This window comes from Pristiophorus japonicus, chromosome 21, assembly GCF_044704955.1.
Source record: "Pristiophorus japonicus isolate sPriJap1 chromosome 21, sPriJap1.hap1, whole genome shotgun sequence".
Lineage (NCBI taxonomy): Eukaryota > Metazoa > Chordata > Chondrichthyes > Pristiophoridae > Pristiophorus > Pristiophorus japonicus.
The window spans coordinates 87,149,383-87,220,363 of record NC_091997.1 but is presented as its reverse complement, the minus strand read 5'-3'; positions in this window follow the sequence as shown (position 1 = coordinate 87,220,363).

Below are 70,981 nucleotides of genomic sequence, written 5' to 3'. Positions count from 1 at the left end.
CCTCTATCTTCCACAGTCTCTGGTCCTCTATCTCCCACAGTCGCTGGTCCTCTATCCCCACAGTCTGTGGTCCTCTATCTCCTACAGTCTCTGGTCCTCTATCCCCACAGTCTCTGGTCCTCCATCCCCACAGTCTCTGGTCCTCTATCCCGCACAGTCTCTGGTCCTCTATCCCTCACAGTCTCTGGTCCTCTATCCCCACAGTTTATGGTCCTCTATCCCTCACAGTCTCTGGTCGTCTATCTCCCACAGTCTCTGGTCCTCTATCCCCACAGTCTCTGTTCCTCTATCTCGCACAGTCTCTGGTCCTCTATCTCCCACAGTCTCTGGTCCTCTATCTCCCACAGTCTCTGGCGCTCTATCCCCACAGTCTCTGGTCCTCCATCTCCCACAGTCTCTGGTCCTGGATCCCCACAGTCTCTGGTCCTCTATCCCCACAGTCTCTGGTCCTCTATCCCCAAAGTCTCTGGTCCTCTTTCCCCACAGTCTCTGGTCCTCTATCCCCACAGTCTCTTGCCCTCTATCCCCACAGTCTCTGGTCCTCTCTCCCCACAGTCTCTGGTCCTCTATTTCCCACAGTCTCTGGTCCTCTATCCCCACAGTCTCTGGCCCACTATCTCCACAGTCTCTGGTCCTCTATCCCCACAGTTTCTGGTCCTCTATCTTCCACAGTCTGTGGTCCTCCATCTCCCACAGTCTCTGGTCCTCTATCCCCACAGTCTACGGACCTCTATCCCTCACAGTCTCTGATCCTCTATCCCCACAGTCTCTTGTCCTCTATCTCCCACAGTTTCTGGTCCTCTATCCCCACAGTCTCTGGTCCTCTATCCCCACAGTCTCTGGTCCTCTATCCCCACATTCTCTGGTCCTCTATCCCCACAATCTCTGGTCCTCTATCCCCATAGTCTCTGGTCCTCTATCTCCCACAGTTTCTAGTCCTCTATCCCCACAGTCTCTGGTCCTCTATCTCCCACAGTCTCTGGCGCTCTATCCCCACAGTCTCTGGTCCTCCATCTCCCACAGTCTCTGGTCCTGGATCCCCACAGTCTCTGGTCCTCTATCCCCACAGTTTCTGGTCCTCTATCCCCAAAGTCTCTGGTCCTCTTTCCCCACAGTCTCTGGTCCTCTATCCCCACAGTCTCTTGCCCTCTATCCCCACAGTCTCTGGTCCTCTCTCCCCACAGTCTCTGTTCCTCCATCTCCCACAGTCTCTGGTCCTGGATCCCCACAGTCTCTGGTCCTCTATCCCCACAGTCTCTGGTCCTCTATCCCCAAAGTCTCTGGTCCTCTTTCCCCACAGTCTCTGGTCCTCTATCCCCACAGTCTCTTGCCCTCTATCCCCACAGTCTCTGGTCCTCTCTCCCCACAGTCTCTGGTCCTCTATTTCCCACAGTCTCTGGTCCTCTATCCCCACAGTCTCTGGCCCTCTATCTCCACAGTCTCTGGTCCTCTATCCCCACAGTTTCTGGTCCTCTATCTTCCACAGTCTGTGGTCCTCTATCTCCCACAGTCTCTGGTCCTCTATCCCCACAGTCTACGGACCTCTATCCCTCACAGTCTCTGATCCTCTATCCCCACAGTCTCTTGTCCTCTATCTCCCACAGTTTCTGCTCCTCTATCCCCACAGTCTCTGGTCCTCTATCCCCACAGTCTCTGGTCCTCTATCCCCAATGTCTCTGGTCCTCTATCCCCACAATCTCTGGTCCTCTATCCCCATAGTCTCTGGTCCTCTATCTCCCACAGTTTCTAGTCCTCTATCCCCACAATCTCTGGTCCTCTATCCCCACAGTCTCTGGTCCTCTATCTCCCACAGTCTCTGGTCCACTATCTCCCACAGTCTCTGGTCCTCTATCCCCACAGCCTACGGACCTGTATCCCTCACGGTCTCTAGTCCTCTATCCCCACAGTCTCTGGTCCTCTATCTCCCACAGTCTCTGGTCCTCTATCCCCAAAGTCTCTGGCCCTCTATCCCCTCAGTCTCTGGTCCTCTATCCCCACAGTCTCTGGTCCTCCATCCCCCACAGTCTCTGGTCGTCTATCCCCACAGTCACTGGCCCTTTATCCCCACAGTCTCTACTCCTCTCACCCCACAGTCTCTGGCCCTCTATCACCGAAGTCTCTGGCCATCTATCCCCACAGTCTCTGGTCCTCCATCTCACACAGTCTTTGGTCCTCTATCTCCCACAGTCTCTGGTCCTCTATCCTCACAGTCTACGGACCTGTATCCCTCACGGTCTCTGGTCTTCTATCCCCACAGTCTCTGGTCCTCTATCTCTCACAGTCTCTGGTCCTCTATCACCAAAGTCTCTGGCCCTCTATCCCCACAGTCTCTGGTCCTCTATCCCCACAGTCTCTGGTCCTCAAACCCCCACAGTCTCTGGTCCTCTATCCCCACATTCACTGGGCCTCTATCCCCACAGTCTTTACTCCTCTAACCCCACAGTCTCTGGTCCTCTATCCCCACAGTCACTGGCCCTCTATCCCCACAGTCTCTGGTCCTCTGTCTCCCACAGTCTCTGGTCCTTTATCCCCACAGTCTCTGGTCGTCTATCCCCACACTCTCTTGCCCTCTATCCCCACAGTCTCTGGTCCTCTATCTCCCACAGTCTCTGGTCCTCTATTTCCCACAGTCTCTGGTCCTCTATCCCCACAGTCTCTGGCCCTCTATCTCCGCAGTCTCTGGTCCTCTATCCCCACAGTCTCTGGTCCTCTATCTTCCACAGTCACTGGTCCTCTATCCCCCACAGTCTCTGGTCCTCTATCCCCACAGTCTCTGGTCATCTATCCCCCACAGTCTCTGGTCCTCTATCCCTCACAGTCTCTGGTCCTCTATCCCCACAGTCCCTGCTCCTCTATCCCTCACAGTCTCTGGTCCTCTATCCCCACAGCCTCTGGCCCTCTATTCCCACGGTCTCTGGTCCTCTATCTCCCACAGTCTCTGGTCCTCTATCCCAACAGTGTCTGGCCCTCTATCCCCACAGTCTCTGGTCCTCTATCCCTCACAGTCTCTGGTCCTCTATCCCCACAGTCTCTGGTCCTCTATCCCCACAGTCTCTGGTCCTCTATCCCCACAGTCTCTGGTCCTCTATCCCCACAGTCTCTGGTCCTCTATCCCCCACAGTCTCTTGTCCTCTATCCCCCACAGTCTCAGGTCCTCTATCCCCCACAGTCTCTGGTCCTCTATCCCTCACAGTCTCTGGTCCTCATTCCCAAAGTCTATGGTGCTCTATCCCTCACAGTCTCTGGTCCTCTATCTCCCACACTCTCTGGTCCTCTATCCCCAGAGTCTCTGTTCCTCTATCTCGCACAGTCTCTGCTCCTCAATCCCCATAGTCTCTGGCCCTCTATCCCCACAGTCTCTGGTCCTCTATCTCCCACAGTTTCTGGTCCTCTATCCCCACAGTCTCTGGTCCTCTATCCCCACATTCTCCGGTCCTCTATCCCCACAATCTCTGGTCCTCTATCCCCACAGTCTCTGTTCCTCTATCTCGCACAATCTCTGGTCCTCTATCCCCACAGTCACTGGCCCTCTATCCCCACAGTCTCTGGTCCTCTGTCTCCCACGGTCTCTGGTCCTTTATCCCCACAGTCTCTGGTCGTCTATCCCCACACTCTCTTGCCCTCTATCCCCACAGTCTCTGGTCCTCTATCTCCCAGAGTCTCTGGTCCTCTATTTCCCACAGTCTCTGGTCCTCTATCCCCACAGTCTCTGGCCCTCTATCTCCGCAGTCTCTGGTCCTCTATCCCCACAGTCTCTGGTCCTCTATCTTCCACAGTCTCTGGTCCTCTATCCCCCACAGTCTCTGGTCCTCTATCCCCACAGTCTCTGGACCTCTATCACTCACAGTCTTTGGTCCTCTATCCCCACAGTCTCTGGTCATCTATCCCCCACAGACTTTGGTCCTCTATCCCTCACAGTCTCTGGTCCTCTATCCCCACAGTCCCTGCTCCTCTATCCCTCACAGTCTCTGGTCCTCTATCCCCACAGTCTCTGGTCCTCTATCCCCCACAGTCTCTGGTCCTCTATCCCCCACAGTCTCTGGTCCTCTATCCCCCACAGTCTCTGGTCCTCTATCTCCCACAGTCTCTGGTCCTCTATCCCTCACAGTCTCTGGTCCTCATTCCCAAAGTCTATGGTGCTCTATCCCTCACAGTCTCTGGTCCTCTATCTCCCACACTCTCTGGTCCTCTCTCCCCAGAGTCTCTGTTCCTGTATCTCGCACAGTCTCTGGTCCTCAATCCCCATAGTCTCTGGCCCTCTATCCCCACAGTCTCTGGTCCTCTATCTCCCACAGTTTCTGGTCCTCTATCCCCACAGTCTCTGGTCCTCTATCCCCACATTATCTGGTCCTCTATCCCCACAATCTCTGGTCCTCTATCCCCACAGTCTCTGTTCCTCTATCTCGCACAGTCTCTGGTCCTCTATCCCCACAGTCACTGGCCCTCTATCCCCACAGTCTCTGGTCCTCTGTCTCCCACAGTCTCTGGTCCCTTATCCCCACAGTCTCTGGTCGTCTATCCCCACACTCTCTTGCCCTCTTTCCCCACAGTCTCTGGTCGTCTATCTCCCACAGTCTCTGGTCCTCTATTTCCCACAGTCTCTGGTCCTCTATCCCTCACAGTCTCTGGTCCTCTATCCCCACAGTCTCTGGTCATCTATCCCCCACAGCCTTTGGTCCTCTATCCCTCACAGTCTCTGGTCCTCTATCCCCACAGTCCCTGCTCCTCTATCCCTCACAGTCTCTGGTCCTCTATCCCCACAGTCTATGGTCCGCTATCCCTCACAGTCTCTGGTCCTCTATCCCCCACAGTCTCTGGTCCTCTATCCCCCATAGTCTCTGGTCTTCTATCCCTCACAGTCTCTGGTCCTCATTCCCAAAGTCTATGGTGCTCTATCCCTCACAGTCTCTGGTCCTCTATCTCCCACACTCTCTGGTCCTCTATCCCCAGAGTCTCTGTTCCTCTATCTCGCACAGTCTCTGCTCCTCAATCCCCATAGTCTCTGGCCCTCTATCCCCACAGTCTCTGGTCCTCTATCTCCCACAGTTTCTGGTCCTCTATCCCCACAGTCTCTGGTCCTCTATACCCACATTCTCTGGTCCTCTATCCCCACAATCTCTGGTCCTCTATCCCCACAGTCTCAGTTCCTCTATCTCGCACAGTCTCTGGTCCTCTATCCCCACAGTCACTGGCCCTCTATCCCCACAGTCTCTGGTCCTCTGTCTGCCACAGTCTCTGGTCCTTTATCCCCACAGTCTCTGGTCGTCTATCCCCACACTCTCTTGCCCTCTATCCCCACAGTCTCTGGTCCTCTATCTCCCACAGTCTCTGGTCCTCTATTTCCCACAGTATCTGGTCCTCTATCCCCACAGTCTCTGGCCCTCTATCTCCGCAGTCTCTGGTCCTCTATCCCCACAGTCTCTGGTCCTCTATCTTCCACAGTCTCTGGTCCTCTATCCCCCACAGTCTCTGGTCCTCTATCCCCACAGTCTCTGGTCATCTATCCCCCACAGTCTCTGGTCCTCTATCCCTCACAGTCTCTGGTCCTCTATCACCACAGTCCCTGCTCCTCTATCCCTCACAGTCTCTGGTCCTCTATCCCCACAGTCTCTGGTCCTCTATCCCCCACAGTCTCTGGTCCTCTATCCCCCACAGTCTCTGGTCCTCTATCCCCCACAGTCTCTGGTCCTCTATCCCCCACAGTCTCTGGTCCTCTATCCCTCACAGTCTCTGGTCCTCATTCCCAAAGTCTATGGTGCTCTATCCCTCACAGTCTCTGGTCCTCTATCTCCCACACTCTCTGGTCCTCTATCCCCAGAGTCTCTGTTCCTCTATCTCGCACAGTCTCTGGTCCTCAATCCCCATAGTCTCTGGCCCTCTATCCCCACAGTCTCTGGTCCTCTATCTCCCACAGTTTCTGGTCCTCTATCCCCACAGTCTCTGGTCCTCTATCCCCACATTCTCTGGTCCTCTATCTCGCACAGTCTCTGGTCATCTATCCCCACAGTCACTGGCCCTCTATCCCCACAGTCTCTGGTCCTCTGTCTCCCACAGTCTCTGGTCCTTTATCCCCACAGTCTCTGGTCGTCTATCCCCACACTCTCTTGCCCTCTATCCCCACAGTCTCTGGTCCTCTATCTCCCACAGTCTCTGGTCCTCTATTTCCCACAGTCTCTGGTCCTCTATCCCCACAGTCTCTGGCCCTCTATCTCCGCAGTCTCTAATCCTCTATCCCCACAGTCTCTGGTCCTCTATCTTCCACAGTCTCTGGTCCTCTATCTCCCACAGTCGCTGGTCCTCTATCCCCACAGTCTGTGGTCCTCTATCTCCTACAGTCTCTGGTCCTCTATCCCCACAGTCTCTGGTCCTCCATCCCCACAGTCTCTGGTCCTCTATCCCGCACAGTCTCTGGTCCTCTATCCCTCACAGTCTCTGGTCCTCTATCCCCACAGTTTATGGTCCTCTATCCCTCACAGTCTCTGGTCGTCTATCTCCCACAGTCTCTGGTCCTCTATCCCCACAGTCTCTGTTCCTCTATCTCGCACAGTCTCTGGTCCTCTATCTCCCACAGTCTCTGGTCCTCTATCTCCCACAGTCTCTGGCGCTCTATCCCCACAGTCTCTGGTCCTCCATCTCCCACAGTCTCTGGTCCTGGATCCCCACAGTCTCTGGTCCTCTATCCCCACAGTCTCTGGTCCTCTATCCCCAAAGTCTCTGGTCCTCTTTCCCCACAGTCTCTGGTCCTCTATCCCCACAGTCTCTTGCCCTCTATCCCCACAGTCTCTGGTCCTCTCTCCCCACAGTCTCTGGTCCTCTATTTCCCACAGTCTCTGGTCCTCTATCCCCACAGTCTCTGGCCCACTATCTCCACAGTCTCTGGTCCTCTATCCCCACAGTTTCTGGTCCTCTATCTTCCACAGTCTGTGGTCCTCCATCTCCCACAGTCTCTGGTCCTCTATCCCCACAGTCTACGGACCTCTATCCCTCACAGTCTCTGATCCTCTATCCCCACAGTCTCTTGTCCTCTATCTCCCACAGTTTCTGGTCCTCTATCCCCACAGTCTCTGGTCCTCTATCCCCACAGTCTCTGGTCCTCTATCCCCACATTCTCTGGTCCTCTATCCCCACAATCTCTGGTCCTCTATCCCCATAGTCTCTGGTCCTCTATCTCCCACAGTTTCTAGTCCTCTATCCCCACAGTCTCTGGTCCTCTATCTCCCACAGTCTCTGGCGCTCTATCCCCACAGTCTCTGGTCCTCCATCTCCCACAGTCTCTGGTCCTGGATCCCCACAGTCTCTGGTCCTCTATCCCCACAGTTTCTGGTCCTCTATCCCCAAAGTCTCTGGTCCTCTTTCCCCACAGTCTCTGGTCCTCTATCCCCACAGTCTCTTGCCCTCTATCCCCACAGTCTCTGGTCCTCTCTCCCCACAGTCTCTGTTCCTCCATCTCCCACAGTCTCTGGTCCTGGATCCCCACAGTCTCTGGTCCTCTATCCCCACAGTCTCTGGTCCTCTATCCCCAAAGTCTCTGGTCCTCTTTCCCCACAGTCTCTGGTCCTCTATCCCCACAGTCTCTTGCCCTCTATCCCCACAGTCTCTGGTCCTCTCTCCCCACAGTCTCTGGTCCTCTATTTCCCACAGTCTCTGGTCCTCTATCCCCACAGTCTCTGGCCCTCTATCTCCACAGTCTCTGGTCCTCTATCCCCACAGTTTCTGGTCCTCTATCTTCCACAGTCTGTGGTCCTCTATCTCCCACAGTCTCTGGTCCTCTATCCCCACAGTCTACGGACCTCTATCCCTCACAGTCTCTGATCCTCTATCCCCACAGTCTCTTGTCCTCTATCTCCCACAGTTTCTGCTCCTCTATCCCCACAGTCTCTGGTCCTCTATCCCCACAGTCTCTGGTCCTCTATCCCCAATGTCTCTGGTCCTCTATCCCCACAATCTCTGGTCCTCTATCCCCATAGTCTCTGGTCCTCTATCTCCCACAGTTTCTAGTCCTCTATCCCCACAGTCTCTGGTCCTCTATCCCCACAGTCTCTGGTCCTCTATCTCCCACAGTCTCTGGTCCACTATCTCCCACAGTCTCTGGTCCTCTATCCCCACAGCCTACGGACCTGTATCCCTCACGGTCTCTAGTCCTCTATCCCCACAGTCTCTGGTCCTCTATCTCCCACAGTCTCTGGTCCTCTATCCCCAAAGTCTCTGGCCCTCTATCCCCTCAGTCTCTGGTCCTCTATCCCCACAGTCTCTGGTCCTCCATCCCCCACAGTCTCTGGTCGTCTATCCCCACAGTCACTGGCCCTTTATCCCCACAGTCTCTACTCCTCTCACCCCACAGTCTCTGGCCCTCTATCACCGAAGTCTCTGGCCATCTATCCCCACAGTCTCTGGTCCTCCATCTCACACAGTCTTTGGTCCTCTATCTCCCACAGTCTCTGGTCCTCTATCCTCACAGTCTACGGACCTGTATCCCTCACGGTCTCTGGTCTTCTATCCCCACAGTCTCTGGTCCTCTATCTCTCACAGTCTCTGGTCCTCTATCCCCAAAGTCTCTGGCCCTCTATCCCCACAGTCTCTGGTCCTCTATCCCCACAGTCTCTGGTCCTCAAACCCCCACAGTCTCTGGTCCTCTATCCCCACATTCACTGGGCCTCTATCCCCACAGTCTTTACTCCTCTAACCCCACAGTCTCTGGTCCTCTATCCCCACAGTCTGCGCACCTCTATCCCTCACAGTCTCTGGTCCTCTATCCCCACAGTCTCTGGTCCTCTATCTCCCACAGTCTCTGGTCCTCTATCTCCCACAGTCTCTGGCCCTCAATCTCCCACAGTCTCTGGTCCTCTATCCCTCACAGTTTCTGGTCCTCTCTCCCTCACAGTCTCTGTTCCTCTGTCTCCCACAGTCTCTGGTCCTCTATCCCCACAGTCTCTGGTCGTCTATCCCCACAGTCTCTGGTCCTCTATCCCCACAGTCTCTTGCCCTCTATGCCCACAGACTCTGGTCCTCTATCCCCACAGTCTCTGGTCCTCTATCCCCACAGTCTCTGGCCCTCTATCTCCGCAGTCTCTGGTCCTCTATCCCCACAGTCTCTGGTCCTCTATCTTCCACAGTCTCTGGTCCTCTATCTCCCACAGTCGCTGGTCCTCTATCCCCACAGTCTCTGGTCCTCTATCTCCTACAGTCTCTGGTCCTCTATCCCCACAGTCTCTGGTCCTCCACCCCCACAGTCTCTGGTCCTCTAACCCGCACAGTCTCTAGTCCTCTATCCCTCACAGTCTCTGGTCCTCTATCCCCACAGTCTATGGTCCTCTATCCCTCACAGTTTCTGGTCGTCTATCTCCCACAGTCACTGGTCCTCTATCCCCACAGTCTCTGGTCCTCTAACTCCCACAGTTTCTGGTCCTCTATCCCCACAGTCTCTGGTCCTCTATCCCCACAGTCTCTGGTCCTCTATCCCCATATTCTCTGGTCCTCTATCCCCACAATCTCTGGTCCTCTATCCCCACAGTCTCTGGTAATCTATCTCCACAGTCTCTGGTCCTCTATCTCCCACAGTATCTGGTCCTCTATCCCTCACAGTCTCTGGTCTTCTATTCCCACAGTCTCTGGTCCTCTATCCCCACAGTCTCTGGTCGTCTATCTCCCACAGTATCTGGTCCTCTATTCCCACAGTCTCTGGTCCTCTATCCCCACAGTCTCTGGCCCTCTATCCCCACAGTCTCTGGTCCTCCATCCCCACAGTCTCTGGTCCTTTATTTCCTACAGTCTCTGGTCCTCTATCCCCAAAGTCTCTGGCCCTCTATCCCCACAGTCTCTGGTCTTCTATTCCCACAGTCTCTGGTCCACTATCCCCATAGTGTACGGACCTCTATCCCTCACAGTCTCTGGTCCTCTATCCCCACAGTCTCTGGTCCTCTATCTCCCACAGGCTCTGATCCTCTATCCCCACAGTCTCTGGCCCTCTATCCCCACAGTCTCTGGTCCTCTATCTCCCAGAGTCTCTGGTCCTCTATCCCCACAGTCTCTGGCCCTCTATCCCCACAGTCTCTCGTCGTCTATCCCTCACAGTCTCTGGTCCTCTATCCCCACAGTCTCTGGTCCTCTATCCCCACAATCTCTGGTCCTCTATCCCCACAGTCTCTGGCCCTCTATCTCCCACAGTCTCTGGTCCTCTATCCCCACAGTCTCTGGCCCTCTATCCCCACAGTCTCTGGTCCTCTATCCCCACAGTCTCTGGTCCTCTATCTCCCTCAGTCTCTGGTCCTCTATCCCCACAGTCTCTGGTCCTCTATCCCCACAGTCTCTGGTCCTCTATCACCACAGTCTCTGGTCTTCTATCCCGCACAGTCGCTGGTCCTCTATCCCCCACAGTCTCTGGTCCTCTACCCCCCACAGTCTCTGGTCCTCTATCCCCACAGTCTCTTGTCCTCTATCCCCACAGTATCTGGTCCTCTATCTCCCACAGTCTCTGGTCCTCTATCCCTCACAGTCTCTGGTCCTCTATCCCCACAGTCTCTGGTCCTCTATTCCCACAATCTCTGGTCCTCTATCCCTCAGTCTCTGGTCCTCTATCCCCCACAGTCTCTGGTCCTCTATCCCGCACAGTCTCTGGTCCTCTATCCCTCACAGTCTCTGGTCCTCTATCCCCACAGTCTCTGGTCATCTATCCCCCACAGCCTTTGGTCCTCTATCCCTCACAGTCTCTGGTCCTCTATCCCCACAGTCTCTGGTCCTCTATCCCCACAGTCTCGGGTCCTCTATCCCCCACAGTCTCTGGTCCTCGATCCCCACAGTCACTGGCCCTCTATCCCCACAGTCTCTACTCCTCTAACCCCACAGTCTCTGGCCCTCTATCACCAGCCATCTATCCCCACAGTCTCTGGCACTCTATCCCCACAGTCTCTGATCCTCGATCAACCAGAGTTTCTCGTCCTCTATCCCCACAGTCTCTGGTCCTCTATCCCCACAGTCCCTGGGCCTCTATCGCCACAGTCTCTGGTCCTCTATCCCCACAGTCTTTGGTCCTCTATCTCCCACAGTCTCTGGTCCTCTATCTCCCACAGTCTCTGGCCCTCTATCTCCCACAGTCTCTGGTCCTCTATCCCTCACAGTTTCTGGTCCTCTCTCCCTCACAGTCTCTGGTCCTCTGTCTCCCACAGTCTCTGGTCCTCTATCCCCACAGTCTCTGGTCCTCTATCTCCTACAGTCTCTGGTCCTCTATCTCCTACAGTTTCTGGTCCTCTCTCCCTCACAGTCTCTGGTCCTCTCTCCCGCACAGTCTCTGGTCCTCTATCCCTCACAGTCTCTGGTCCTCTATCCCCACAGTCTATGGTCCTCCATCCCTCACTGTCTCTGGTCATCTCTCTCCCACAGTCTCTGGTCCTCTATCCCCACAGTCTCTGGTCCTCTATCTCCCACAGTCTCTGGTCCTCTATCTCCCACAGCCTCTGGTGCTCTATCTCCCACAGTCTCTGGCGCTCTATCCCCACAGTCTCTGGTCCTCCATCTCCCACAGTCTCTGGTCCTGGATCCCCATAGTCTCTGGTCCTCTATCCCCACAGTCTCTGGTCCTCTATCTCCCACAGTCACTGGTCCTCTATCCCCACAGTCTCTGGTCCTCTATCCCCAAAGTCTCTGGTCCTCTTTCCCCACAGTCTCTGGTCCTCTATCCCCACAGTCTCTTGCCCTCTATCCCCACAGTCTCTGGTCCTCTCTCCCCACAATCTCTGGTCCTCTATTTCCCACAGTCTCTGGTCCTCTATCCCCACAGTCTCTGGCCCTCTATCTCCACAGTCTCTGGTCCTCTATCCCCACAGTCTCTGGCCCTCTATCCCCACAGTCTCTGGTCCTCTATCCCCACAGTCTCTGGCCCTCTATCTCCGCAGTCTCTGGTCCTCTATCCCCACAGTCTCTGGTCCTCTATCTTCCACAGTCTCTGGTCCTCTATCTCCCACAGTCGCTGGTCCTCTATCCCCACAGTCTCTTGTCCTCTATCTCCTACAGTCTCTGGTCCTCTATCCCCACAGTCTCTGGTCCTCCACCCCCACAGTCTCTGGTCCTCTAACCCGCACAGTCTCTAGTCCTCTATCCCTCACAGTTTCTGGTCGTCTATCTCCCACAGTCACTGGTCCTCTATCCCCACAGTCTCTGGTCCTCTAACTCCCACAGTTTCTGGTCCTCTATCCCCACAGTCTCTGGTCCTCTATCCCCACAGTCTCTGGTCCTCTATCCCCATATTCTATGGTCCTCTATCCCCACAATCTCTGGTCCTCTATCCCCACAGTCTCTGGTACTCTATCTCCACAGTCTCTGGTCCTCTATCTCCCACAGTATCTGGTCCTCTATTCCCACAGTCTCTGGTCCTCTATCCCCACAGTCTCTTGCCCTCTATCCCCACAGTCTCTGGTCCTCTGTCCCCACAGTCTCTGGTCCTTTATTTCCTACAGTCTCTGGTCCTCTATCCCCACAGTCTCTGGTCCTCTATCTCCTACAGTCTCTGGTCCTCTATCTCCTACAGTTTCTGGTCCTCTCTCCCTCACAGTCTCTGGTCCTCTCTCCCGCACAGTCTCTGGTCCTCTATCCCTCACAGTCTCTGGTCCTCTATCCCCACAGTCTCTGGTCCTCTATCTCCCACAGTCTCTGGTCCTCTATCTCCCACAGTCTCTGGTGCTCTATCTCCCACAGTCTCTGGTCCTCCATCTCCCACAGTCTCTGGTCCTGGATCCCCACAGTCTCTGGTCCTCTATCCCCACAGTCTCTGGTCCTCTATCTCCCACAGTCACTGGTCCTCTATCCCCACAGTCTCTGGTCCTCTATCCCCAAAGTCTCTGGTCCTCTATCCCCACAGTCTCTGGTCCTCTATCCCCACAGTCTCTTGCCCTCTATCCCCACAGTCTCTGGTCCTCTATCCCCAAAGTCTCTGGTCCACTTTCCCCACAGTCTCTGGTCCTCTATCCCCACAGTCTCTTGCCCTCTATCCCCACAGTCTCTGGTCCTCTCTCCCCACAGTCTCTGGTCCTCTATTTCCCACAGTCTCTGGTCCTCTATCCCCACAGTCTCTGGCCCTCTATCTCCACAGTCTCTGGTCCTCTATCCCCACAGTCTCTGGCCCTCTATCCCCACAGTCTCTGGTCCTCTATCCCCACAGTCTCTGGCCCTCTATCTCCGCAGTCTCTGGTCCTCTATCCCCACAGTCTCTGGTCCTCTATCTTCCACAGTCTCTGGTCCTCTATCTCCCACAGTCGCTGGTCCTCTATCCCCACAGTCTCTTGTCCTCTATCTCCTACAGTCTCTGGTCCTCTATCCCCACAGTCTCTGGTCCTCCACCCCCACAGTCTCTGGTCCTCTAACCCGCACAGTCACTGGTCCTCTATCCCCACAGTCTCTGGTCCTCTAACTCCCACAGTTTCTGGTCCTCTATCCCCACAGTCTCTGGTACTCTATCTCCACAGTCTCTGGTCCTCTATCTCCCACAGTATCTGGTCCTCTATTCCCACAGTCTCTGGTCCTCTATCCCCACAGTCTCTTGCCCTCTATCCCCACAGTCTCTGGTCCTCTGTCCCCACAGTCTCTGGTCCTTTATTTCCTACAGTCTCTGGTCCTCTATCCCCACAGTCTCTGGTCCTCAATCTCCTACAGTCTCTGGTCCTCTATCTCCTACAGTTTCTGGTCCTCTCTCCCTCACAGTCTCTGGTCCTCTCTCCCGCACAGTCTCTGGTCCTCTATCCCTCACAGTCTCTGGTCCTCTATCCCCACAGTCTATGGTCCTCCATCCCTCACTGTCTCTGGTCATCTATCTCCCACAGTCTCTGGTCCTCTATCCCCACAGTCTCTGGTCCTCTATCTCCCACAGTCTCTGGTCCTCTATCTCCCACAGTCTCTGGTGCTCTATCTCCCACAGTCTCTGGTCCTCCATCTCCCACAGTCTCTGGTCCTGGATCCCCACAGTCTCTGGTCCTCTATCCCCACAGTCTCTGGTCCTCTATCTCCCACAGTCACTGGTCCTCTATCCCCACAGTCTCTGGTCCTCTATCCCCAAAGTCTCTGGTCCTCTATCCCCACAGTCTCTGGTCCTCTATCCCCACAGTCTCTTGCCCTCTATCCCCACAGTCTCTGGTCCTCTATCCCCAAAGTCTCTGGTCCACTTTCCCCACAGTCTCTGGTCCTCTATCCCCACAGTCTCTTGCCCTCTATCCCCACAGTCTCTGGTCCTCTCTCCCCACAGTCTCTGGTCCTCTATTTCCCACAGTCTCTGGTCCTCTATCCCCACAGTCTCTGGCCCTCTATCTCCACAGTCTCTGGTCCTCTATCCCCACAGTCTCTGGCCCTCTATCCCCACAGTCTCTGGTCCTCTATCCCCACAGTCTCTGGCCCTCTATCTCCGCAGTCTCTGGTCCTCTATCCCCACAGTCTCTGGTCCTCTATCTTCCACAGTCTCTGGTCCTCTATCTCCCACAGTCGCTGGTCCTCTATCCCCACAGTCTCTTGTCCTCTATCTCCTACAGTCTCTGGTCCTCTATCCCCACAGTCTCTGGTCCTCCACCCCCACAGTCTCTGGTCCTCTAACCCGCACAGTTCTCGTCCTCTATCCCTCACAGTCTCTGGTCCTCTATCCCCACAGTCTATGGTCCTCTATCCCTCACAGTTTCTGGTCGTCTATCTCCCACAGTCACTGGTCCTCTATCCCCACAGTCTCTGGTCCTCTAACTCCCACAGTTTCTGGTCCTCTATCCCCACAGTCTCTGGTCCTCTATCCCCACAGTCTCTGGTCCTCTATCCCCATATTCTCTGGTCCTCTATCCCCACAATCTCTGGTCCTCTATCCCCACAGTCTCTGGTACTCTATCTCCACAGTCTCTGGTCCTCTATCTCCCACAGTATCTGGTCCTCTATTGCAACAGTCTCTGGTCCTCTATCCCCACAGTCTCTTGCCCTCTATCCCCACAGTCTCTGGTCCTCTGTCCCCACAGTCTCTGGTCCTTTATTTCCTACAGTCTCTGGTCCTCTATCCCCACAGTCTCTGGTCCTCTATCCCCATATTCTCTGGTCCTCTATCCCTCACAGTCTCTGGTCCTCTATTCCCACAGTCTCTGGTCCTCTATCCCCACAGTCTCTGGTCGTCTATCTCCCACAGTATCTGGTTCTCTATTCCCACAGTCTCTGGTCCTCTATCCCCACAGTCTCTTGCCCTCTATCCCCACAGTCTCTGGTCCTCTATCCCCACAGTCTCTGGTCCTTTATTTCCTACAGTCTCTGGTCCTCTATCCCCAAAGTCTCTGGCCCTCTATCACCACAGTCTCTGGTCCTCTATTCCCACAGTCTCTGGTCCACTATCCCCATAGTCTACGGACCTCTATCCCTCACAGTCTCTGGTCCTCTATCCCCACAGTCTCTGGTGCTCTATCTCCCACAGGCTCTGATCCTCTATCCCCACAGTCTCTGGCCCTCTATCCCCACAGTCTCTGGTCCTCTATCTCCCAGAGTCTCTGGTCCTCTATCCCCACAGTCTCTGGCCCTCTATCCCCACAGTCTCTGGTCGTCTATCCCTCACAGTCTCTGGTCCTCTATCCCCACAGTCTCTGGTCCTCTATCCCCACAATCTCTGGTCCTCTATCCCCACAGTCTCTGGCCCTCTATCTCCCACAGTCTCTGGTCCTCTATCCCCACAGTCTCTGGCCCTCTATCCCCACAGTCTCTGGTCCTCTATCCCCACAGTCTCTGGTCCTCTATCTCCCTCAGTCTCTGGTCCTCTATCCCCACAGTCTCTGGTCCTCTATCCCCACAGTCTCTGGTCCTCTATCACCACAGTCTCTGGTCTTCTGTCCCACACAGTCGCTGGTCCTCTATCCCCCACAGTCTCTGGTCCTCTATCCCCCACAGTCTCTGGTCCTCTATCCCCACAGTCTCTTGTCCTCTATCCCCACAGTATCTGGTCCTCTATCTCCCACAGTCTCTGGTCCTCTATCCCTCACAGTCTCTGGTCCTCTATCCCCACAGTCTCTGGTCCTCTATTCCCACAATCTCTGGTCCTCGATCCCTCGGTCTCTGGTCCTCTATCCCCCACAGTCTCTGGTCCTCTATCCCGCACAGTCTCTGGTCCTCTATCCCTCACAATCTCTGGTCCTCTATCCCCACAGTCTCTGGTCATCTATCCCCCACAGCCTTTGGTCCTCTATCCATCACAGTCTCTGGTCCTCTATCCCCACAGTCTCTGGTCCTCTATCCCCACAGTCTCGGGTCCTCTATCCCCCACAGTCTCTGGTCCTCGATCCCCACAGTCACTGGCCCTCTATCCCCACAGTCTCTACTCCTCTAACCCCACAGTCTCTGGCCCTCTATCACCAGCCATCTATCCCCATAGTCTACGGACCTCTATCCCTCACAGTCTCTGGTCCTCTATCCCCACAGTCTCTGGTGCTCTATCTCCCACAGGCTCTGATCCTCTATCCCCACAGTCTCTGGCCCTCTATCCCCACAGTCTCTGGTCCTCTATCTCCCAGAGTCTCTGGTCCTCTATCCCCACAGTCTCTGGCCCTCTATCCCCACAGTCTCTGGTCGTCTATCCCTCACAGTCTCTGGTCCTCTATCCCCACAGTCTCTGGTCCTCTATCCCCACAATCTCTGGTCCTCTATCCCCACAGTCTCTGGCCCTCTATCTCCCACAGTCTCTGGTCCTCTATCCCCACAGTCTCTGGCCCTCTATCCCCACAGTCTCTGGTCCTCTATCCCCACAGTCTCTGGTCCTCTATCTCCCTCAGTCTCTGGTCCTCTATCCCCACAGTCTCTGGTCCTCTATCCCCACAGTCTCTGGTCCTCTATCACCACAGTCTCTGGTCTTCTATCCCACACAGTCGCTGGTCCTCTATCCCCCACAGTCTCTGGTCCTCTATCCCCCACAGTCTCTGGTCCTCTATCCCCACAGTCTCTTGTCCTCTATCCCCACAGTATCTGGTCCTCTATCTCCCACAGTCTCTGGTCCTCTATCCCTCACAGTCTCTGGTCCTCTATCCCCACAGTCTCTGGTCCTCTATTCCCACAATCTCTGGTCCTCGATCCCTCGGTCTCTGGTCCTCTATCCCCCACAGTCTCTGGTCCTCTATCCCGCACAGTCTCTGGTCCTCTATCCCTCACAATCTCTGGTCCTCTATCCCCACAGTCTCTGGTCATCTATCCCCCACAGCCTTTGGTCCTCTATCCCTCACAGTCTCTGGTCCTCTATCCCCACAGTCTCTGGTCCTCTATCCCCACAGTCTCGGGTCCTCTATCCCCACAGTCTCTTGCCCTCTATGCCCACAGACTCTGGTCCTCTATCCCCACAGTCTCTGGTCCTCTATCCCCACAGTCTCTGGCCCTCTATCTCCGCAGTCTCTGGTCCTCTATCCCCACAGTCTCTGGTCCTCTATCTTCCACAGTCTCTGGTCCTCTATCTCCCACAGTCGCTGGTCCTCTATCCCCACAGTCTCTGGTCCTCTATCTCCTACAGTCTCTGGTCCTCTATCCCCACAGTCTCTGGTCCTCCACCCCCACAGTCTCTGGTCCTCTAACCCGCACAGTCTCTAGTCCTCTATCCCTCACAGTCTCTGGTCCTCTATCCCCACAGTCTATGGTCCTCTATCCCTCACAGTTTCTGGTCGTCTATCTCCCACAGTCACTGGTCCTCTATCCCCACAGTCTCTGGTCCTCTAACTCCCACAGTTTCTGGTCCTCTATCCCCACAGTCTCTGGTCCTCTATCCCCACAGTCTCTGGTCCTCTATCCCCATATTCTCTGGTCCTCTATCCCCACAATCTCTGGTCCTCTATCCCCACAGTCTCTGGTAATCTATCTCCACAGTCTCTGGTCCTCTATCTCCCACAGTATCTGGTCCTCTATCCCTCACAGTCTCTGGTCTTCTATTCCCACAGTCTCTGGTCCTCTATCCCCACAGTCTCTGGTCGTCTATCTCCCACAGTATCTGGTCCTCTATTCCCACAGTCTCTGGTCCTCTATCCCCACAGTCTCTGGCCCTCTATCCCCACAGTCTCTGGTCCTCCATCCCCACAGTCTCTGGTCCTTTATTTCCTACAGTCTCTGGTCCTCTATCCCCAAAGTCTCTGGCCCTCTATCCCCACAGTCTCTGGTCTTCTATTCCCACAGTCTCTGGTCCACTATCCCCATAGTGTACGGACCTCTATCCCTCACAGTCTCTGGTCCTCTATCCCCACAGTCTCTGGTCCTCTATCTCCCACAGGCTCTGATCCTCTATCCCCACAGTCTCTGGCCCTCTATCCCCACAGTCTCTGGTCCTCTATCTCCCAGAGTCTCTGGTCCTCTATCCCCACAGTCTCTGGCCCTCTATCCCCACAGTCTCTCGTCGTCTATCCCTCACAGTCTCTGGTCCTCTATCCCCACAGTCTCTGGTCCTCTATCCCCACAATCTCTGGTCCTCTATCCCCACAGTCTCTGGCCCTCTATCTCCCACAGTCTCTGGTCCTCTATCCCCACAGTCTCTGGCCCTCTATCCCCACAGTCTCTGGTCCTCTATCCCCACAGTCTCTGGTCCTCTATCTCCCTCAGTCTCTGGTCCTCTATCCCCACAGTCTCTGGTCCTCTATCCCCACAGTCTCTGGTCCTCTATCACCACAGTCTCTGGTCTTCTATCCCGCACAGTCGCTGGTCCTCTATCCCCCACAGTCTCTGGTCCTCTACCCCCCACAGTCTCTGGTCCTCTATCCCCACAGTCTCTTGTCCTCTATCCCCACAGTATCTGGTCCTCTATCTCCCACAGTCTCTGGTCCTCTATCCCTCACAGTCTCTGGTCCTCTATCCCCACAGTCTCTGGTCCTCTATTCCCACAATCTCTGGTCCTCTATCCCTCAGTCTCTGGTCCTCTATCCCCCACAGTCTCTGGTCCTCTATCCCGCACAGTCTCTGGTCCTCTATCCCTCACAGTCTCTGGTCCTCTATCCCCACAGTCTCTGGTCATCTATCCCCCACAGCCTTTGGTCCTCTATCCCTCACAGTCTCTGGTCCTCTATCCCCACAGTCTCTGGTCCTCTATCCCCACAGTCTCGGGTCCTCTATCCCCCACAGTCTCTGGTCCTCGATCCCCACAGTCACTGGCCCTCTATCCCCACAGTCTCTACTCCTCTAACCCCACAGTCTCTGGCCCTCTATCACCAGCCATCTATCCCCACAGTCTCTGGCACTCTATCCCCACAGTCTCTGATCCTCGATCAACCAGAGTTTCTCGTCCTCTATCCCCACAGTCTCTGGTCCTCTATCCCCACAGTCCCTGGGCCTCTATCGCCACAGTCTCTGGTCCTCTATCCCCACAGTCTTTGGTCCTCTATCTCCCACAGTCTCTGGTCCTCTATCTCCCACAGTCTCTGGCCCTCTATCTCCCACAGTCTCTGGTCCTCTATCCCTCACAGTTTCTGGTCCTCTCTCCCTCACAGTCTCTGGTCCTCTGTCTCCCACAGTCTCTGGTCCTCTATCCCCACAGTCTCTGGTCCTCTATCTCCTACAGTCTCTGGTCCTCTATCTCCTACAGTTTCTGGTCCTCTCTCCCTCACAGTCTCTGGTCCTCTCTCCCGCACAGTCTCTGGTCCTCTATCCCTCACAGTCTCTGGTCCTCTATCCCCACAGTCTATGGTCCTCCATCCCTCACTGTCTCTGGTCATCTCTCTCCCACAGTCTCTGGTCCTCTATCCCCACAGTCTCTGGTCCTCTATCTCCCACAGTCTCTGGTCCTCTATCTCCCACAGCCTCTGGTGCTCTATCTCCCACAGTCTCTGGCGCTCTATCCCCACAGTCTCTGGTCCTCCATCTCCCACAGTCTCTGGTCCTGGATCCCCATAGTCTCTGGTCCTCTATCCCCACAGTCTCTGGTCCTCTATCTCCCACAGTCACTGGTCCTCTATCCCCACAGTCTCTGGTCCTCTATCCCCAAAGTCTCTGGTCCTCTTTCCCCACAGTCTCTGGTCCTCTATCCCCACAGTCTCTTGCCCTCTATCCCCACAGTCTCTGGTCCTCTCTCCCCACAATCTCTGGTCCTCTATTTCCCACAGTCTCTGGTCCTCTATCCCCACAGTCTCTGGCCCTCTATCTCCACAGTCTCTGGTCCTCTATCCCCACAGTCTCTGGCCCTCTATCCCCACAGTCTCTGGTCCTCTATCCCCACAGTCTCTGGCCCTCTATCTCCGCAGTCTCTGGTCCTCTATCCCCACAGTCTCTGGTCCTCTATCTTCCACAGTCTCTGGTCCTCTATCTCCCACAGTCGCTGGTCCTCTATCCCCACAGTCTCTTGTCCTCTATCTCCTACAGTCTCTGGTCCTCTATCCCCACAGTCTCTGGTCCTCCACCCCCACAGTCTCTGGTCCTCTAACCCGCACAGTCTCTAGTCCTCTATCCCTCACAGTTTCTGGTCGTCTATCTCCCACAGTCACTGGTCCTCTATCCCCACAGTCTCTGGTCCTCTAACTCCCACAGTTTCTGGTCCTCTATCCCCACAGTCTCTGGTCCTCTATCCCCACAGTCTCTGGTCCTCTATCCCCATATTCTATGGTCCTCTATCCCCACAATCTCTGGTCCTCTATCCCCACAGTCTCTGGTACTCTATCTCCACAGTCTCTGGTCCTCTATCTCCCACAGTATCTGGTCCTCTATTCCCACAGTCTCTGGTCCTCTATCCCCACAGTCTCTTGCCCTCTATCCCCACAGTCTCTGGTCCTCTGTCCCCACAGTCTCTGGTCCTTTATTTCCTACAGTCTCTGGTCCTCTATCCCCACAGTCTCTGGTCCTCTATCTCCTACAGTCTCTGGTCCTCTATCTCCTACAGTTTCTGGTCCTCTCTCCCTCACAGTCTCTGGTCCTCTCTCCCGCACAGTCTCTGGTCCTCTATCCCTCACAGTCTCTGGTCCTCTATCCCCACAGTCTCTGGTCCTCTATCTCCCACAGTCTCTGGTCCTCTATCTCCCACAGTCTCTGGTGCTCTATCTCCCACAGTCTCTGGTCCTCCATCTCCCACAGTCTCTGGTCCTGGATCCCCACAGTCTCTGGTCCTCTATCCCCACAGTCTCTGGTCCTCTATCTCCCACAGTCACTGGTCCTCTATCCCCACAGTCTCTGGTCCTCTATCCCCAAAGTCTCTGGTCCTCTATCCCCACAGTCTCTGGTCCTCTATCCCCACAGTCTCTTGCCCTCTATCCCCACAGTCTCTGGTCCTCTATCCCCAAAGTCTCTGGTCCACTTTCCCCACAGTCTCTGGTCCTCTATCCCCACAGTCTCTTGCCCTCTATCCCCACAGTCTCTGGTCCTCTCTCCCCACAGTCTCTGGTCCTCTATTTCCCACAGTCTCTGGTCCTCTATCCCCACAGTCTCTGGCCCTCTATCTCCACAGTCTCTGGTCCTCTATCCCCACAGTCTCTGGCCCTCTATCCCCACAGTCTCTGGTCCTCTATCCCCACAGTCTCTGGCCCTCTATCTCCGCAGTCTCTGGTCCTCTATCCCCACAGTCTCTGGTCCTCTATCTTCCACAGTCTCTGGTCCTCTATCTCCCACAGTCGCTGGTCCTCTATCCCCACAGTCTCTTGTCCTCTATCTCCTACAGTCTCTGGTCTTCTATCCCCACAGTCTCTGGTCCTCCACCCCCACAGTCTCTGGTCCTCTAACCCGCACAGTCACTGGTCCTCTATCCCCACAGTCTCTGGTCCTCTAACTCCCACAGTTTCTGGTCCTCTATCCCCACAGTCTCTGGTACTCTATCTCCACAGTCTCTGGTCCTCTATCTCCCACAGTATCTGGTCCTCTATTCCCACAGTCTCTGGTCCTCTATCCCCACAGTCTCTTGCCCTCTATCCCCACAGTCTCTGGTCCTCTGTCCCCACAGTCTCTGGTCCTTTATTTCCTACAGTCTCTGGTCCTCTATCCCCACAGTCTCTGGTCCTCAATCTCCTACAGTCTCTGGTCCTCTATCTCCTACAGTTTCTGGTCCTCTCTCCCTCACAGTCTCTGGTCCTCTCTCCCGCACAGTCTCTGGTCCTCTATCCCTCACAGTCTCTGGTCCTCTATCCCCACAGTCTATGGTCCTCCATCCCTCACTGTCTCTGGTCATCTATCTCCCACAGTCTCTGGTCCTCTATCCCCACAGTCTCTGGTCCTCTATCTCCCACAGTCTCTGGTCCTCTATCTCCCACAGTCTCTGGTGCTCTATCTCCCACAGTCTCTGGTCCTCCATCTCCCACAGTCTCTGGTCCTGGATCCCCACAGTCTCTGGTCCTCTATCCCCACAGTCTCTGGTCCTCTATCTCCCACAGTCACTGGTCCTCTATCCCCACAGTCTCTGGTCCTCTATCCCCAAAGTCTCTGGTCCTCTATCCCCACAGTCTCTGGTCCTCTATCCCCACAGTCTCTTGCCCTCTATCCCCACAGTCTCTGGTCCTCTATCCCCAAAGTCTCTGGTCCACTTTCCCCACAGTCTCTGGTCCTCTATCCCCACAGTCTCTTGCCCTCTATCCCCACAGTCTCTGGTCCTCTCTCCCCACAGTCTCTGGTCCTCTATTTCCCACAGTCTCTGGTCCTCTATCCCCACAGTCTCTGGCCCTCTATCTCCACAGTCTCTGGTCCTCTATCCCCACAGTCTCTGGCCCTCTATCCCCACAGTCTCTGGTCCTCTATCCCCACAGTCTCTGGCCCTCTATCTCCGCAGTCTCTGGTCCTCTATCCCCACAGTCTCTGGTCCTCTATCTTCCACAGTCTCTGGTCCTCTATCTCCCACAGTCGCTGGTCCTCTATCCCCACAGTCTCTTGTCCTCTATCTCCTACAGTCTCTGGTCCTCTATCCCCACAGTCTCTGGTCCTCCACCCCCACAGTCTCTGGTCCTCTAACCCGCACAGTTCTCGTCCTCTATCCCTCACAGTCTCTGGTCCTCTATCCCCACAGTCTATGGTCCTCTATCCCTCACAGTTTCTGGTCGTCTATCTCCCACAGTCACTGGTCCTCTATCCCCACAGTCTCTGGTCCTCTAACTCCCACAGTTTCTGGTCCTCTATCCCCACAGTCTCTGGTCCTCTATCCCCACAGTCTCTGGTCCTCTATCCCCATATTCTCTGGTCCTCTATCCCCACAATCTCTGGTCCTCTATCCCCACAGTCTCTGGTACTCTATCTCCACAGTCTCTGGTCCTCTATCTCCCACAGTATCTGGTCCTCTATTGCAACAGTCTCTGGTCCTCTATCCCCACAGTCTCTTGCCCTCTATCCCCACAGTCTCTGGTCCTCTGTCCCCACAGTCTCTGGTCCTTTATTTCCTACAGTCTCTGGTCCTCTATCCCCACAGTCTCTGGTCCTCTATCCCCATATTCTCTGGTCCTCTATCCCTCACAGTCTCTGGTCCTCTATTCCCACAGTCTCTGGTCCTCTATCCCCACAGTCTCTGGTCGTCTATCTCCCACAGTATCTGGTTCTCTATTCCCACAGTCTCTGGTCCTCTATCCCCACAGTCTCTTGCCCTCTATCCCCACAGTCTCTGGTCCTCTATCCCCACAGTCTCTGGTCCTTTATTTCCTACAGTCTCTGGTCCTCTATCCCCAAAGTCTCTGGCCCTCTATCACCACAGTCTCTGGTCCTCTATTCCCACAGTCTCTGGTCCACTATCCCCATAGTCTACGGACCTCTATCCCTCACAGTCTCTGGTCCTCTATCCCCACAGTCTCTGGTGCTCTATCTCCCACAGGCTCTGATCCTCTATCCCCACAGTCTCTGGCCCTCTATCCCCACAGTCTCTGGTCCTCTATCTCCCAGAGTCTCTGGTCCTCTATCCCCACAGTCTCTGGCCCTCTATCCCCACAGTCTCTGGTCGTCTATCCCTCACAGTCTCTGGTCCTCTATCCCCACAGTCTCTGGTCCTCTATCCCCACAATCTCTGGTCCTCTATCCCCACAGTCTCTGGCCCTCTATCTCCCACAGTCTCTGGTCCTCTATCCCCACAGTCTCTGGCCCTCTATCCCCACAGTCTCTGGTCCTCTATCCCCACAGTCTCTGGTCCTCTATCTCCCTCAGTCTCTGGTCCTCTATCCCCACAGTCTCTGGTCCTCTATCCCCACAGTCTCTGGTCCTCTATCACCACAGTCTCTGGTCTTCTGTCCCACACAGTCGCTGGTCCTCTATCCCCCACAGTCTCTGGTCCTCTATCCCCCACAGTCTCTGGTCCTCTATCCCCACAGTCTCTTGTCCTCTATCCCCACAGTATCTGGTCCTCTATCTCCCACAGTCTCTGGTCCTCTATCCCTCACAGTCTCTGGTCCTCTATCCCCACAGTCTCTGGTCCTCTATTCCCACAATCTCTGGTCCTCGATCCCTCGGTCTCTGGTCCTCTATCCCCCACAGTCTCTGGTCCTCTATCCCGCACAGTCTCTGGTCCTCTATCCCTCACAATCTCTGGTCCTCTATCCCCACAGTCTCTGGTCATCTATCCCCCACAGCCTTTGGTCCTCTATCCATCACAGTCTCTGGTCCTCTATCCCCACAGTCTCTGGTCCTCTATCCCCACAGTCTCGGGTCCTCTATCCCCCACAGTCTCTGGTCCTCGATCCCCACAGTCACTGGCCCTCTATCCCCACAGTCTCTACTCCTCTAACCCCACAGTCTCTGGCCCTCTATCACCAGCCATCTATCCCCATAGTCTACGGACCTCTATCCCTCACAGTCTCTGGTCCTCTATCCCCACAGTCTCTGGTGCTCTATCTCCCACAGGCTCTGATCCTCTATCCCCACAGTCTCTGGCCCTCTATCCCCACAGTCTCTGGTCCTCTATCTCCCAGAGTCTCTGGTCCTCTATCCCCACAGTCTCTGGCCCTCTATCCCCACAGTCTCTGGTCGTCTATCCCTCACAGTCTCTGGTCCTCTATCCCCACAGTCTCTGGTCCTCTATCCCCACAATCTCTGGTCCTCTATCCCCACAGTCTCTGGCCCTCTATCTCCCACAGTCTCTGGTCCTCTATCCCCACAGTCTCTGGCCCTCTATCCCCACAGTCTCTGGTCCTCTATCCCCACAGTCTCTGGTCCTCTATCTCCCTCAGTCTCTGGTCCTCTATCCCCACAGTCTCTGGTCCTCTATCCCCACAGTCTCTGGTCCTCTATCACCACAGTCTCTGGTCTTCTATCCCACACAGTCGCTGGTCCTCTATCCCCCACAGTCTCTGGTCCTCTATCCCCCACAGTCTCTGGTCCTCTATCCCCACAGTCTCTTGTCCTCTATCCCCACAGTATCTGGTCCTCTATCTCCCACAGTCTCTGGTCCTCTATCCCTCACAGTCTCTGGTCCTCTATCCCCACAGTCTCTGGTCCTCTATTCCCACAATCTCTGGTCCTCGATCCCTCGGTCTCTGGTCCTCTATCCCCCACAGTCTCTGGTCCTCTATCCCGCACAGTCTCTGGTCCTCTATCCCTCACAATCTCTGGTCCTCTATCCCCACAGTCTCTGGTCATCTATCCCCCACAGCCTTTGGTCCTCTATCCCTCACAGTCTCTGGTCCTCTATCCCCACAGTCTCTGGTCCTCTATCCCCACAGTCTCGGGTCCTCTATCCCCCACAGTCTCTGGTCCTCGATCCCCACAGTCACTGGCCCTCTATCCCCACAGTCTCTACTCCTCTAACCCCACAGTCTCTGGCCCTCTATCACCAGCCATCTATCCCCACAGTCTCTGGCACTCTATCCCCACAGTCTCTGGTCCTCTATCTCCACAGTCCCTGGGCCTCTATCCCCACAGTCTCTGGTCCTCTATCCCCACAGTCTCTGGTCCTCTATCTCCCACAGTCTCTGGTCCTCTATCTCCCACAGTCTCTGGCCCTCTATCTCCCACAGTCTCTGGTCCTCTATCCCTCACAGTTTCTGGTCCTCTCTCCCTCACAGTCTCTGGTCCTCTGTCTCCCACAGTCTCTGGTCCTCTATCCCCACAGTCTCTGGTCCTCTATCTCCTACAGTCTCTGGTCCTCTATCTTCTACAGTTTCTGGTCCTCTCTCCCTCACAGTCTCTGGTCCTCTCTCCCTCACAGTTTCTGGTCCTCTGTCTCCCACAGTCTCTGCTCGTCAATCCCCACAGTCTCTGGTCCTCTATCCCCACAGTCTCTTGCCCTCTATCCCCACAGACTCTGGTCCTCTATCCCCACAGTCTGTGGTCCTCTATCCCCACAGTCTCTGGCCCTCTATCTCCGCAGTCTCTGGTCCTCTATCCCCACAGTCTCTGGTCCTCTATCTTCCACAGACTCTGCTCCTCTATCTCCCACAGTCGCTGGTCCTCTATCCCCTCAGTCTCTGGTCCTCTATCTCCTACAGTCTCTGGTCCTCTATCCCCACAGTCTCTGGTCCTCCACCCCCACAGTCTCTGGTCCTCTAACCCGCACAGTCTCTAGTCCTCTATCCCTCACAGTCTCTGGTCCTCTATCCCCACAGTCTCTGGTCCTCTATCTTCCACAGTCTCTGGTCCTCTATCTCCCACAGTCGCTGGTCCTCTATCCCCTCAGTCTCTGGTCCTCTATCTCCTACAGTCTCTGGTCCTCTATCCCCACAGTCTCTGGTCCTCCACCCCCACAGTCTCTGGTCCTCTAACCCGCACAGTCTCTAGTCCTCTATCCCTCACAGTCTCTGGTCCTCTATCCCCACAGTCTCTGGTCCTCTAACTCCCACAGTTTCTGGTCCTCTATCCCCACAGTATCTGGTCCTCTATCCCTCACAGTCTCTGGTCCTCTATTCCCACAGTCTCTGGTCCTCTATCCCCACAGTCTCTGGTCGTCTATCCCCACAGTCTCTGGTCCTCTATCCCCACAGTCTCTGGCCCTCTATCCCCACCGTCTCTGGCCCTCTATCCCCACAGTCTCTAGTCCTCTATCTTCCACAGTCTCTGGTCCTCTAACCCCACAGTCTCTGGTCCTCTATTTCCCACAGTCTCTGGTCCTCTATCCCCACAGTCTCTGGCCCTCTATCCCCATAGTCTCTGGTCCTCTATCCCCACAGTCTCTGGCCCTCTATTCCCACGGTCTCTGGTCCTCTATCTCCCACAGTCTCTGGTCCTCTATCCCAACAGTGTCTGGCCCTCTATCCCCACAGTCTCTGGTCCTCTATCCCTCACAGTCTCTGGTCCTCTATCCCCACAGTCTCTGGTCCTCTATCCCCACAGTCTCTGGTCCTCTATCCCCACAGTCTCTGGTCCTCTATCCCCACAGTCTCTGGTCCTCTATCTCCCACAGTCTCTGGTCCTCTCTCCCGCACAGTCTCTGGTCCTCTATCCCTCACAGTCTCTGGTCCTCTATCCCCACAGTCTATGGTCCTCCATCCCTCACTGTCTCTGGTCATCTATCTCCCACAGTCTCTGGTCCTCTATCCCCACAGTCTCTGGTCCTCTATCTCCCACAGTCTCTGGTCCTCTATCTCCCACAGTCTCTGGTGCTCTATCTCCCACAGTCTCTGGTCCTCCATCTCCCACAGTCTCTGGTCCTGGATCCCCACAGTCTCTGGTCCTCTATCCCCACAGTCTCTGGTCCTCTATCTCCCACAGTCACTGGTCCTCTATCCCCACAGTCTCTGGTCCTCTATCCCCAAAGTCTCTGGTCCTCTATCCCCACAGTCTCTGGTCCTCTATCCCCACAGTCTCTTGCCCTCTATCCCCACAGTCTCTGGTCCTCTATCCCCAAAGTCTCTGGTCCACTTTCCCCACAGTCTCTGGTCCTCTATCCCCACAGTCTCTTGCCCTCTATCCCCACAGTCTCTGGTCCTCTCTCCCCACAGTCTCTGGTCCTCTATTTCCCACAGTCTCTGGTCCTCTATCCCCACAGTCTCTGGCCCTCTATCTCCACAGTCTCTGGTCCTCTATCCCCACAGTCTCTGGCCCTCTATCCCCACAGTCTCTGGTCCTCTATCCCCACAGTCTCTGGCCCTCTATCTCCGCAGTCTCTGGTCCTCTATCCCCACAGTCTCTGGTCCTCTATCTTCCACAGTCTCTGGTCCTCTATCTCCCACAGTCGCTGGTCCTCTATCCCCACAGTCTCTTGTCCTCTATCTCCTACAGTCTCTGGTCCTCTATCCCCACAGTCTCTGGTCCTCCACCCCCACAGTCTCTGGTCCTCTAACCCGCACAGTTCTCGTCCTCTATCCCTCACAGTCTCTGGTCCTCTATCCCCACAGTCTATGGTCCTCTATCCCTCACAGTTTCTGGTCGTCTATCTCCCACAGTCACTGGTCCTCTATCCCCACAGTCTCTGGTCCTCTAACTCCCACAGTTTCTGGTCCTCTATCCCCACAGTCTCTGGTCCTCTATCCCCACAGTCTCTGGTCCTCTATCCCCATATTCTCTGGTCCTCTATCCCCACAATCTCTGGTCCTCTATCCCCACAGTCTCTGGTACTCTATCTCCACAGTCTCTGGTCCTCTATCTCCCACAGTATCTGGTCCTCTATTGCAACAGTCTCTGGTCCTCTATCCCCACAGTCTCTTGCCCTCTATCCCCACAGTCTCTGGTCCTCTGTCCCCACAGTCTCTGGTCCTTTATTTCCTACAGTCTCTGGTCCTCTATCCCCACAGTCTCTGGTCCTCTATCCCCATATTCTCTGGTCCTCTATCCCTCACAGTCTCTGGTCCTCTATTCCCACAGTCTCTGGTCCTCTATCCCCACAGTCTCTGGTCGTCTATCTCCCACAGTATCTGGTTCTCTATTCCCACAGTCTCTGGTCCTCTATCCCCACAGTCTCTTGCCCTCTATCCCCACAGTCTCTGGTCCTCTATCCCCACAGTCTCTGGTCCTTTATTTCCTACAGTCTCTGGTCCTCTATCCCCAAAGTCTCTGGCCCTCTATCACCACAGTCTCTGGTCCTCTATTCCCACAGTCTCTGGTCCACTATCCCCATAGTCTACGGACCTCTATCCCTCACAGTCTCTGGTCCTCTATCCCCACAGTCTCTGGTGCTCTATCTCCCACAGGCTCTGATCCTCTATCCCCACAGTCTCTGGCCCTCTATCCCCACAGTCTCTGGTCCTCTATCTCCCAGAGTCTCTGGTCCTCTATCCCCACAGTCTCTGGCCCTCTATCCCCACAGTCTCTGGTCGTCTATCCCTCACAGTCTCTGGTCCTCTATCCCCACAGTCTCTGGTCCTCTATCCCCACAATCTCTGGTCCTCTATCCCCACAGTCTCTGGCCCTCTATCTCCCACAGTCTCTGGTCCTCTATCCCCACAGTCTCTGGCCCTCTATCCCCACAGTCTCTGGTCCTCTATCCCCACAGTCTCTGGTCCTCTATCTCCCTCAGTCTCTGGTCCTCTATCCCCACAGTCTCTGGTCCTCTATCCCCACAGTCTCTGGTCCTCTATCACCACAGTCTCTGGTCTTCTGTCCCACACAGTCGCTGGTCCTCTATCCCCCACAGTCTCTGGTCCTCTATCCCCCACAGTCTCTGGTCCTCTATCCCCACAGTCTCTTGTCCTCTATCCCCACAGTATCTGGTCCTCTATCTCCCACAGTCTCTGGTCCTCTATCCCTCACAGTCTCTGGTCCTCTATCCCCACAGTCTCTGGTCCTCTATTCCCACAATCTCTGGTCCTCGATCCCTCGGTCTCTGGTCCTCTATCCCCCACAGTCTCTGGTCCTCTATCCCGCACAGTCTCTGGTCCTCTATCCCTCACAATCTCTGGTCCTCTATCCCCACAGTCTCTGGTCATCTATCCCCCACAGCCTTTGGTCCTCTATCCATCACAGTCTCTGGTCCTCTATCCCCACAGTCTCTGGTCCTCTATCCCCACAGTCTCGGGTCCTCTATCCCCCACAGTCTCTGGTCCTCGATCCCCACAGTCACTGGCCCTCTATCCCCACAGTCTCTACTCCTCTAACCCCACAGTCTCTGGCCCTCTATCACCAGCCATCTATCCCCATAGTCTACGGACCTCTATCCCTCACAGTCTCTGGTCCTCTATCCCCACAGTCTCTGGTGCTCTATCTCCCACAGGCTCTGATCCTCTATCCCCACAGTCTCTGGCCCTCTATCCCCACAGTCTCTGGTCCTCTATCTCCCAGAGTCTCTGGTCCTCTATCCCCACAGTCTCTGGCCCTCTATCCCCACAGTCTCTGGTCGTCTATCCCTCACAGTCTCTGGTCCTCTATCCCCACAGTCTCTGGTCCTCTATCCCCACAATCTCTGGTCCTCTATCCCCACAGTCTCTGGCCCTCTATCTCCCACAGTCTCTGGTCCTCTATCCCCACAGTCTCTGGCCCTCTATCCCCACAGTCTCTGGTCCTCTATCCCCACAGTCTCTGGTCCTCTATCTCCCTCAGTCTCTGGTCCTCTATCCCACAGTCTCTGGTCCTCTATCCCCACAGTCTCTGGTCCTCTATCACCACAGTCTCTGGTCTTCTATCCCACACAGTCGCTGGTCCTCTATCCCCCACAGTCTCTGGTCCTCTATCCCCCACAGTCTCTGGTCCTCTATCCCCACAGTCTCTTGTCCTCTATCCCCACAGTATCTGGTCCTCTATCTCCCACAGTCTCTGGTCCTCTATCCCTCACAGTCTCTGGTCCTCTATCCCCACAGTCTCTGGTCCTCTATTCCCACAATCTCTGGTCCTCGATCCCTCGGTCTCTGGTCCTCTATCCCCCACAGTCTCTGGTCCTCTATCCCGCACAGTCTCTGGTCCTCTATCCCTCACAATCTCTGGTCCTCTATCCCCACAGTCTCTGGTCATCTATCCCCCACAGCCTTTGGTCCTCTATCCCTCACAGTCTCTGGTCCTCTATCCCCACAGTCTCTGGTCCTCTATCCCCACAGTCTCGGGTCCTCTATCCCCCACAGTCTCTGGTCCTCGATCCCCACAGTCACTGGCCCTCTATCCCCACAGTCTCTACTCCTCTAACCCCACAGTCTCTGGCCCTCTATCACCAGCCATCTATCCCCACAGTCTCTGGCACTCTATCCCCACAGTCTCTGGTCCTCTATCTCCACAGTCCCTGGGCCTCTATCCCCACAGTCTCTGGTCCTCTATCCCCACAGTCTCTGGTCCTCTATCTCCCACAGTCTCTGGTCCTCTATCTCCCACAGTCTCTGGCCCTCTATCTCCCACAGTCTCTGGTCCTCTATCCCTCACAGTTTCTGGTCCTCTCTCCCTCACAGTCTCTGGTCCTCTGTCTCCCACAGTCTCTGGTCCTCTATCCCCACAGTCTCTGGTCCTCTATCTCCTACAGTCTCTGGTCCTCTATCTTCTACAGTTTCTGGTCCTCTCTCCCTCACAGTCTCTGGTCCTCTCTCCCTCACAGTTTCTGGTCCTCTGTCTCCCACAGTCTCTGCTCGTCAATCCCCACAGTCTCTGGTCCTCTATCCCCACAGTCTCTTGCCCTCTATCCCCACAGACTCTGGTCCTCTATCCCCACAGTCTGTGGTCCTCTATCCCCACAGTCTCTGGCCCTCTATCTCCGCAGTCTCTGGTCCTCTATCCCCACAGTCTCTGGTCCTCTATCTTCCACAGACTCTGCTCCTCTATCTCCCACAGTCGCTGGTCCTCTATCCCCTCAGTCTCTGGTCCTCTATCTCCTACAGTCTCTGGTCCTCTATCCCCACAGTCTCTGGTCCTCCACCCCCACAGTCTCTGGTCCTCTAACCCGCACAGTCTCTAGTCCTCTATCCCTCACAGTCTCTGGTCCTCTATCCCCACAGTCTCTGGTCCTCTATCTTCCACAGTCTCTGGTCCTCTATCTCCCACAGTCGCTGGTCCTCTATCCCCTCAGTCTCTGGTCCTCTATCTCCTACAGTCTCTGGTCCTCTATCCCCACAGTCTCTGGTCCTCCACCCCCACAGTCTCTGGTCCTCTAACCCGCACAGTCTCTAGTCCTCTATCCCTCACAGTCTCTGGTCCTCTATCCCCACAGTCTCTGGTCCTCTAACTCCCACAGTTTCTGGTCCTCTATCCCCACAGTATCTGGTCCTCTATCCCTCACAGTCTCTGGTCCTCTATTCCCACAGTCTCTGGTCCTCTATCCCCACAGTCTCTGGTCGTCTATCCCCACAGTCTCTGGTCCTCTATCCCCACAGTCTCTGGCCCTCTATCCCCACCGTCTCTGGCCCTCTATCCCCACAGTCTCTAGTCCTCTATCTTCCACAGTCTCTGGTCCTCTAACCCCACAGTCTCTGGTCCTCTATTTCCCACAGTCTCTGGTCCTCTATCCCCACAGTCTCTGGCCCTCTATCCCCATAGTCTCTGGTCCTCTATCCCCACAGTCTCTGGCCCTCTATTCCCACGGTCTCTGGTCCTCTATCTCCCACAGTCTCTGGTCCTCTATCCCAACAGTGTCTGGCCCTCTATCCCCACAGTCTCTGGTCCTCTATCCCTCACAGTCTCTGGTCCTCTATCCCCACAGTCTCTGGTCCTCTATCCCCACAGTCTCTGGTCCTCTATCCCCACAGTCTCTGGTCCTCTATCCCCACAGTCTCTGGTCCTCTATCTCCCACAGTCTCTGGTCCTCTATCCCCACAGTCTCTGGCCCTCTATCCCCACAGTCTCTGGTCCTCTATCCCCACAGTCTCTGGTCCTCTATCTCTCACAGTCTCTGGTCCTCTATCCCCCACAGTCTCTGGTCCTCTATCCCCCACAGTCTCTGGTCCTCAATCCCCACAGTCTCTTGTCCTCTATCTCCACAGGATCTGGTCCTCTATCCCCCACAGTCTCTGGTCCTCTATCCCTCACAGTCTCTGGTCCTCTATCTCCACAGTCTCTGGTCCTCTATTCCCACAATATCTGGTCCTCTATCCCTCACAGTCTCTGGTCCTCTATCCCCCACAGTCTCTGGTCCTCTATCCCCACAGTCTCTGGTCCTCTATCCCTCACAGTCTCTGGTCCTCTATCCCCACAGTCTCTGGTCATCTATCCCCCACTGCCTTTGGTCCTCTATCCCTCACAGTCTCTGGTCCTCTATCCCCACAGTCCCTGCTCCTCTATCCCTCACAGTCTCTGGTACTCTATCCCCACAGTCTATGGTCCTCTATCCCTCACAGTCTCTGGTCCTCTATCCCCCACAGTCTCTGGTCCTCTATCCCCCACAGTCTCTGGTCCTCTATCCCTCACAGTCTCTGGTCCTCATTCCCAAAGTCTATGGTGCTCTATCCCTCACAGTCTTCTGGTCCTCTATCTCCCACACTCTCTGGTCCTCTCTCCCCAGAGTCTCTGTTCCTTTATCTCGAACAGTCTCTGGTCCTCAATCCCCATAGTCTCTGGCCCTCTATCCCCACAGTCTCTGGTCCTCTATCTCCCACAGTTTCTGGTCCTCTATCCCCACAGTCTCTGGTCCTCTATCCCCACATTCTCTGGTCCTCTATCCCCACAATCTCTGGTCCTCTATCCCCACAGTCTCTGTTCCTCTATCTCGCACAGTCTCTGGTCCTCTATCCACAAAGTCTACGGACCTGTATCCCTCACGGTCTCTGGTCCTCTATCCCCACAGTCTCTGGTCCTCTATCTCCCACAGTCTCTGGTCCTCTATCCCCAAAGTCTCTGGTCCTCTATCCCCACAGTCTCTGGTCCTCTATCCCAACAGTGTCTGGCCCTCTATCCCCACAGTCTCTGGTCCTCTATCCCCCACAGTCTCTGGTCCTCTATCCCTCACAGTCTCTGGTCCTCTATCTCCACAGTCTCTGGTCCTCTATTCCCACAATATCTGGTCCTCTATCCCTCACAGTCTCTGGTCCTCTATCCCCCACAGTCTCTGGTCCTCTATCCCCACAGTCTCTGGTCCTCTATCCCTCACAGTCTCTGGTCCTCTATCCCCACAGTCTCTGGTCATCTATCCCCCACTGCCTTTGGTCCTCTATCCCTCACAGTCTCTGGTCCTCTATCCCCACAGTCCCTGCTCCTCTATCCCTCACAGTCTCTGGTACTCTATCCCCACAGTCTATGGTCCTCTATCCCTCACAGTCTCTGGTCCTCTATCCCCCACAGTCTCTGGTCCTCTATCCCCCACAGTCTCTGGTCCTCTATCCCTCACAGTCTCTGGTCCTCATTCCCAAAGTCTATGGTGCTCTATCCCTCACAGTCTTCTGGTCCTCTATCTCCCACACTCTCTGGTCCTCTCTCCCCAGAGTCTCTGTTCCTTTATCTCGAACAGTCTCTGGTCCTCAATCCCCATAGTCTCTGGCCCTCTATCCCCACAGTCTCTGGTCCTCTATCTCCCACAGTTTCTGGTCCTCTATCCCCACAGTCTCTGGTCCTCTATCCCCACATTCTCTGGTCCTCTATCCCCACAATCTCTGGTCCTCTATCCCCACAGTCTCTGTTCCTCTATCTCGCACAGTCTCTGGTCCTCTATCCACAAAGTCTACGGACCTGTATCCCTCACGGTCTCTGGTCCTCTATCCCCACAGTCTCTGGTCCTCTATCTCCCACAGTCTCTGGTCCTCTATCCCCAAAGTCTCTGGCCCTCTATCCCCACAGTCTCTGGTCCTCTATCCCCACAGTCTCTGGTCCTCTATCCCCCACGGTCTCTGGTCCTCTATCCCCACAGTCACTGGCCCTCTATCCCCACAGTCTCTGGTCCTCTGTCTCCCACAGTCTCTGGTCCTTTATCCCCACAGTCTCTGGTCGTCTATCCACACACTCTCTTGCCCTCTATCCCCACAGTCTCTGGTCCTCTATCTCCCACAGTCTCTGGTCCTCTATTTCCCACAGTCTCTGGTCCTCTATCCCCACAGTCTCTGGCCCTCTATCTCCGCAGTCTCTGGTCCTCTATCCCCACAGTCTCTGGTCCTCTATCTTCCACAGTCTCTGGTCCTCTATCTCCCACAGTCGCTGGTCCTCTATCCCCACAGTCTCTGGTCCTCTATCCCCACAGTCTCTGGTCCTCCATCCCCACAGTCTCTGGTCCTCTATCCCGCAGAGTCTCTGGTCCTCTATCCCTCACAGTCTCTGGTCCTCTATCCCCACAGTCTATGTTCCTCTATCCCTCACAGTCTCTGGTCGTCTATCTCCCATCGTCTCTGGTCCTCTATCCCCACAGTCTCTGGTCCTCTATCCCCACAGTATCTGGTCCTCTATCTCCCACAGTCTCTGGTCCTCTATCCCTCACAGTCTCTGGTCCTCTATCCCCACAGTCTCTGGTCCTCTATTCCCACAATCTCTGGTCCTCTATCCCTCAGTCTCTGGTCCTCTATCCCCCACAGTCTCTGGTCCTCTATCCCGCACAGTCTCTGGTCCTCTATCCCTCACAGTCTCTGGTCCTCTATCCCCACAGTCTCTGGTCATCTATCCCCCACAGCCTTTGGTCCTCTATCCCTCACAGTCTCTGGTCCTCTATCCCCACAGTCTCTGGTCCTCTATCCCCACAGTCTCGGGTCCTCTATCCCCCACAGTCTCTGGTCCTCGATCCCCACAGTCACTGGCCCTCTAACCCCACAGTCTCTGGCCCTCTATCACCAGCCATCTATCCCCACAGTCTCTGGCACTCTATCCCCACAGTCTCTGATCCTCGATCAACCAGAGTTTCTCGTCCTCTATCCCCACAGTCTCTGGTCCTCTATCCCCACAGTCCCTGGGCCTCTATCGCCACAGTCTCTGGTCCTCTATCCCCACAGTCTCTGGTCCTCTATCTCCCACAGTCTCTGGTCCTCTATCTCCCACAGTCTCTGGCCCTCTATCTCCCACAGTCTCTGGTCCTCTATCCCTCACAGTTTCTGGTCCTCTCTCCCGCACAGTCTCTGGTCCTCTATCCCTCACAGTCTCTGGTCCTCTATCCCCACAGTCTATGGTCCTCCATCCCTCACTGTCTCTGGTCATCTATCTCCCACAGTCTCTGGTCCTCTATCCCCACAGTCTCTGGTCCTCTATCTCCCACAGTCTCTGGTCCTCTATCTCCCACAGTCTCTGGTGCTCTATCTCCCACAGTCTCTGGCGCTCTATCCCCACAGTCTCTGGTCCTCCATCTCCCACAGTCTCTGGTCCTGGATCCCCATAGTCTCTGGTCCTCTATCCCCACAGTCTCTGGTCCTCTATCTCCCACAGTCTCTGGTCCTCTATCTTCCACAGTCTCTGGTCCTCTATCTCCCACAGTCGCTGGTCCTCTATCCCCACAGTCTCTTGTCCTCTATCTCCTACAGTCTCTGGTCCTCTATCCCCACAGTCTCTGGTCCTCCACCCCCACAGTCTCTGGTCCTCTAACCCGCACAGTCTCTAGTCCTCTATCCCTCACAGTCTCTGGTCCTCTATCCCCACAGTCTATGGTCCTCTATCCCTCACAGTTTCTGGTCGTCTATCTCCCACAGTCACTGGTCCTCTATCCCCACAGTCTCTGGTCCTCTAACTCGCACAGTTTCTGGTCCTCTATCCCCACAGTCTCTGGTCCTCTATCCCCACAGTCTCTGGTCCTCTATCCCCATATTCTCTGGTCCTCTATCCCCACAATCTCTGGTCCTCTATCTCCACAGTCTCTGGTCCTCTATCTCCCACAGTATCTGGTCCTCTATTGCCACAGTCTCTGGTCCTCTATCCCCACAGTCTCTTGCCCTCTATCCCCACAGTCTCTGGTCCTCTGTCCCCACAGTCTCTGGTCCTTTATTTCCTACAGTCTCTGGTCCTCTATCCCCACAGTCTCTGGTCCTCTATCTCCTACAGTCTCTGGTCCTCTATCTCCTACAGTTTCTGGTCCTCTCTCCCTCACAGTCTCTGGTCCTCTCTCCCGCACAGTCTCTGGTCCTCTATCCCTCACAGTCTCTGGTCCTCTATCCCCACAGTCTATGGTCCTCCATCCCTCACTGTCTCTGGTCATCTATCTCCCACAGTCTCTGGTCCTCTATCCCCACAGTCTCTGGTCCTCTATCTCCCACAGTCTCTGGTCCTCTATCTCCCACAGTCTCTGGTGCTCTATCTCCCACAGTCTCTGGTCCTCCATCTCCCACAGTCTCTGGTCCTGGATCCCCACAGTCTCTGGTCCTCTATCCCCACAGTCTCTGGTCCTCTATCTCCCACAGTCACTGGTCCTCTATCCCCACAGTCTCTGGTCCTCTATCCCCAAAGTCTCTGGTCCTCTATCCCCACAGTCTCTGGTCCTCTATCCCCACAGTCTCTTGCCCTCTATCCCCACAGTCTCTGGTCCTCTATCCCCAAAGTCTCTGGTCCACTTTCCCCACAGTCTCTGGTCCTCTATCCCCACAGTCTCTTGCCCTCTATCCCCACAGTCTCTGGTCCTCTCTCCCCACAGTCTCTGGTCCTCTATTTCCCACAGTCTCTGGTCCTCTATCCCCACAGTCTCTGGCCCTCTATCTCCACAGTCTCTGGTCCTCTATCCCCACAGTCTCTGGCCCTCTATCCCCACAGTCTCTGGTCCTCTATCCCCACAGTCTCTGGCCCTCTATCTCCACAGTCTCTGGTCCTCTATCCCCACAGTCTCTGGTCCTCTATCTTCCACAGTCTCTGGTCCTCTATCTCCCACAGTCGCTGGTCCTCTATCCCCACAGTCTCTTGTCCTCTATCCCTCACAGTCTCTGGTCCTCTATCCCCACAGTCTATGGTCCTCTATCCCTCACAGTTTCTGGTCGTCTATCTCCCACAGTCACTGGTCCTCTATCCCCACAGTCTCTGGTCCTCTAACTCCCACAGTTTCTGGTCCTCTATCCCCACAGTCTCTGGTCCTCTATCCCCACAGTCTCTGGTCCTCTATCCCCATATTCTCTGGTCCTCTATCCCCACAATCTCTGGTCCTCTATCCCCACAGTCTCTGGTACTCTATCTCCACAGTCTCTGGTCCTCTATCTCCCACAGTATCTGGTCCTCTATTCCCACAGTCTCTGGTCCTCTATCCCCACAGTCTCTTGCCCTCTATCCCCACAGTCTCTGGTCCTCTATCCCCACAGTCTCTGGTCCTTTATTTCCTACAGTCTCTGGTCCTCTATCCCCAAAGTCTCTGGCCCTCTATCACCACAGTCTCTGGTCCTCTATTCCCACAGTCTCTGGTCCACTATCCCCATGGTCTACGGACCTCTATCCCTCACAGTCTCTGGTCCTCTATCCCCACAGTCTCTGGTGCTCTATCTCCCACAGGCTCTGATCCTCTATCCCCACAGTCTCTGGCCCTCTATCCCCACAGTCTCTGGTCCTCTATCTCCCAGAGTCTCTGGTCCTCTATCCCCACAGTCTCTGGCCCTCTATCCCCACAGTCTCTGGTCGTCTATCCCTCACAGTCTCTGGTCCTCTATCCCCACAGTCTCTGGTCCTCTATCCCCACAATCTCTGGTCCTCTATCCCCACAGTCTCTGGCCCTCTATCTCCCACAGTCTCTGGTCCTCTATCCCCACAGTCTCTGGCCCTCTATCCCCACAGTCTCTGGTCCTCTATCCCCACAGTCTCTGGTCCTCTATCTCCCTCAGTCTCTGGTCCTCTATCCCCACAGTCTCTGGTCCTCTATCCCCACAGTCTCTGGTCCTCTATCACCACAGTCTCTGGTCTTCTATCCCACACAGTCGCTGGTCCTCTATCCCCCACAGTCTCTGGTCCTCTATCCCCCACAGTCTCTGGTCCTCTATCCCCACAGTCTCTTGTCCTCTATCCCCACAGTATCTGGTCCTCTATCTCCCACAGTCTCTGGTCCTCTATCCCTCACAGTCTCTGGTCCTCTATCCCCACAGTCTCTGGTCCTCTATTCCCACAATCTCTGGTCCTCGATCCCTCGGTCTCTGGTCCTCTATCCCCCACAGTCTCTGGTCCTCTATCCCGCACAGTCTCTGGTCCTCTATCCCTCACAATCTCTGGTCCTCTATCCCCACAGTCTCTGGTCATCTATCCCCCACAGCCTTTGGTCCTCTATCCCTCACAGTCTCTGGTCCTCTATCCCACAGTCTCTGGTCCTCTATCCCCACAGTCTCGGGTCCTCTATCCCCCACAGTCTCTGGTCCTCGATCCCCACAGTCACTGGCCCTCTATCCCCACAGTCTCTACTCCTCTAACCCCACAGTCTCTGGCCCTCTATCACCAGCCATCTATCCCCACAGTCTCTGGCACTCTATCCCCACAGTCTCTGATCCTCGATCAACCAGAGTTTCTCGTCCTCTATCCCCACAGTCTCTGGTCCTCTATCTCCACAGTCCCTGGGCCTCTATCCCCACAGTCTCTGGTCCTCTATCCCCACAGTCTCTGGTCCTCTATCTCCCACAGTCTCTGGTCCTCTATCTCCCACAGTCTCTGGCCCTCTATCTCCCACAGTCTCTGGTCCTCTATCCCTCACAGTTTCTGGTCCTCTCTCCCTCACAGTCTCTGGTCCTCTGTCTCCCACAGTCTCTGGTCCTCTATCCCCACAGTCTCTGGTCCTCTATCTCCTACAGTCTCTGGTCCTCTATCTCCTACAGTTTCTGGTCCTCTCTCCCTCACAGTCTCTGGTCCTCTCTCCCGCACAGTCTCTGGTCCTCTATCCCTCACAGTCTCTGGTCCTCTATCCCCACAGTCTATGGTCCTCCATCCCTCACTGTCTCTGGTCATCTATCTCCCACAGTCTCTGGTCCTCTATCCCCACAGTCTCTGGTCCTCTATCTCCCACAGTCTCTGGTCCTCTATCTCCCACAGTCTCTGGTGCTCTATCTCCCACAGTCTCTGGTCCTCCATCTCCCACAGTCTCTGGTCCTGGATCCCCACAGTCTCTGGTCCTCTATCCCCACAGTCTCTGGTCCTCTATCTCCCACAGTCACTGGTCCTCTATCCCCACAGTCTCTGGTCCTCTATCCCCAAAGTCTCTGGTCCTCTATCCCCACAGTCTCTGGTCCTCTATCCCCACAGTCTCTTGCCCTCTATCCCCACAGTCTCTGGTCCTCTATCCCCAAAGTCTCTGGTCCACTTTCCCCACAGTCTCTGGTCCTCTATCCCCACAGTCTCTGGTCATCTATCCCCCACAGCCTTTGGTCCTCTATCCCTCACAGTCTCTGGTCCTCTATCCCCACAGTCTCTGGTCCTCTATCCCCACAGTCTCGGGTCCTCTATCCCCCACAGTCTCTGGTCCTCGATCCCCACAGTCACTGGCCCTCTATCCCCACAGTCTCTACTCCTCTAACCCCACAGTCTCTGGCCCTCTATCACCAGCCATCTATCCCCACAGTCTCTGGCACTCTATCCCCACAGTCTCTGATCCTCGATCAACCAGAGTTTCTCGTCCTCTATCCCCACAGTCTCTGGTCCTCTATCTCCACAGTCCCTGGGCCTCTATCCCCACAGTCTCTGGTCCTCTATCCCCACAGTCTCTGGTCCTCTATCTCCCACAGTCTCTGGTCCTCTATCTCCCACAGTCTCTGGCCTTCTATCTCCCACAGTCTCTGGTCCTCTATCCCTCACAGTTTCTGGTCCTCTCTCCCTCACAGTCTCTGGTCCTCTGTCTCCCACAGTCTCTGGTCCTCTATCCCCACAGTCTCTGGTCCTCTATCTCCTACAGTCTCTGGTCCTCTATCTCCTACAGTTTCTGGTCCTCTCTCCCTCACAGTCTCTGGTCCTCTCTCCCGCACAGTCTCTGGTCCTCTATCCCTCACAGTCTCTGGTCCTCTATCCCCACAGTCTATGGTCCTCCATCCCTCACTGTCTCTGGTCATCTATCTCCCACAGTCTCTGGTCCTCTATCCCCACAGTCTCTGGTCCTCTATCTCCCACAGTCTCTGGTCCTCTATCTCCCACAGTCTCTGGTGCTCTATCTCCCACAGTCTCTGGTCCTCCATCTCCCACAGTCTCTGGTCCTGGATCCCCACAGTCTCTGGTCCTCTATCCCCACAGTCTCTGGTCCTCTATCTCCCACAGTCACTGGTCCTCTATCCCCACAGTCTCTGGTCCTCTATCCCCAAAGTCTCTGGTCCTCTATCCCCACAGTCTCTGGTCCTCTATCCCCACAGTCTCTTGCCCTCTATCCCCACAGTCTCTGGTCCTCTATCCCCAAAGTCTCTGGTCCACTTTCCCCACAGTCTCTGGTCCTCTATCCCCACAGTCTCTTGCCCTCTATCCCCACAGTCTCTGGTCCTCTCTCCCCACAGTCTCTGGTCCTCTATTTCCCACAGTCTCTGGTCCTCTATCCCCACAGTCTCTGGCCCTCTATCTCCACAGTCTCTGGTCCTCTATCCCCACAGTCTCTGGCCCTCTATCCCCACAGTCTCTGGTCCTCTATCCCCACAGTCTCTGGCCCTCTATCTCCACAGTCTCTGGTCCTCTATCCCCACAGTCTCTGGTCCTCTATCTTCCACAGTCTCTGGTCCTCTATCTCCCACAGTCGCTGGTCCTCTATCCCCACAGTCTCTTGTCCTCTATCCCTCACAGTCTCTGGTCCTCTATCCCCACAGTCTATGGTCCTCTATCCCTCACAGTTTCTGGTCGTCTATCTCCCACAGTCACTGGTCCTCTATCCCCACAGTCTCTGGTCCTCTAACTCCCACAGTTTCTGGTCCTCTATCCCCACAGTCTCTGGTCCTCTATCCCCACAGTCTCTGGTCCTCTATCCCCATATTCTCTGGTCCTCTATCCCCACAATCTCTGGTCCTCTATCCCCACAGTCTCTGGTACTCTATCTCCACAGTCTCTGGTCCTCTATCTCCCACAGTATCTGGTCCTCTATTCCCACAGTCTCTGGTCCTCTATCCCCACAGTCTCTTGCCCTCTATCCCCACAGTCTCTGGTCCTCTATCCCCACAGTCTCTGGTCCTTTATTTCCCACAGTCTCTGGTCCTCTATCCCCAAAGTCTCTGGCCCTCTATCCCCACAGTCTCTGGTCCTCTATCCCCACAGTCTCTGGTCCTCTATCTCCCTCAGTCTCTGGTCCTCTATCCCCACAGTCTCTGGTCCTCTATCCCCACAGTCTCTGGTCCTCTATCACCACAGTCTCTGGTCTTCTATCCCACACAGTCGCTGGTCCTCTATCCCCCACAGTCTCTGGTCCTCTATCCCCCACAGTCTCTGGTCCTCTATCCCCACAGTCTCTTGTCCTCTATCCCCACAGTATCTGGTCCTCTATCTCCCACAGTCTCTGGTCCTCTATCCCTCACAGTCTCTGGTCCTCTATCCCCACAGTCTCTGGTCCTCTATTCCCACAATCTCTGGTCCTCGATCCCTCGGTCTCTGGTCCTCTATCCCCCACAGTCTCTGGTCCTCTATCCCGCACAGTCTCTGGTCCTCTATCCCTCACAATCTCTGGTCCTCTATCCCCACAGTCTCTGGTCATCTATCCCCCACAGCCTTTGGTCCTCTATCCCTCACAGTCTCTGGTCCTCTATCCCCACAGTCTCTGGTCCTCTATCCCCACAGTCTCGGGTCCTCTATCCCCCACAGTCTCTGGTCCTCGATCCCCACAGTCACTGGCCCTCTATCCCCACAGTCTCTACTCCTCTAACCCCACAGTCTCTGGCCCTCTATCACCAGCCATCTATCCCCACAGTCTCTGGCACTCTATCCCCACAGTCTCTGATCCTCGATCAACCAGAGTTTCTCGTCCTCTATCCCCACAGTCTCTGGTCCTCTATCTCCACAGTCCCTGGGCCTCTATCCCCACAGTCTCTGGTCCTCTATCCCCACAGTCTCTGGTCCTCTATCTCCCACAGTCTCTGGTCCTCTATCTCCCACAGTCTCTGGCCCTCTATCTCCCACAGTCTCTGGTCCTCTATCCCTCACAGTTTCTGGTCCTCTCTCCCTCACAGTCTCTGGTCCTCTGTCTCCCACAGTCTCTGGTCCTCTATCCCCACAGTCTCTGGTCCTCTATCTCCTACAGTCTCTGGTCCTCTATCTCCTACAGTTTCTGGTCCTCTCTCCCTCACAGTCTCTGGTCCTCTCTCCCGCACAGTCTCTGGTCCTCTATCCCTCACAGTCTCTGGTCCTCTATCCCCACAGTCTATGGTCCTCCATCCCTCACTGTCTCTGGTCATCTATCTCCCACAGTCTCTGGTCCTCTATCCCCACAGTCTCTGGTCCTCTATCTCCCACAGTCTCTGGTCCTCTATCTCCCACAGTCTCTGGTGCTCTATCTCCCACAGTCTCTGGTCCTCCATCTCCCACAGTCTCTGGTCCTGGATCCCCACAGTCTCTGGTCCTCTATCCCCACAGTCTCTGGTCCTCTATCTCCCACAGTCACTGGTCCTCTATCCCCACAGTCTCTGGTCCTCTATCCCCAAAGTCTCTGGTCCTCTATCCCCACAGTCTCTGGTCCTCTATCCCCACAGTCTCTTGCCCTCTATCCCCACAGTCTCTGGTCCTCTATCCCCAAAGTCTCTGGTCCACTTTCCCCACAGTCTCTGGTCCTCTATCCCCACAGTCTCTTGCCCTCTATCCCCACAGTCTCTGGTCCTCTCTCCCCACAGTCTCTGGTCCTCTATTTCCCACAGTCTCTGGTCCTCTATCCCCACAGTCTCTGGCCCTCTATCTCCACAGTCTCTGGTCCTCTATCCCCACAGTCTCTGGCCCTCTATCCCCACAGTCTCTGGTCCTCTATCCCCACAGTCTCTGGTCCTCTATCCCCACAGTCTCTGGTCCTCTATCCCCATATTCTCTGGTCCTCTATCCCCACAATCTCTGGTCCTCTATCCCCACAGTCTCTGGTACTCTATCTCCACAGTCTCTGGTCCTCTATCTCCCACAGTATCTGGTCCTCTATTCCCACAGTCTCTGGTCCTCTATCCCCACAGTCTCTTGCCCTCTATCCCCACAGTCTCTGGTCCTCTATCCCCACAGTCTCTGGTCCTTTATTTCCTACAGTCTCTGGTCCTCTATCCCCAAAGTCTCTGGCCCTCTATCACCACAGTCTCTGGTCCTCTATTCCCACAGTCTCTGGTCCACTATCCCCATGGTCTACGGACCTCTATCCCTCACAGTCTCTGGTCCTCTATCCCCACAGTCTCTGGTGCTCTATCTCCCACAGGCTCTGATCCTCTATCCCCACAGTCTCTGGCCCTCTATCCCCACAGTCTCTGGTCCTCTATCTCCCAGAGTCTCTGGTCCTCTATCCCCACAGTCTCTGGCCCTCTATCCCCACAGTCTCTGGTCGTCTATCCCTCACAGTCTCTGGTCCTCTATCCCCACAGTCTCTGGTCCTCTATCCCCACAATCTCTGGTCCTCTATCCCCACAGTCTCTGGCCCTCTATCTCCCACAGTCTCTGGTCCTCTATCCCCACAGTCTCTGGCCCTCTATCCCCACAGTCTCTGGTCCTCTATCCCCACAGTCTCTGGTCCTCTATCTCCCTCAGTCTCTGGTCCTCTATCCCCACAGTCTCTGGTCCTCTATCCCCACAGTCTCTGGTCCTCTATCACCACAGTCTCTGGTCTTCTATCCCACACAGTCGCTGGTCCTCTATCCCCCACAGTCTCTGGTCCTCTATCCCCCACAGTCTCTGGTCCTCTATCCCCACAGTCTCTTGTCCTCTATCCCCACAGTATCTGGTCCTCTATCTCCCACAGTCTCTGGTCCTCTATCCCTCACAGTCTCTGGTCCTCTATCCCCACAGTCTCTGGTCCTCTATTCCCACAATCTCTGGTCCTCGATCCCTCGGTCTCTGGTCCTCTATCCCCCACAGTCTCTGGTCCTCTATCCCGCACAGTCTCTGGTCCTCTATCCCTCACAATCTCTGGTCCTCTATCCCCACAGTCTCTGGTCATCTATCCCCCACAGCCTTTGGTCCTCTATCCCTCACAGTCTCTGGTCCTCTATCCCCACAGTCTCTGGTCCTCTATCCCCACAGTCTCGGGTCCTCTATCCCCCACAGTCTCTGGTCCTCGATCCCCACAGTCACTGGCCCTCTATCCCCACAGTCTCTACTCCTCTAACCCCACAGTCTCTGGCCCTCTATCACCAGCCATCTATCCCCACAGTCTCTGGCACTCTATCCCCACAGTCTCTGATCCTCGATCAACCAGAGTTTCTCGTCCTCTATCCCCACAGTCTCTGGTCCTCTATCTCCACAGTCCCTGGGCCTCTATCCCCACAGTCTCTGGTCCTCTATCCCCACAGTCTCTGGTCCTCTATCTCCCACAGTCTCTGGTCCTCTATCTCCCACAGTCTCTGGCCCTCTATCTCCCACAGTCTCTGGTCCTCTATCCCTCACAGTTTCTGGTCCTCTCTCCCTCACAGTCTCTGGTCCTCTGTCTCCCACAGTCTCTGGTCCTCTATCCCCACAGTCTCTGGTCCTCTATCTCCTACAGTCTCTGGTCCTCTATCTCCTACAGTTTCTGGTCCTCTCTCCCTCACAGTCTCTGGTCCTCTCTCCCGCACAGTCTCTGGTCCTCTATCCCTCACAGTCTCTGGTCCTCTATCCCCACAGTCTATGGTCCTCCATCCCTCACTGTCTCTGGTCATCTATCTCCCACAGTCTCTGGTCCTCTATCCCCACAGTCTCTGGTCCTCTATCTCCCACAGTCTCTGGTCCTCTATCTCCCACAGTCTCTGGTGCTCTATCTCCCACAGTCTCTGGTCCTCCATCTCCCACAGTCTCTGGTCCTGGATCCCCACAGTCTCTGGTCCTCTATCCCCACAGTCTCTGGTCCTCTATCTCCCACAGTCACTGGTCCTCTATCCCCACAGTCTCTGGTCCTCTATCCCCAAAGTCTCTGGTCCTCTATCCCCACAGTCTCTGGTCCTCTATCCCCACAGTCTCTGGTCCTCTATCCCCACAGTCTCTGGTCCTCTATCTCCCTCAGTCTCTGGTCCTCTATCCCCACAGTCTCTGGTCCTCTATCCCCACAGTCTCTGGTCCTCTATCACCACAGTCTCTGGTCTTCTATCCCACACAGTCGCTGGTCCTCTATCCCCCACAGTCTCTGGTCCTCTATCCCCCACAGTCTCTGGTCCTCTATCCCCACAGTCTCTTGTCCTCTATCCCCACAGTATCTGGTCCTCTATCTCCCACAGTCTCTGGTCCTCTATCCCTCACAGTCTCTGGTCCTCTATCCCCACAGTCTCTGGTCCTCTATTCCCACAATCTCTGGTCCTCGATCCCTCGGTCTCTGGTCCTCTATCCCCCACAGTCTCTGGTCCTCTATCCCGCACAGTCTCTGGTCCTCTATCCCTCACAATCTCTGGTCCTCTATCCCCACAGTCTCTGGTCATCTATCCCCCACAGCCTTTGGTCCTCTATCCCTCACAGTCTCTGGTCCTCTATCCCCACAGTCTCTGGTCCTCTATCCCCACAGTCTCGGGTCCTCTATCCCCCACAGTCTCTGGTCCTCGATCCCCACAGTCACTGGCCCTCTATCCCCACAGTCTCTACTCCTCTAACCCCACAGTCTCTGGCCCTCTATCACCAGCCATCTATCCCCACAGTCTCTGGCACTCTATCCCCACAGTCTCTGATCCTCGATCAACCAGAGTTTCTCGTCCTCTATCCCCACAGTCTCTGGTCCTCTATCTCCACAGTCCCTGGGCCTCTATCCCCACAGTCTCTGGTCCTCTATCCCCACAGTCTCTGGTCCTCTATCTCCCACAGTCTCTGGTCCTCTATCTCCCACAGTCTCTGGCCCTCTATCTCCCACAGTCTCTGGTCCTCTATCCCTCACAGTTTCTGGTCCTCTCTCCCTCACAGTCTCTGGTCCTCTGTCTCCCACAGTCTCTGGTCCTCTATCCCCACAGTCTCTGGTCCTCTATCTCCTACAGTCTCTGGTCCTCTATCTCCTACAGTTTCTGGTCCTCTCTCCCTCACAGTCTCTGGTCCTCTCTCCCGCACAGTCTCTGGTCCTCTATCCCTCACAGTCTCTGGTCCTCTATCCCCACAGTCTATGGTCCTCCATCCCTCACTGTCTCTGGTCATCTATCTCCCACAGTCTCTGGTCCTCTATCCCCACAGTCTCTGGTCCTCTATCTCCCACAGTCTCTGGTCCTCTATCTCCCACAGTCTCTGGTGCTCTATCTCCCACAGTCTCTGGTCCTCCATCTCCCACAGTCTCTGGTCCTGGATCCCCACAGTCTCTGGTCCTCTATCCCCACAGTCTCTGGTCCTCTATCTCCCACAGTCACTGGTCCTCTATCCCCACAGTCTCTGGTCCTCTATCCCCAAAGTCTCTGGTCCTCTATCCCCACAGTCTCTGGTCCTCTATCCCCACAGTCTCTTGCCCTCTATCCCCACAGTCTCTGGTCCTCTATCCCCAAAGTCTCTGGTCCACTTTCCCCACAGTCTCTGGTCCTCTATCCCCACAGTCTCTTGCCCTCTATCCCCACAGTCTCTGGTCCTCTCTCCCCACAGTCTCTGGTCCTCTATTTCCCACAGTCTCTGGTCCTCTATCCCCACAGTCTCTGGCCCTCTATCTCCACAGTCTCTGGTCCTCTATCCCCACAGTCTCTGGCCCTCTATCCCCACAGTCTCTGGTCCTCTATCCCCACAGTCTCTGGTCCTCTATCCCCACAGTCTCTGGTCCTCTAACCCCATATTCTCTGGTCCTCTATCCCCACAATCTCTGGTCCTCTATCCCCACAGTCTCTGGTACTCTATCTCCACAGTCTCTGGTCCTCTATCTCCCACAGTATCTGGTCCTCTATTCCCACAGTCTCTGGTCCTCTATCCCCACAGTCTCTTGCCCTCTATCCCCACAGTCTCTGGTCCTCTATCCCCACAGTCTCTGGTCCTTTATTTCCTACAGTCTCTGGTCCTCTATCCCCAAAGTCTCTGGCCCTCTATCACCACAGTCTCTGGTCCTCTATTCCCACAGTCTCTGGTCCACTATCCCCATGGTCTACGGACCTCTATCCCTCACAGTCTCTGGTCCTCTATCCCCACAGTCTCTGGTGCTCTATCTCCCACAGGCTCTGATCCTCTATCCCCACAGTCTCTGGCCCTCTATCCCCACAGTCTCTGGTCCTCTATCTCCCAGAGTCTCTGGTCCTCTATCCCCACAGTCTCTGGCCCTCTATCCCCACAGTCTCTGGTCGTCTATCCCTCACAGTCTCTGGTCCTCTATCCCCACAGTCTCTGGTCCTCTATCCCCACAATCTCTGGTCCTCTATCCCCACAGTCTCTGGCCCTCTATCTCCCACAGTCTCTGGTCCTCTATCCCCACAGTCTCTGGCCCTCTATCCCCACAGTCTCTGGTCCTCTATCCCCACAGTCTCTGGTCCTCTATCTCCCTCAGTCTCTGGTCCTCTATCCCCACAGTCTCTGGTCCTCTATCCCCACAGTCTCTGGTCCTCTATCACCACAGTCTCTGGTCTTCTATCCCACACAGTCGCTGGTCCTCTATCCCCCACAGTCTCTGGTCCTCTATCCCCCACAGTCTCTGGTCCTCTATCCCCACAGTCTCTTGTCCTCTATCCCCACAGTATCTGGTCCTCTATCTCCCACAGTCTCTGGTCCTCTATCCCTCACAGTCTCTGGTCCTCTATCCCCACAGTCTCTGGTCCTCTATTCCCACAATCTCTGGTCCTCGATCCCTCGGTCTCTGGTCCTCTATCCCCCACAGTCTCTGGTCCTCTATCCCGCACAGTCTCTGGTCCTCTATCCCTCACAATCTCTGGTCCTCTATCCCCACAGTCTCTGGTCATCTATCCCCCACAGCCTTTGGTCCTCTATCCCTCACAGTCTCTGGTCCTCTATCCCCACAGTCTCTGGTCCTCTATCCCCACAGTCTCGGGTCCTCTATCCCCCACAGTCTCTGGTCCTCGATCCCCACAGTCACTGGCCCTCTATCCCCACAGTCTCTACTCCTCTAACCCCACAGTCTCTGGCCCTCTATCACCAGCCATCTATCCCCACAGTCTCTGGCACTCTATCCCCACAGTCTCTGATCCTCGATCAACCAGAGTTTCTCGTCCTCTATCCCCACAGTCTCTGGTCCTCTATCTCCACAGTCCCTGGGCCTCTATCCCCACAGTCTCTGGTCCTCTATCCCCACAGTCTCTGGTCCTCTATCTCCCACAGTCTCTGGTCCTCTATCTCCCACAGTCTCTGGCCCTCTATCTCCCACAGTCTCTGGTCCTCTATCCCTCACAGTTTCTGGTCCTCTCTCCCTCACAGTCTCTGGTCCTCTGTCTCCCACAGTCTCTGGTCCTCTATCCCCACAGTCTCTGGTCCTCTATCTCCTACAGTCTCTGGTCCTCTATCTCCTACAGTTTCTGGTCCTCTCTCCCTCACAGTCTCTGGTCCTCTCTCCCGCACAGTCTCTGGTCCTCTATCCCTCACAGTCTCTGGTCCTCTATCCCCACAGTCTATGGTCCTCCATCCCTCACTGTCTCTGGTCATCTATCTCCCACAGTCTCTGGTCCTCTATCCCCACAGTCTCTGGTCCTCTATCTCCCACAGTCTCTGGTCCTCTATCTCCCACAGTCTCTGGTGCTCTATCTCCCACAGTCTCTGGTCCTCCATCTCCCACAGTCTCTGGTCCTGGATCCCCACAGTCTCTGGTCCTCTATCCCCACAGTCTCTGGTCCTCTATCTCCCACAGTCACTGGTCCTCTATCCCCACAGTCTCTGGTCCTCTATCCCCAAAGTCTCTGGTCCTCTATCCCCACAGTCTCTGGTCCTCTATCCCCACAGTCTCTTGCCCTCTATCCCCACAGTCTCTGGTCCTCTATCCCCAAAGTCTCTGGTCCACTTTCCCCACAGTCACTGGTCCTCTATCCCCACAGTCTCTTGCCCTCTATCCCCACAGTCTCTGGTCCTCTCTCCCCACAGTCTCTGGTCCTCTATTTCCCACAGTCTCTGGTCCTCTATCCCCACAGTCTCTGGCCCTCTATCTCCACAGTCTCTGGTCCTCTATCCCCACAGTCTCTGGCCCTCTATCCCCACAGTCTCTGGTCCTCTATCCCCACAGTCTCTGGCCCTCTATCTCCACAGTCTCTGGTCCTCTATCCCCACAGTCTCTGGTCCTCTATCTTCCACAGTCTCTGGTCCTCTATCTCCCACAGTCGCTGGTCCTCTATCCCCACAGTCTCTTGTCCTCTATCCCTCACAGTCTCTGGTCCTCTATCCCCACAGTCTATGGTCCTCTATCCCTCACAGTTTCTGGTCGTCTATCTCCCACAGTCACTGGTCCTCTATCCCCACAGTCTCTGGTCCTCTAACTCCCACAGTTTCTGGTCCTCTATCCCCACAGTCTCTGGTCCTCTATCCCCACAGTCTCTGGTCCTCTATCCCCATATTCTCTGGTCCTCTATCCCCACAATCTCTGGTCCTCTATCCCCACAGTCTCTGGTACTCTATCTCCACAGTCTCTGGTCCTCTATCTCCCACAGTATCTGGTCCTCTATTCCCACAGTCTCTGGTCCTCTATCCCCACAGTCTCTTGCCCTCTATCCCCACAGTCTCTGGTCCTCTATCCCCACAGTCTCTGGTCCTTTATTTCCTACAGTCTCTGGTCCTCTATCCCCAAAGTCTCTGGCCCTCTATCACCACAGTCTCTGGTCCTCTATTCCCACAGTCTCTGGTCCACTATCCCCATGGTCTACGGACCTCTATCCCTCACAGTCTCTGGTCCTCTATCCCCACAGTCTCTGGTGCTCTATCTCCCACAGGCTCTGATCCTCTATCCCCACAGTCTCTGGCCCTCTATCCCCACAGTCTCTGGTCCTCTATCTCCCAGAGTCTCTGGTCCTCTATCCCCACAGTCTCTGGCCCTCTATCCCCACAGTCTCTGGTCGTCTATCCCTCACAGTCTCTGGTCCTCTATCCCCACAGTCTCTGGTCCTCTATCCCCACAATCTCTGGTCCTCTATCCCCACAGTCTCTGGCCCTCTATCTCCCACAGTCTCTGGTCCTCTATCCCCACAGTCTCTGGCCCTCTATCCCCACAGTCTCTGGTCCTCTATCCCCACAGTCTCTGGTCCTCTATCTCCCTCAGTCTCTGGTCCTCTATCCCCACAGTCTCTGGTCCTCTATCCCCACAGTCTCTGGTCCTCTATCACCACAGTCTCTGGTCTTCTATCCCACACAGTCGCTGGTCCTCTATCCCCCACAGTCTCTGGTCCTCTATCCCCCACAGTCTCTGGTCCTCTATCCCCACAGTCTCTTGTCCTCTATCCCCACAGTATCTGGTCCTCTATCTCCCACAGTCTCTGGTCCTCTATCCCTCACAGTCTCTGGTCCTCTATCCCCACAGTCTCTGGTCCTCTATTCCCACAATCTCTGGTCCTCGATCCCTCGGTCTCTGGTCCTCTATCCCCCACAGTCTCTGGTCCTCTATCCCGCACAGTCTCTGGTCCTCTATCCCTCACAATCTCTGGTCCTCTATCCCCACAGTCTCTGGTCATCTATCCCCCACAGCCTTTGGTCCTCTATCCCTCACAGTCTCTGGTCCTCTATCCCCACAGTCTCTGGTCCTCTATCCCCACAGTCTCGGGTCCTCTATCCCCCACAGTCTCTGGTCCTCGATCCCCACAGTCACTGGCCCTCTATCCCCACAGTCTCTACTCCTCTAACCCCACAGTCTCTGGCCCTCTATCACCAGCCATCTATCCCCACAGTCTCTGGCACTCTATCCCCACAGTCTCTGATCCTCGATCAACCAGAGTTTCTCGTCCTCTATCCCCACAGTCTCTGGTCCTCTATCTCCACAGTCCCTGGGCCTCTATCCCCACAGTCTCTGGTCCTCTATCCCCACAGTCTCTGGTCCTCTATCTCCCACAGTCTCTGGTCCTCTATCTCCCACAGTCTCTGGCCCTCTATCTCCCACAGTCTCTGGTCCTCTATCCCTCACAGTTTCTGGTCCTCTCTCCCTCACAGTCTCTGGTCCTCTGTCTCCCACAGTCTCTGGTCCTCTATCCCCACAGTCTCTGGTCCTCTATCTCCTACAGTCTCTGGTCCTCTATCTTCTACAGTTTCTGGTCCTCTCTCCCTCACAGTCTCTGGTCCTCTCTCCCTCACAGTTTCTGGTCCTCTGTCTCCCACAGTCTCTGCTCGTCAATCCCCACAGTCTCTGGTCCTCTATCCCCACAGTCTCTTGCCCTCTATCCCCACAGACTCTGGTCCTCTATCCCCACAGTCTCTGGTTCTCTATCCCCACAGTCTCTGGCCCTCTATCTCCGCAGTCTCTGGTCCTCTATCCCCACAGTCTCTGGTCCTCTATCTTCCACAGTCTCTGCTCCTCTATCTCCCACAGTCGCTGGTCCTCTATCCCCTCAGTCTCTGGTCCTCTATCTCCTACAGTCTCTGGTCCTCTATCCCCACAGTCTTTGGTCCTCCACCCCCACAGTCTCTGGTCCTCTAACCCGCACAGTCTCTAGTCCTCTATCCCTCACAGTCTCTGGTCCTCTATCCCCACAGTCTCTGGTCCTCTATCTTCCACAGTCTCTGGTCCTCTATCTCCCACAGTCGCTGGTCCTCTATCCCCTCAGTCTCTGGTCCTCTATCTCCTACAGTCTCTGGTCCTCTATCCCCACAGTCTCTGGTCCTCCACCCCCACAGTCTCTGGTCCTCTAACCCGCACAGTCTCTCGTCCTCTATCCCTCACAGTCTCTGGTCCTCTATCCCCACAGTCTCTGGTCCTCTCACTCCCACAGTTTCTGGTCCTCTATCCCCACAGTATCTGGTCCTCTATCCCTCACAGTCTCTGGTCCTCTATTCCCACAGTCTCTGGTCCTCTATCCCCACAGTCTCTGGTCGTCTATCCCCACAGTCTCTGGTCCTCTATCCCCACAGTCTCTTGCCCTCTATCCCCACAGTCTCTGGTCCTCTATCCCCACAGTCTCTGGTCCTTTATTTCCTACAGTCTCTGGTCCTCTATCCCCAATGTCTCTGGCCCTCTATCCCCACAGTCTCTGGTCCTCTATCCCCACAGTCTCTGGCCCTCTATCCCCACTGTCTCTGGCCCTCTATCCCCACAGTCTCTGGTCCTCTATCCCAACAGTGTCTGGCCCTCTATCCCCACAGTCTCTGGTCCTCTATCCCTCACAGTCTCTGGTCCTCTATCCCCACAGTCTCTGGTCCTCTATCCCCACAGTCTCTGGTCCTCTATCCCCACAGTCTCTGGTCCTCTATCCCCACAGTCTCTGGTCCTCTATCTCCCACAGTCTCTGGTCCTCTATCCCCACAGTCTCTGGCCCTCTATCCCCACAGTCTCTGGTCCTCTATCCCCACAGTCTCTGGTCCTCTATCTCTCACAGTCTCTGGTCCTCTATCCCCCACAGTCTCTGGTCCTCTATCCCCCACAGTCTCTGGTCCTCAATCCCCACAGTCTCTTGTCCTCTATCTCCACAGGATCTGGTCCTCCATCCCCCACAGTCTCTGGTCCTCTATCCCTCACAGTCTCTGGTCCTCTATCTCCACAGTCTCTGGTCCTCTATTCCCACAATATCTGGTCCTCTATCCCTCACAGTCTCTGGTCCTCTATCCCCCACAGTCTCTGGTCCTCTATCCCCACAGTCTCTGGTCCTCTATCCCTCACAGTCTCTGGTCCTCTATCCCCACAGTCTCTGGTCATCTATCCCCCACTGCCTTTGGTCCTCTATCCCTCACAGTCTCTGGTCCTCTATCCCCACAGTCCCTGCTCCTCTATCCCTCACAGTCTCTGGTACTCTATCCCCACAGTCTATGGTCCTCTATCCCTCACAGTCTCTGGTCCTCTATCCCCCACAGTCTCTGGTCCTCTATCCCCCACAGTCTCTGGTCCTCTATCCCTCACAGTCTCTGGTCCTAATTCCCAAAGTCTATGGTGCTCTATCCCTCACAGTCTCTGGTCCTCTATCTCCCACACTCTCTGGTCCTCTCTCCCCAGAGTCTCTGTTCCTTTATCTCGAACAGTCTCTGGTCCTCAATCCCCATAGTCTCTGGCCCTCTATCCCCACAGTCTCTGGTCCTCTATCTCCCACAGTTTCTGGTCCTCTATCCCCACAGTCTCTGGTCGTCTATCCCTCACAGTCTCTGGTCCTCTATCCCCACAGTCTCTGGTCCTCTATCCCCACAATCTCTGGTCCTCTATCCCCACAGTCTCTGGCCCTCTATCTCCCACAGTCTCTGGTCCTCTATCCCCACAGTCTCTGGCCCTCTATCCCCACAGTCTCTGGTCCTCTATCCCCACAGTCTCTGGTCCTCTATCTCCCTCAGTCTCTGGTCCTCTATCCCCACAGTCTCTGGTCCTCTATCCCCACAGTCTCTGGTCCTCTATCACCACAGTCTCTGGTCTTCTATCCCACACAGTCGCTGGTCCTCTATCCCCCACAGTCTCTGGTCCTCTATCCCCCACAGTCTCTGGTCCTCTATCCCCACAGTCTCTTGTCCTCTATCCCCACAGTATCTGGTCCTCTATCTCCCACAGTCTCTGGTCCTCTATCCCTCACAGTCTCTGGTCCTCTATCCCCACAGTCTCTGGTCCTCTATTCCCACAATCTCTGGTCCTCGATCCCTCGGTCTCTGGTCCTCTATCCCCCACAGTCTCTGGTCCTCTATCCCGCACAGTCTCTGGTCCTCTATCCCTCACAATCTCTGGTCCTCTATCCCCACAGTCTCTGGTCATCTATCCCCCACAGCCTTTGGTCCTCTATCCCTCACAGTCTCTGGTCCTCTATCCCCACAGTCTCTGGTCCTCTATCCCCACAGTCTCGGGTCCTCTATCCCCCACAGTCTCTGGTCCTCGATCCCCACAGTCACTGGCCCTCTATCCCCACAGTCTCTACTCCTCTAACCCCACAGTCTCTGGCCCTCTATCACCAGCCATCTATCCCCACAGTCTCTGGCACTCTATCCCCACAGTCTCTGATCCTCGATCAACCAGAGTTTCTCGTCCTCTATCCCCACAGTCTCTGGTCCTCTATCTCCACAGTCCCTGGGCCTCTATCCCCACAGTCTCTGGTCCTCTATCCCCACAGTCTCTGGTCCTCTATCTCCCACAGTCTCTGGTCCTCTATCTCCCACAGTCTCTGGCCCTCTATCTCCCACAGTCTCTGGTCCTCTATCCCTCACAGTTTCTGGTCCTCTCTCCCTCACAGTCTCTGGTCCTCTGTCTCCCACAGTCTCTAGTCCTCTATCCCCACAGTCTCTGGTCCTCTATCTCCTACAGTCTCTGGTCCTCTATCTTCTACAGTTTCTGGTCCTCTCTCCCTCACAGTCTCTGGTCCTCTCTCCCTCACAGTTTCTGGTCCTCTGTCTCCCACAGTCTCTGCTCGTCAATCCCCACAGTCTCTGGTCCTCTATCCCCACAGTCTCTTGCCCTCTATCCCCACAGACTCTGGTCCTCTATCCCCACAGTCTCTGGTCCTCTATCCCCACAGTCTCTGGCCCTCTATCTCCGCAGTCTCTGGTCCTCTATCCCCACAGTCTCTGGTCCTCTATCCTCCACAGTCTCTGCTCCTCTATCTCCCACAGTCGCTGGTCCTCTATCCCCTCAGTCTCTGGTCCTCTATCTCCGACAGTCTCTGGTCCTCTATCCCCACAGTCTCTGGTCCTCCACCCCCACAGTCTCTGGTCCTCTAACCCGCACAGTCTCTAGTCCTCTATCCCTCACAGTCTCTGGTCCTCTATCCCCACAGTCTCTGGTCCTCTATCTTCCACAGTCTCTGGTCCTCTATCTCCCACAGTCGCTGGTCCTCTATCCCCTCAGTCTCTGGTCCTCTATCTCCTACAGTCTCTGGTCCTCTATCCCCACAGTCTCTGGTCCTCCACCCCCACAGTCTCTGGTCCTCTAACCCGCACAGTCTCTCGTCCTCTATCCCTCACAGTCTCTGGTCCTCTATCCCCACAGTCTCTGGTCCTCTAACTCCCACAGTTTCTGGTCCTCTATCCCCACAGTATCTGGTCCTCTATCCCTCACAGTCTCTGGTCCTCTATTCCCACAGTCTCTGGTCCTCTATCCCCACAGTCTCTGGTCGTCTATCCCCACAGTCTCTGGTCCTCTATCCCCACAGTCTCTTGCCCTCTATCCCCACAGTCTCTGGTCCTCTATCCCCACAGTCTCTGGTCCTTTATTTCCTACAGTCTCTGGTCCTCTATCCCCAATGTCTCTGGCCCTCTATCCCCACAGTCTCTGGTCCTCTATCCCCACAGTCTCTGGCCCTCTATCCCCACTGTCTCTGGCCCTCTATCCCCACAGTCTCTAGTCCTCTATCTTCCACAGTCTCTGGTCCTCTAACCCCACAGTCTCTGGTCCTCTATTTCCCACAGTCTCTGGTCCTCTATCCCCACAGTCTTTGGCCCTCTATCCCCATAGTCTCTGGTCCTCTATCCCCACAGTCTCTGGCCCTCTATTCCCACGGTCTCTGGTCCTCTATCTCCCACAGTCTCTGGTCCTCTATCCCAACAGTGTCTGGCCCTCTATCCCCACAGTCTCTGGTCCTCTATCCCTCACAGTCTCTGGTCCTCTATCCCCACAGTCTCTGGTCCTCTATCCCCACAGTCTCTGGTCCTCTATCCCCACAGTCTCTGGTCCTCTATCCCCACAGTCTCTGGTCCTCTATCTCCCACAGTCTCTGGTCCTCTATCCCCACAGTCTCTGGCCCTCTATCCCCACAGTCTCTGGTCCTCTATCCCCACAGTCTCTGGTCCTCTATCTCTCACAGTCTCTGGTCCTCTATCCCCCACAGTCTCTGGTCCTCTATCCCCCACAGTCTCTGGTCCTCAATCCCCACAGTCTCTTGTCCTCTATCTCCACAGGATCTGGTCCTCTATCCCCCACAGTCTCTGGTCCTCTATCCCTCACAGTCTCTGGTCCTCTATCTCCACAGTCTCTGGTCCTCTATTCCCACAATATCTGGTCCTCTATCCCTCACAGTCTCTGGTCCTCTATCCCCCACAGTCTCTGGTCCTCTATCCCCACAGTCTCTGGTCCTCTATCCCTCACAGTCTCTGGTCCTCTATCCCCACAGTCTCTGGTCATCTATCCCCCACTGCCTTTGGTCCTCTATCCCTCACAGTCTCTGGTCCTCTATCCCCACAGTCCCTGCTCCTCTATCCCTCACAGTCTCTGGTACTCTATCCCCACAGTCTATGGTCCTCTATCCCTCACAGTCTCTGGTCCTCTATCCCCCACAGTCTCTGGTCCTCTATCCCCCACAGTCTCTGGTCCTCTATCCCTCACAGTCTCTGGTCCTCATTCCCAAAGTCTATGGTGCTCTATCCCTCACAGTCTCTGGTCCTCTATCTCCCACACTCTCTGGTCCTCTCTCCCCAGAGTCTCTGTTCCTTTATCTCGAACAGTCTCTGGTCCTCAATCCCCATAGTCTCTGGCCCTCTATCCCCACAGTCTCTGGTCCTCTATCTCCCACAGTTTCTGGTCCTCTATCCCCACAGTCTCTGGTCCTCTATCCCCACATTCTCTGGTCCTCTATCCCCACAATCTCTGGTCCTCTATCCCCACAGTCTCTGTTCCTCTATCTCGCACAGTCTCTGGTCCTCTATCCACATAGTCTACGGACCTGTATCCCTCACGGTCTCTGGTCCTCTATCCCCACAGTCTCTGGTCCTCTATCTCCCACAGTCTCTGGTCCTCTATCCCCAAAGTCTCTGGCCCTCTATCCCCACAGTCTCTGGTCCTCTATCCCCACAGTCTCTGGTCCTCTATCCCCCACAGTCTCTGGTCCTCTATCCCCACAGTCACTGGCCCTCTATCCCCACAGTCTCTGGTCCTCTGTCTCCCACAGTCTCTGGTCCTCTATCCCCACAGTCTCTGGTCGTCTATCCACACACTCTCTTGCCCTCTATCCCCACAGTCTCTGGTCCTCTATCTCCCACAGTCTCTGGTCCTCTATTTCCCACAGTCTCTGGTCCTCTATCCCCACAGTCTCTGGCCCTCTATCTCCGCAGTCTCTGGTCCTCTATCCCCACAGTCTCTGGTCCTCTATCTTCCACAGTCTCTGGTCCTCTATCTCCCACAGTCGCTGGTCCTCTATCCCCACAGTCTCTGGTCCTCCATCTCCTACAGTCTCTGGTCCTCTATCCCCACAGTCTCTGGTCTTCCATCCCCACAGTCTCTGGTCCTCTATCCCGCAGAGTCTCTGGTCCTCTATCCCTCACAGTCTCTGGTCCTCTATCCCCACAGTCTATGTTCCTCTATCCCTCACAGTCTCTGGTCGTCTATCTCCCATCGTCTCTGGTCCTCTATCCCCACAGTCTCTGGTCCTCTATCTCCCACAGTCTCTGGTCCTCTATCTCCCACAGTCTCTGGTGCTCTATCTCCCACAGTCTCTGGCGCTCTATCCCCACAGTCTCTGGTCCTCCATCTCCCACAGTCTCTGGTCCTGGATCCCCACAGTCTCTGGTCCTCTATCCCCACAGTCTCTGGTCCTCTATCTCCCACAGTCACTGGTCCTCTATCCCCACAGTCTCTGGTCCTCTATCCCCAAAGTCTCTGGTCCTCTTTCCCCACAGTCTCTGGTCCTCTATCCCCACAGTCTCTTGCCCTCTATCCCCACAGTCTCTGGTCCTCTCTCCCCACAGTCTCTGGTCCTCTATTTCCCACAGTCTCTGGTCCTCTATCCCCACAGTCTCTGGCCCTCTATCTCCACAGTCTCTGGTCCTCTATCCCCACAGTTTCTGGTCCTCTATCTTCCACAGTCTCTGGTCCTCTATCTCCCACAGTCTCTGGTCCTCTATCCCCACAGTCTACGGACCTCTATCCCTCACAGTCTCTGGTCCTCTATCCCCACAGTCTCTGGTCCTCTATCCCCACAGTCTCTGGTCCTCTATCCCCACATTCTCTGGTCCTCTATCCCCACAATCTCTGGTCCTCTATCCCCATAGTCTCTGGTCCTCTATCTCCACAGTCTCTGGTCCTCTATCTCCCACAGTTTCGAGTCCTCTATCCCCACAGTCTCTGGTCCTCTATCCCCACAGTCTCTGGTCCTCTATCTCCCACAGTCTCTGGTCCTCTATCTCCCACAGTCTCTGGTCCTCTATCCCCACAGCCTACGGACCTGTATCCCTCACGGTCTCTGGTCCTCTACCCCCACAGTCTCTGGTCCTCTATCTCCCACAGTCTCTGGTCCTCTATCCCCAAAGTCTCTGGCCCTCTATCCCCTCAGTCTCTGGTCCTCTATCCCCACAGTCTCTGGTCCTCCATCCCCCACAGTCTCTGGTCGTCTATCCCCACAGTCACTGGCCATCTATCACCACAGTCTCTGGCCATCTATCCCCACAGTCTCTGGTCCTCTATCTCCCACAGTCTCTGGTCCTCTATCTCCCACAGTCTCTGGTCCTCTATCCTCACAGTCTACGGACCTGTATCCCTCACGGTCTCTGGTCCTCTATCCCCACAGTCTCTGGTCCTCTATCTCTCACAGCCTCTGGTCCTCTATCCCCAAAGTCTCTGGCCCTCTATCCCCACAGTCTCTGGTCCTCTATCCCCACAGTCTCTGGTCCTCTAACCCCCACAGTCTCTGGTCCTCGATCCCTACATTCACTGGGCCTCTATCCCCACAGTCTTTACTCCTCTAACCCCACAGTCTCTGGTCCTCTATCCCCACAGTCTACGGACCTCTATCCCTCACAGTCTCTGGTCCTCTATCCCCACAGTCTCTGGTCCTCTATCTCCCACAGTCTCTGGTCCTCTATCTCCCACAGTCTCTGGCCCTCTATCTCCCACAGTCTCTGGTCCTCTATCCCTCACAGTTTCTGGTCCTCTATCCCGCACAGTCTCTGGTCCTCTGTCTCCCACAGTCTCTGGTCCTCTATCCCCACAGTCTCTGGTCGTCTATCCCCACAGACTCTGGTCCTCTATCCCCACAGTCTCTTGCCCTCTATCCCCACAGACTCTGTTCCTCTATCCCTACAGTCTCTGGTCCTCTATCCCCACAGTCTCTGGCCCTCTATCTCCCACAGTCGCTGGTCCTCTATCCCCACAGTCTCTGGTCCTCTATCTCCTGCAGTCTCTGGTCCTCTATCCCCACAGTCTCTGGTCCTCTAACCCGCACAGTCTCTAGTCCTCTATCCCTTACAGTCTCTGGTCCTCTATAACCACAGTCTATGGTCCTCTATCCCTCACAGTTTCTGGTCGTCTATCTCCCACAGTCACTGGTCCTCTATCCCCACAGTCTCTGGTCGTCTATCTCCCACAATCACTGGTCCTCTATCCCCTCAGTCTCTGGTCCTCTATCTCCCACAGTCTCTGGTCCTCTATCCCCACATTCTCTGGTCCTCTATCCCCACAATCTCTGGTCCTCTATCCCCATAGTCTCTGGTCCTCTATCTCCACAGTCTCTGGTCCTCTATCTCCCACAGTTTCTAGTCCTCTATCCCCACAGTCTCTGGTCCTCTATCCCCACAGTCTCTGGTCCTCTATCTCCCACAGTCTCTGGTCCTCTATCTCCCACAGTCTCTGGTCCTCTATCCCCACAGCCTACGGACCTGTATCCCTGACGGTCTCTGGTCCTCTACCCCCACAGTCTCTGGTCCTCTATCTCCCACAGTCTCTGGTCCTCTATCCCCAAAGTCTCTGGCCCTCTATCCCCTCAGTCTCTGGTCCTCTATCCCCACAGTCTCTGGTCCTCCATCCCCCACAGTCTCTGGTCGTCTATCCCCACAGTCACTGGCCCTTTATCCCCACAGTCTCTACTCCTCTAACCCCACAGTCTCTGGCCCTCTATCACCACAGTCTCTGGCCATCTATCCCCACAGTCTCTGGTCCTCTATCTCCCACAGTCTCTGGTCCTCTATCTCCCACAGTCTCTGGTCCTCTATCCTCACAGTCTACGGACCTGTATCCCTCACGGTCTCTGGTCCTCTATCCCCACAGTCTCTGGTCCTCTATCTCCCACAGTCTCTGGTCCTCTATCCCCAAAGTCTCTGGCCCTCTATCCCCACAGTCTCTGGTCCTCTATCCCCACAGTCTCTGGTCCTCTATCCCCCACAGTCTCTGGTCCTCTATCCCCACAGTCACTGGCCCTCTATCCCCACAGTCTCTGGTCCTCTGTCTCCCTCAGTCTCTGGTCCTTTATCCCCACAGTCTCTGGTCGTCTATCCTCACACTCTCTTGCCCTCTATCCCCACAGTCTCTGGTCCTCTATCTCCCACAGTCTCTGTTCCTCTATTTCCCACAGTCTCTGGTCCTCTATCTCCACAGTCTCTGGCCCTCTATCTCCGCAGTCTCTGGTCCTCTATCCCCACAGTCTCTGGTCCTCTATCTTCCACAGTCTCTGGTCCTCTATCTCCCACAGTCGCTGGTCCTCTATCCCCACAGTCTCTGGTCCTCTATCTCCTACAGTCTCTGGTCCTCTATCCCCACAGTCTCTGGTCCTCCTTCCCCACAGTCTCTGGTCCTCTATCCCGCAGAGTCTCTGGTCCTCTATCCCTCACAGTCTCTGGTCCTCTATCCCCACAGTCTATGGTCCTCTATCCCTCACAGTCTCTGGTCGTCTATCTCCCATAGTCTCTGGTCCTCTATCCCCACAGTCTCTGGTCCTCTATCTCCCACAGTCTCTGGTCCTCTATCTCCCACAGTCTCTGGTGCTCTATCTCCCACAGTCTCTGGCGCTCTATCCCCACAGTCTCTGGTCCTCCATCTCCCACAGTTTCTAGTCCTCTATCCCCACAGTCTCTGGTCCTCTATCCCCACAGTCTCTGGTCCTCTATCTCCCACAGTCTCTGGTCCTCTATCTCCCACAGTCTCTGGTCCTCTATCCCCACAGCCTACGGACCTGTATCCCTCACGGTCTCTGGTCCTCTACCCCCACAGTCTCTGGTCCTCTATCTCCCACAGTCTCTGGTCCTCTATCACCAAAGTCTCTGGCCCTCTATCCCCTCAGTCTCTGGTCGTCTATCCCCACAGTCACTGGCCCTTTATCCCCACAGTCTCTACTCCTCTAACCCCACAGTCTCTGGCCATCTATCACCACAGTCTCTGGCCATCTATCCCCACAGTCTCTGGTCCTCTATCTCCCACAGTCTCTGGTCCTCTATCTCCCACAGTCTCTGGTCCTCTATCCTCACAGTCTACGGACCTGTATCCCTCACGGTCTCTGGTCCTCTATCCCCACAGTCTCTGGTCCTCTATCTCTCACAGCCTCTGGTCCTCTATCCCCAAAGTCTCTGGCCCTCTATCCCCACAGTCTCTGTTCCTCTATCCCCACAGTCTCTGGTCCTCGATCCCCACATTCACTGGGCCTCTATCCCCACAGTCTTTACTCCTCTAACCCCACAGTCTCTGGTCCTCTATCCCCACAGTCTACGGACCTCTATCCCTCACAGTCTCTGGTCCTCTATCCCCACAGTCTCTGGTCCTCTATCTCCCACAGTCTCTGGTCCTCTATCTCCCACAGTCTCTGGCCCTCTATCTCCCACAGTCTCTGGTCCTCTATCCCTCACAGTTTCTGGTCCTCTATCCCGCACAGTCTCTGGTCCTCTGTCTCCCACAGTCTCTGGTCCTCTATCCCCACAGTCTCTGGTCGTCTATCCCCACAGACTCTGGTCCTCTATCCCCACAGTCTCTTGCCCTCTATCCCCACAGACTCTGGTCCTCTATCCCTACAGTCTCTGGTCCTCTATCCCCACAGTCTCTGGCCCTCTATCTCCCACAGTCGCTGGTCCTCTATCCCCACAGTCTCTGGTCCTCTATCTCCTACAGTCTCTGGTCCTCTATCCCCACAGTCTCTGGTCCTCCACCCCCACAGTCTCTGGTCCTCTAACCCGCACAGTCTCTCGTCCTCTATCCCTTACAGTCTCTGGTCCTCTATCTCCACCGTCTATGGTCCTCTATCCCTCACAGTTTCTGGTCGTCTATCTCCCACAGTCACTGGTCCTCTATCCCCACAGTCTCTGGTCCTCTATCCCCCACAGTCTCTGGTCCTCTATCCCCACAGTCACTGGGCCTCTATCCCCACAGTCTCTACTCCTCTAACCCCACAGTCTCTGGCCCTCTATCACCACAGTCTCTGGCCATCTATCCCCTCAGTCTCTGGTCCTCTATCTCCCACAGTCTCTGGTCCTCTATCCCCACATTCTCTGGTCATCTATCCCCACAATCTCTGGTCCTCTATCCCCATAGTCTCTGGTCCTCTATCTCCACAGTCTCTGGTCCTCTATCTCCCACAGTTTCTAGACCTCTATCCCCACAGTCTCTGGTCCTCTATCCCCACAGTCTCTGGTCCTCTATCTCCCACAGTCTCTGGTCCTCTATCTCCCACAGTCTCTGGTCCTCTATCCCCACAGCCTACGGACCTGTATCCCTCACGGTCTCTGGTCCTCTACCCCCACAGTCTCTGGTCCTCTATCCCCTCAGTCTCTGGTCCTCTATCTCCCACAGTCTCTGGTCCTCTATCCCCACAGTCACTGGCCCTTTATCCCCACAGTCTCTACTCCTCTAACCCCACAGTCTCTGGCCCTCTAACACCACAGTCTCTGGCCATCTATCCCCACAGTCTCTGGTCCTCTATCTCCCACAGTCTCTGGTCCTCTATCTCCCACAGTCTCTGGTCCTCTATCTCCCACAGTCTCTGGCGCTCTATCCCCACAGTCTCTGGTCCTCCATCTCCCACAGTCTCTGGTCCTGGATCCCCACAGTCTCTGGTCCTCTATCCCCACAGTCTCTGGTCCTCTATCTCCCACAGTCACTGGTCCTCTATCCCCACAGTCTCTTGTCCTCTATCCCCAAAGTCTCTGGTCCTCTTTCCCCACAGTCTCTGGTCCTCTCTCCCCACAGTCTCTGGTCCTCTATCCCCACAGTCTCTGGCCCTCTATCTCCACAGTCTCTGGTCCTCTATCCCCACAGTTTCTGGTCCTCTATCTTCCGCAGTCTCTGGTCCTCTATCTCCCACAGTTTCTGGTCCTCTATCCCCACAGTCTACGGACCTCTATCCCTCACAGTCTCTGGTCCTCTATCCCCACAGTCTCTTGTCCTCTATCTCCCACAGTTTCTGGTCCTCTATCCCCACAGTCTCTGGTCGTCTATCCCCACAGTCTCTGGTCCTCTATCCCCACATTCTCTGGTCCTCTATCCCCACAATCTCTGGTCCTCTATCCCCATAGTCTCTGGTCCTCTATCTCCACAGTCTCTGGTCCTCTATCTCCCACAGTTTCTAGTCCTCTATCCCCACAGTCTCTGGTCCTCTATCCCCACAGTCTCTGGTCCTCTATCTCCCACAGTCTCTGGTCCTCTATCTCCCACAGTCTCTGGTCCTCTATCCCCACAGCCTACGGACCTGTATCCCTCACGGTCTCTGGTCCTCTACCCCCACAGTCTCTGGTCCTCTATCCCCAAAGTCTCTGGCCCTCTATCCCCTCAGTCTCTGGTCCTCTATCCCCACAGTCTCTGGTCCTCCATCCCCCACAGTCTCTGGTCGTCTATCCCCACAGTCACTGGCCCTTTATCCCCACAGTCTCTACTCCTCTAACCCCACAGTCTCTGGCCATCTATCACCACAGTCTCTGGCCATCTATCCCCACAGTCTCTGGTCCTCTATCTCCCACAGTCTCTGGTCCTCTATCTCCCACAGTCTCTGTTCCTCTATCCTCACAGTCTACGGACCTGTATCCCTCACGGTCTCTGGTCCTCTATCCCCACAGTCTCTGGTCCTCTATCTCTCACAGCCTCTGGTCCTCTATCCCCAAAGTCTCTGGCCCTCTATCCCCACAGTCTCTGTTCCTCTATCCCCACAGTCTCTGGTCCTCTAACCCCCACAGTCTCTGGTCCTCGATCCCCACATTCACTGGGCCTCTATCCCCACAGTCTTTACTCCTCTAACCCCACAGTCTCTGGTCCTCTATCCCCACAGTCTACGGACCTCTATCCCTCACAGTCTCTGGTCCTCTATCCCCACAGTCTCTGGTCCTCTATCTCCCACAGTCTCTGGTCCTCTATCTCCCACAGTCTCTGGCCCTCTATCTCCCACAGTCTCTGGTCCTCTATCCCTCACAGTTTCTGGTCCTCTATCCCGCACAGTCTCTGGTCCTCTGTCTCCCACAGTCTCTGGTCCTCTATCCCCACAGTCTCTGGTCGTCTATCCCCACAGACTCTGGTCCTCTATCCCCACAGTCTCTTGCCCTCTATCCCCACAGACTCTGGTCCTCTATCCCTACAGTCTCTGGTCCTCTATCCCCACAGTCTCTGGCCCTCTATCTCCCACAGTCGCTGGTCCTCTATCCCCACAGTCTCTGGTCCTCTATCTCCTACAGTCTCTGGTCCTCTATCCCCACAGTCTCTGGTCCTCCACCCCCACAGTCTCTGGTCCTCTAACCCGCACAGTCTCTAGTCCTCTATCCCTTACAGTCTCTGGTCCTCTATCTCCACCGTCTATGGTCCTCTATCCCTCACAGTTTCTGGTCGTCTATCTCCCACAGTCACTGGTCCTCTATCCCCACAGTCTCTGGTCCTCTATCCCCCACAGTCTCTGGTCCTCTATCCCCACAGTCACTGGGCCTCTATCCCCACAGTCTCTACTCCTCTAACCCCAGTCTCTGGCCCTCTATCCCCACAGTCTCTGGTCCTCTATCTCCCACAGTCTCTGGTCCTCTATCCCCACATTCTCTGGTTCTCTATCCCCACAATCTCTGGTCCTCTATCCCCATAGTCTCTGGTCCTCTAACCCCACAGTCTCTGGTCCTCTATCCCCACAGTCACTGGGCCTCTATCCCCACAGTCTCTACTCCTCTAACCCCACAGTCTCTGGCCCTTTATCACCACAGTCTCTGGCCATCTATCCCCTCAGTCCCTGGTCCTCTATCTCCCACAGTCTCTGGTCCTCTATCTCCCACAGTCTCTGGTCCTCTATCTCCCACAGTCTCTGGTCCTCTATCCCCACAGTCTACGGACCTCTATCCCTCACAGTCTCTGGTCCTCTATCCCCACAGTCTCTGGTCCTCTGTCTCCCACAGTCTCTGCTCCTCTATCCCCACAGTCTCTGGTCGTCTATCCCCACAGTCTCTGGTCCTCTATCCCCACAGTCTCTTGCCCTCTATCCCCACAGTCTCTGGTCCTCTATCCCCACAGTCTCTGGTCCTCTATTTCCCACAGTCTCTGGTCCTCTATCCCCACAGTCTCTGGCCCTCTATCTCCGCAGTGTCTGGTCCTCTATCCCCACAGTCTCTGGTCCTCTATCTTCCACAGTCTCTGGTCCTCTATCTCCCACAGTCTCTGGTCCTCTATCCCCACAGTCTCTGGTCCTCTATCTCCTACAGTCTCTGGTCCTCTATCCCCACAGTCTCTGGTCCTCCATCCCCACAGTCTCTGGTCCTCTATCCCGCACAGTCTCTGGTCCTCTATCCCTCACAGTCTCTGGTCCTCTATCCCCACAGTCTCTGGTCCTCTATCCTGACAGTCTCTGGTCCTCTATCCCCCACAGTCTCTGGCCCTCTATCTCCCACAGTCTCTGGTCCTCTATCCCTCACAGTCTCTGGTCCTCTATCCCCCACAGTCTCTGGTCCACTATCCCCCACAGTCTCTGGTCCTCTATCCCCACAGTCTCTGGCCCTCTATCCCCCACAGTCTCTGGCCCTCTATCTCCCACAGTCTATGGTCCTCTATCCCCCACAGTCTCTGGTCCTCTATCTCCTACAGTCTATGGTCCTCTATCCTGACAGTCTCTGGTCCTCTATCCCCACAGTCTCTGGTCCTCTATCTTGACAGTCTCTGGTCTTCTATCCCCACAGTCTCTGGTCCTCTATCTCCCACAGTCTCTGGTCCTCTATCCCCCACAGTCTATGGTCTTCTATCCCCCGCAGTCTATGGTCCTCTATCCCCTACAGCCTATGGTCCTCTATCCCGGCAGTCTGTGGTCCTCTATTCTCGCAGTCTATCTGATGTTCCTCTATCCCTCCTACTGTAACTACCGGCCTTCCCGTTTTTAGTAACTGACAGCACCCGGAATCTCCCACTGAGTTTTAAAAAATGTGTTCACATGATGTGGGCATCGTGGACAAGGCCGGCATTTATTGCCCATCCCTAATTGCCCTTGAGAATGTGGTGATGAGCCTCCTTCTTGAACTGCTGCAGTCCGTGTGGTGAAGGTGCTCCCACAATGCTGTTAGGGAGGGAGTTCCAAGTTTGACCCAGCGACGATGAAGGAACGGCAATATATTTCCAAGTCAGGATGGTGTGTGACTTGGAGGGGAACATGGAGGTGGTGGTGATCCCAAGCACCTGCTGCCCTTGTCTTTCTAGGTGGTAGAGATCGCGGGTTTGGGACCTGCTGTAGAAGAAATCTTGGTGAGTTGCTGCAGTGCATCCTGTAGATGGTACACACTGCAGCCACGGTGCACTGGTGGTGGAGGGAGTGAATATTGAAGGTGGTGAATGGGGTGCCAATCAAGCGGGCTGCTTTGTTCTAGATGGTGTCAACTTTCTTGAGTGTTGTTGGAGCTGCACTCATCCAGGCAAGTGGCGAGTATTCCTCACACTCCTGACTTGTGCCTTGAAGATGGTGGAAAGGCTTTTGGAGTCAGGAGGTGAGTCACTTGTCACAGAATACGCAGCCTCTGTCCCGCACTTTTAGCTACAGTATTTATATGGCTGGTCCAATTAAGTTTCTGGTCAGTACTGACCCCAAGGATGTTGACAGTGGGGGTATTGACAATGGTAATGCCATTGAATGTCAAGGGGTGGTGATTAGACTCTCTCTGGTTGAGGATAGTAATTTCCTGACAATTGTGTGGTGCGAATGTAACTTGCCACTTATCAGCCCAAGCCTGAATATCGTACAGGTCTTGTTGCATGCTTGCCAACATCCCCAGCATTGATGCACTGACCACACTCGACCAGCTCCATTGGACGGACCACATCGTCCGCATGCCCGACACGTAACTCCCAAAGCAAGCGCTCTACTCAGAACTCCTACATGGCAAGTGAGCCCCAGGTGGGCAGAGGAAACGTTACAAGGACACCCTCAAAGCCTCCTTGATAAAGTGTAACATCCCCACCGACACCTGGGAGTCCCTGGCCAAAGACCAACCAAAATGGAGGAAGTGCATCCGGGAGGGCACTGAGCACATCGAGTCCCGTCGCCGAGATCATGCAGAATTCAAGCGCAAGCATCGGAAGGAGCATGCGGCAAACCAGACTCCCCACCCACCCTTTCCTCCAACCACTGTCTGTCGCATCTGTGACTGAGACTGTAATTCCCGTATTGGACTGTACAGCCACCTGAGAACTCACTTTTAGAGTGGAAGCAAGTCTCCCTCGATTTCGAGGCACTGCCTGTGATGATGATGATGTATGTGGGCATGGACTGCTTCATTATCTGAGGAGTTGCAAATGGAACTGAACATTGCAATCATCAGCGAATATCCCCACTTCTGACTTTATGATGGAGGGAAGGTTATTGATGAAGCAGCTGAAGATGGTTGGGCCTAGGACACTGCCCTGAGGAACTCCTGCAGCAATGTCCTGGGGCTGAGATGATTGACCTCCAAAAACCATATCCATCTTCCTTTGTGCTAGGTATAACTCCAGCCAGTGGAGAGTTTCCCCCTGATTCCCATTGACTTCAGTTTTACGTGGGCTCCTTGATGCCACACTCGGTCAAATGCTGCCTATTAAAGATGGTCACTCTCACCTCCCCTCTGGAATTCAGCCCTTTTGTCTATGTTTGGACCAAGGCTGTAATGAGGTCTGGAGCCGAGTGGTTCTGGCCGAACCCAAACTGGGCATCGGTGAGCAGGTTATTGGTGAGTAAGTGCCGCTTGAAAACACTGTCGACGACACCTTCCATCACTTTGCTGATGATTGAGAGTGGACTGATGGGGTGGTAATTGGCTGGATTGGGTTTGTCCTGCTTTTTGTGGCAGGATATACCTGGGCAGTTTTCCAACATTGTCGGGTAGATGCCAGTGTTGCTGCTGTACTGGAACAGCTTGACTGGAGGCGTGGCTAGTTCTGGAGCACAAGTCTTCAACACGACAGCAGGGATGTTGTCGGGGCCCATGGCCTATATCCCGTGTGGTCTGTAGTTTCTTGCTATCATGTGAAGTGAATTGGATTGGTTGAAGACTGGCTTCTGTGATGGTGGGGACCTCAGGAGGAGGCGAAGATGGATCATCCACTTGGCACTAACTGACAGAAATGTCATAGAATTACATAGAATATACTAAAGAAACAGGCCATTCGACCCAACCAATCTGTGTTGAAGCTTATATTCCACATGATTCTCCACCCATTCAAACTGCCTCAGCTCAGCCTTTCAGCATATCTTTCTAATACGTCCTTACTATATAGTATAAATGCACACGAGGCCCATGCTTGAGAGAAGGTCAGTCTGTGACCTGTCCTTTATTCCTTAGCACTCAAGTGATGAAGGTGGGTGGAGTTTCCCCTTTTATACCTGAAGGTCCAGGTTAGGAGTGCCTCCCGCCTAGTGGTCATTGGTCTCACAGTGTACAACTAAGGTCAGATTATACATGCGTTACAATGCTGGTTGAATACATGACATCACCTACCCCCCCAAAGTCTTATTGGGATCATAGGTTGAGTCTCTCTGGTGATTTACGCTCTCTTGTAGAGCGCCTGAGTTGGGGCTACGGTTGTTGGGTGCTTGCCTGAGTGTCTGCTGTTTGCGGTGCCTCAGGCCTATGCAAACTGCCCACAGTGACTGGGCTCTCCTCCCTTTGGTTCCGGTGTTCGGTCACCTGTGGTGGAGTGAACGCTACATCATGTTCTTCCTCTGCTTCTTCTATGGGGTTGCTGAACCTCCTTTTTGTTTGATCCACGTGTTTGCGGCAGATTTGTCCATTGGTAAGTTTAACTACCAGAATCCTATTTCCCTCTTTGGCAATGACAGTGCCTGCGAGCCATTTGGGCCCTGCAGCATAGTTGAGGACAAAAACAGGATCATTTACATCAATACATCGTGCCCTCGTATTCCTGTCATGGTAGTCATATTGTGGCTGGCGCCTGCTCTCAACAATTTCTTTCATGGTGGGGTGTATAAGGGATAGCCGGGTTTTGAGCGTCCTTTTCCTTAGCAGCTCTGCGGGTGGAACCCCTGTGAGCGTGTGTGGTCGGGATCTATAGGCCAATAGGAGGCGTGATAAGCAGGTTTGTAGGGAACCCCCTTGGATTCTGAGCATCCCCTGTTTGATTATCTGCACTGCTCGTTCTGCCTGGCCGTTTGAGGCCGGCTTGAACGGTGCCGTTCTGACATGGTTAATTCCATTGCCTGCCATGAAGTCCTGGAATTCAGTGCTTGTGAAGCACGGGCCATTGTCGCTGACCATGACGTCCGGAAGACCGTGGGCGGCGAACATTGCCTGTAGACTTTCTACCGTGGCAGAGGCTGTGCTTGGATTTAAAATGTCACACTCGATCCATTTGGAGTAGGTGTCTACTACAACCAAAAACATTTTTCCCATGAAAGGACCAGCATTGTCCACATGGATGCGTGACCAAGGCTTGGCGGGCCATGGCCAGGGGGTAAGGGGGGCTTCCCTGGGCGCATTGCCCAGCTGGGCACACGTGTTGCACCTGCGAACACAAAGTTCCAGATCTGCATCTATCCCTGGCCACCAAACGTGTGACCTGGCAATTGCCTTCATCGTGACAATGCCCGGGTGCTCATTGTGGAGCTCTCTGATGAACACCTCTCTGCCCATCTGGGGCATGACTACGTGGTTTCCCCACAGTAGGCAATCGGCCTGAATCGAGAGTTCATCGCTGAGCCTGTGAAATGGTTTAAATTCCGCAGGGCATGCCCTGTACGACGCTGCCCATGCCCCATTCAGGACACATTTCTTGACTAGAGACAATAGCGGGTCTCTATTTGTCCAGACCTTAATCTGACGGGCTGTCACAGGTGAGCCTTCGCTTCCGAAAGCTTCAACAGCCATGACCATCTCAGCAGCATGCTCGGTAGACCCCTCAGTGGTGGCTAGTGGGAGCCTGCTGAGTGCATCGGCGCAGTTTTCGGTGCCCGGTCTGTGCCGAATTGTATAGTCATAGGCGGCTAACGTGAGTGCCCACTTCTGTATGTGGGCCGATGCGTTTGCATTTATGGCCTTGTTGTCTGCCAAAAGGGACGTTAAGGGTTTGTGATCTGTCTCCAGCTCAAATTTCCTGCCAAACAGGTACTGGTGCATTTTCTTTACAGCATATACATATGCGAGCGCCTCCTTTTCTACCATCCCGTAACCCCTTTCTGCCTGGGACAGACTCCTGGAGGCATAAGCTACGGCTGTAACTGACCCTTGACATTGACATGCTGCAACACACACCCGACACCATAGG